The sequence below is a fragment of the Mobula hypostoma genome, chromosome 4 (assembly GCF_963921235.1).
Source record: "Mobula hypostoma chromosome 4, sMobHyp1.1, whole genome shotgun sequence".
NCBI lineage: Eukaryota > Metazoa > Chordata > Chondrichthyes > Myliobatiformes > Myliobatidae > Mobula > Mobula hypostoma.
In genome coordinates this window covers 65,752,840-65,824,928 of record NC_086100.1, presented here as the reverse complement: position 1 = coordinate 65,824,928, position 72,089 = coordinate 65,752,840, and positions in this window count along the sequence as shown.

The window sequence follows — 72,089 nt, the reverse complement described above, 5'->3', positions numbered from 1 at the left end:
TGTACTCACTTCCAAGCAACACACATAAAAGTTGCTGGTGAATGTAGCAGGCCAGGCAGCATCACTAAGAAGAGAAACAGTCGATGTTTTGGGCCGAGACCCTTCGTTAGCACTAACTGAAAGAAGAACTAGTAAGAGATTTGAAAGTGGGAGGGGGAGGGGGGAGATCCAAAATGATAGGAGAAGACAGGAGGGGGAGGGATGGAGCCAAGAGGTGGACAGTTGATTGGCAAAAGGGATATGAGAGGAACATAGGATGGGAGGCCTAGGAAGAAAGAAAGAGGGAGGGGTGAAGCCCAGAGGATGGGCAAGGAGTATAGTGAGAGGGACAGAGGGAGAAAAAGGAGAGAGAGAAAAAGAATATATATATATATATATATATATATATATATATCAGGTGTCCCCCGCTTTTCGAACGTTCACTTTACAAAACCTCACTATTACGAAAGACCTACATTAGTACCATGTTTTCACTTTCAGAAGGTGTTTTCACTGTTATGAAGAAAGGCAGCGCGCGATAAAAGGCAGCGCACACCCCGAGCAGCCGCTCTGCCCTGGATTTGGAACGGCATTGCTTTAACACGTTGCACTGAGCAGCTGTTAGCAAGATGAGTTCTAAGGTGTCAGAAAAGCCTGAAAGAGTAAGGGTGTTACACTTAGCGTAAAACTAGACATAATTAAGCGTTTCGATCGTGGTGAACGAAGCAAGGACAAAGTGAGTTTGGCTTGTGGAAGTTGACAAAGATGATGTTGAAGAGGTTTTGGCATCCCATGACCAAGAACTGATAGATGAAGAGCTGATGCAATTGGAAGAGGAAAGGATAACAATCGAAACCGAATGCAACCGAATGCAGAAAGTGAAGCAACTGCGTGAGATTTTCGCTGCAATGATAAAGTACGACTTTAATTTTGAAAGGGTACGTAGGTTTAGGGGTATTTGCAGGATGGTTTGAGTGCTTACAAACAACTGTATGATAGAAAAATGCGCGAGGCTCAACAGTCAAGCAAGCCTTCCACATCAGCCACAGCAGACGACGAACCTCAAGCTTCGACATCGAGGCGGGCAGTCATAGGAGAAGATGAGCTGCCTGCCCTGATCGACGGATGAGATGATACCCCTTTGTCCCACCACCCCAACACCCAGGCCCCGGACAGATACTGTACCAATTCGCGGAGAATGCAGCAGTAGCCGGGAGGCACACAGCACATCTTTAAGAAAAAAGCCGAAATAAAAATGCTGATTAATTAGGTACCGCCTAGTACGTAATTGTCAGCCCAAAACAGAGACGATGCAATCAGCAATCGGCACTGATTTGGTCCAACAATTACGTGCCGGGCAGCACCGAATTAATTAGCATGTTTATTTCGGCTTTTTTCTTAAAGATATGCTAGGTGCCTCCCAGCTACCGCTGCGTTCTTCGCGGCAATGTATCGGGTCAGCGGCCCGGAGGGTGGGGGCCACTGCACCACCCAGTGTGCGACGACTCAGTCTAACACACCATCAGCAGTGTGCTCGGCGCTGTTTTCCCAATTCCGGTAAGTGATACTACACCGTATATACATTATTTCTACTTTATGTAGGTTGTGTATTTTTACGTGTTACTTGGTAGATTTGGCAGCTTCGTAGTTTAAAGGTTACTGGAGAGCATGTTTATGCCAACAGCGCTTGCGTGAGATTTTCGCTACGGAGAATCTGTGCAGGCAATCATTGTAGAGAAGTATTTCTACTTTATATAGGCTGTGTATTTATCATATCATTCCTGCTTTTACTATATGTTACTGTTATTTTAGGTTTTATGTGTTATTTGGCATTATTTGGTAGGTTATTTTTGGGTCTGCGAACGCTCACAAAATTTTCCCATATAAATAAATGGTAATTGCTTCTTCACTTTACGACATTTTGGCTTATGAACCGTTTCATAGGAGCACTCTACCTTCGGATGGCGGGGGAAACCTGTATAAATAAATAATGGATGGGGTACGAGGGGGAGGAGGGGCATTAACAGAAGTTAGAGAAGTCAATGTTCATGCCATCAGGTTGGAGGCTACCCAGACAGAATATAAAGTGTTGTTCCTCCAACCTGAGTGTGGCTTCACCTTTACAGTAGAGGAGGCCGTGGATAGACATGTCAGAATGGGAATGGGACGTGGAATTAAAATGTGTGGCCACTGGGAAATCCTGCTTTCTCTGGTGGACAGAGCGTAGGTGTTCAGCGAAATAGTCTCCCAGTCTGCGCCAGGTCTCGCCAATATATAGAAGGCCGCATCAGGAGTACCGGACGCAGTATATCACCCCAGGTGAAATGTCGCCTCACCTGGAAGGACTGTCTGGGGCCCTGAATGGCTGTGAGGGAGGAAGTGTAAGGGCATGTGTAGCACTTGTTCCACTTACAAGGATAAGTGCCAGGAGGGAGATTGGTGGGGAGGGATGGGGGGGACAATTGGACAAGGGAGTTGCGTAGGGAGCAATCCCTGCAGAAAGCAGAGAGGGGGGAGGGAAAGATGTGCTTGGTGGTGGGATCCCGTTGGAGGTGGTGGAAGTTACGGAGAATTATATGTTGGACCCGGAGGCTGGTGGGTTTGTAGGTGAGGACCAGGGGAACCCTATTCTTAGTGGGGTGGCGGGAGGATGGGGTGAGAGCAGATGTGTGTGAAATGGGAGAGATGCGTTTGAGAGCAGAGTTGATGGTGGAGGAAGGGAAGCCCCCTTCTTTAAAAAAAGAGGACATCTCCTTCATCCTGGAATGAAAAGCCTCATCCTGAGAGCAGATGCAGCGGAAACGGCGGAATTGCGAGAAGGGGATGGCATTTTTGCAAGAGACAGGGTGAGAAGAGGAATAGTCCAGATAGCTGTGAGAGTCCGTAGGCTTATAATAGACATCAGTAGATAAGCTGTCTCCAGAGATAGAGACAGAAAGATCTAGAAAGGGGAGGGAGGTGTCGGAAATGGACCAGATAAACTTGAGGGCAGGGTGAAAGTTGGAGGCAAAGGTAATGAAGTCAACGTGCTCAGCATGCGTGCAGGAAGCAGCGCCAATGCAGTCGTCGATGTAGCGAAGGAAAAGTGGGGGACAGATACCAGTATAGGTTTGGAACATGGATTGCTCCACAAAGTCAACAAAAAGGCTCAATTTAACTTTCAAGGACTCTTCATCTCATGTTCTCAATATTTATTGCTTATTTATTATTACTATTGTTTTTTTTTGTATTTGCACAGTTCATTTGCTTTTGCATATTGGTTGTATGTCTGTTTTGTTATGTACAGCATTTCATTGATTCTATTGTGTTTCTTTGTATTTACTGGGAATGCCCGCAAGAAAATGAATCTGGGGGTTGTTTGTGGTAACATATATGTACTTTCATAATAAACTTACTTCGAACTTTGAACTTTGATGGCTATGTGGGGAAAATAAGTTACAGAGTTTTGAATTGCTCTGTGGGCCAGCATGGACTTGATAAGCGGAAATGCTTCATTTGTGCCCTGAAAATTCCCCTTTTCCAATACCATTTCTTCTACTTTGTAATAATATGAAAATATAAATCACAGGACAGGAAATTTGTGAACCTTTTCAACTGTTGTAATGTTGAATTTATTAATTAAAGAGAAATATAGCACTTAACCAGGCCACTCAGCTGGCTAACTCCACGCCAATCATCATGCACCTTTTACACTAATCCTACATAAATTCCCTTGTATGACAAGGTGAAATTTACATTGGCCATCTGATATACCAACCTACACATCTTTGGGAGCTCTGGGAGGGGACCAGAGCTTTCAGAGGAAACCCGTGCATTCACAGGGAGCGTATGCAAACTCTACAGAGACAGCACTTGAGGTCAGGATTCAACCAAGTCTCTAGCACTGTGAGGCAGCAGCTCTACTAGCAATATTACTGTGGTCCCCCAACCCATTATCAACCATACAATGAAAGAGAATGACGCACAAAGAACTTTCACTTTAATAAAACTGCAGATGCTAGAAATCTGAAATAGAAACAGCAATAGCTAGACTGGTGAAGGATCATTTATTGATTTATTTATCTAAAACTTAAATCTATTTTTCTCTCCACTGATTGTCTTGCTGATCATTTCAATTAATTTCTCTTCTTATTAGAGGAAATACCTTGATTGATTCATCTAGCCCTCATTGCCAATACCAATAAATAAAGAGCAGAAGCACCTTGATGTCAAATGTGGTCTGAGGAGCTGCAAAATAAGATTTACATTTTAATCATAAAATGCAATTAAGTTTTAAGAAGCTTGTCATAATTTATTTCTATGTTTATTCTTTGAAAAGGGTTGGTAGCAGGAGATTAACATCCATAAACAATGCACTTTCTACTATTGGAATTTTTTTGTGAGCTAATTAAGAAGTTTGGTAATTAACTATTGCATTATACAACACAGCAATGTTAACTCAATCCTGTGGTATTTTAATGGTGAAATATATACCTTTAATACTTAGATGTTAGCAGAAAATTATAGGATGAAGAAAGCTGAGAAAAAAATAATTTAATTTAAGTGGAAATCTCCTAAAATAGACTATACTTCCCTTTTTTTTCTTGTTATTATATTCCTCAAAGCTATTACCTTCAGGGAAGATGACATAAGGAAAACATTTGAAGAATGGAAAATATCCTTCACCCCATGAAAGGTGAGACCTAACATGTGTAACTTTACCCTAAATCAACCACATGTCATCTTTTGATGAATGGCACTGTCACCAAAATTGAGAGGTATTTGCAGCACATTCAGCACTGCTCCAGTTGAAGAGGAGTGAGAAAATGTAAGAAAAAAGGAGCTAAAGTGAGCTAAAATCATGATTTCTCATGATCTTTCATCACGCATCATTCTTTAACTGCAGCACATAATAATATGTATTGACTGTAGGCTATCTTTATCCATAGTAAATGCCATAAATCTTATTCATCAGGATAATCCTGATGATGTCAACTGTCAAGTAAAATACAGCCTCCCCTAAGCACCTCTCTCCAACACCAGCCCATCCTCCTGAGATAAAATCCGTCATCCAGTGGCCTGGTTGACATATAGCATACATCTAAATGAAGTGCAGTTGAGTAATGGGTAGGTCTGGAATTCAAGCTCAGAAATCTGCAGGCAAGGAGCCAAACTCTAAAATGTTTCTAAATCTCCTTAGCCACCTTACATTTTACATGTAATCAAAATAACTCATAAATAAAACAGACTCTGAAATCATTAACTTGAAGTAAATATTATATAGAAAATTAGGCTTGCCTCATTGCCTTCACTCTCAATTATTTAAATAGATTTAAGCAATGTCTATTGCTCTAGAAAGCTAGGCTAATGTTCAATATGAAATACTCAGCCAAAGGCTGTTAAACATACAGCTGTTCTGTTCCAGAGGAAGTAGCTATTTATGAGTGATATGACAAAGAGTACCCACAATACAGTACTGCAGAATTATTGAATGGAGATTGACAATATTCAGAGGGTTTTACAACATTTAACAAATGGATAAGAATTAGAATATAAATTTAACTGTATTTTAATTTATGTTTATACACATAGAAGCAATAAACCAGAAAAACACAAGAGAATGAAAGAATCTTATTGTCAACAGGACGGTCTATCATGGCACAAACAGATGCGTAGTTGACAGTGTAAAAAAATTATTAACTGTACTTGAGTAAGTTACAGCTGGATGTGTCCAGTCTATACATCAGAAATATATGGTATAAAAGCAAGATGAACCATTTTGTCCTCGTGCTCCTCTGTCACATAATAAGCTTGTAGATGATTATTGACCCCAGTGCAACTTTCCTCCAGATCTCTTAATTGACTATAGGATCATAAGATATAGGAGCAGAATTAGGCCATTTGGCCCATCAAGTCTGCTCCACTATTTCAACATGGCTGATCTAATTTTCCTTTCAACCTCAAACTTCTGCCTTCTCCCCATATCCTTTCATGCCCTAACCAATCAAGAATCTATCATCTTCTGCCTTAAATATACACAAAGACTTGGGCTGCACAGCTGTCTGTGGCAAAGAATTCCACAGATTCACCACTCTCTGGCTAAATAAATCCCTCCTCAACTCCATTCTAAAAGGATGCCCCTGTATTCTGAGGCTGTGTCCTCTGGTCTTAGACTCTCCCAGAGTAGGAAACATCCTCTCCACATCCACTCTGTCAAGGTCCTTCACCATTTGATAGGTTTCAATTAGGTCACCGCTTATCCTTTTGGATTCTGCTGAATACAGAGCCAGAGCCATCAAATGCTCTTCATGTGACAAACCATTTAGTCTGGAATCATTTTCGTGAACTTGCTTTGAACCCTCTCCAATTTCAGCACATCCTCTCGAAGATAAGGGGCCCAAAACTGCTCAAAATACTCTGTGAGGCCTCACCAGTGCTTTATAAAGTCTCAACATTACATCTTTGCTTTTATATTCTAGTCCTCTCAAAATGAATGCTAGCATTGCATTTACCTTCCTCACCACTGACTCAACCTACAAATTAACCTTTAAGGAATCTTGGACAAGGACTCCCAAGTCGCTTTGCACCTCAGTTTTTTTAATATTTTCTCTCAACTTAGAAAATAGTCAACCCTTTCATTTCTTCTACAAATGTACATGACCATACGTTTCCAGTCACTGTTTTCCATCTGCCATTTTTTGCCCATTCTCCAAATTTGTCTGAGACCTTCTGTAGTATCTCTACTACCTCAAAACTACCTTCCCCTCCACCTATCTTCATATCGTATGCAAACTTTGCAACAAAGCCATAAATTCCAACATGCAAGCGATTGACATATAAAGTAAAAAGAACTGGTCCCACACAGATCCCTGTGGAACACCACTAGTCTCTGGTAGCCAACTAGAAAAGGCTCTCTTTATTCCCACTCTTTGTCCCCTACCAACCAGCCACTGCTATATCCATGCTAGAATCTTTCCTGTAACACCATGGGCTTGTAGGTTGTTAAACAGCCTCATGTGTGGTCTCCTGTCATAGGTCTTCTGAAAATCCAAGTGAACAACATCAACTGATTCTCCTTTGTCTATTCTGCTTGTTATTTCTTCAAATAATTCCAACAGGTTTCTCAGGCAAGATTTTCTCTTGAGGAAACCATTCTGACTATTGCCTATTTTATCATGTGCCTCCAGTACGCTGCAACCTCATCCTTAACAATCAACTCCAACATCTTCCCAACCACTGAGGTCAGACTAACTGGGCCATAGTTTCCCTTCTTCTGCCTCTCTCCCTTCTTGAAGAGTGGAGTGACATTTGCAATTATCCATTTTCCAGAACCATTCCAGAATCTAGTGATTCTTGAAATATCATTACTAATGCCTCCACAATCTCTTCAGCTACCTCTTTCAGAACCCTGAGATGTACACCATCTGGTCCAGTTGACTCATCTACCTTCAGTCCTTTCAGTTTCCCCAAGAACTTTCTCTCTAGTTATGGTGACTTCACACATTTCATGACCCCTGACACCTGGAACTTCCACCGTATGACTAGTGTCTTCCACAGTAAAGACTGATGCAATACCATTTCCTTGTCCCCCATTACTAACTCTCCAGCATCATTTTCCAGCGGTCCAATATCCACTCTCACCTTTCTTTTACACTTTATATATCTGAAGAAACTTTTGGTATCCTCTTTTATATTATTGGTCAACTTACTTTTGTACTTGAATGCCTTAACATCTAAAAATCTATCAATCACTTTCTGACATATTCTCTGTGACTGAATCACCCTAGTCTTCTTGGGTTGAGAATTCAAAGATACATTACCCTTTGGGTGAAGAAATATTTTCCCATTTCTGTCCTATACCACAATGTCAATTCTTCTTCAACCATGTCAAACTTTATAAGAATTTTATGTGCTTCACTGAGATTACTTCTCATTCTTACACACTCAGCTGATCATCCCAGGAAACAATTTGATGAACTTTCACTGCACTTCCTCTATTAAAACTACATCTTTTCTCAGGTGGGAAGATCAGGCTGATAAAGAACATTTCAGATGCAGATTCAACAGCATGCAACATAATTTTGTAATCTAGTCTCAGACTCAAATCTTAAACTTGCAATGAAAGCAAATGTATAATTTACTGTCCTAATTGCTTGCTGTACCCGGGATGTTGATTTTCAGTGACATTCTATAAATGTTAATTCCTTTCAATCTTATGCCATTTGAAATATGCTCTGCCTTTCTATATTTTTTCTTTCAAAGTAGATGATTCCACATTCCTCCCATTATATTCCGTCTACCATTCAATTAATCGGTCTAGATCTCCCTTAAGGCCCTCTGCATCTCCTTCCCAGCTCACATTGCCACCTAGCTATGCATCATCAGCAAACTTGGAAATATTACGGATAACCCCTTGTCCAAATTATTGATGAGGATTAAAGGTCCTCGGCACCAATTTCTGCAGGGTCTCTCAGATTGTAGCCTCCCAACTTCAAAATGACTCTTGTAATCTTGTTCTATTTTGTATCTTTAAATAAATCCTCACAGCAAACACTGTCATTCAGCTTTGTAATAACAGTAAACTTGAAAATATTCTTCTTCAACTTCTCCTCCAAATTACAGACATAGATTGTGAACAGTTGGCTGCTATAAATAACACCACTCCATGCTCATACTCACCGATCTTGTCATCTCACTCTCCCTTACTGATCTTTGTTTAATCCAATTTTGTTCATTCACCTGTACTGTGCATGTGTCTCTAACCTTCAGCTTCCATAAACACATGGTACCTCCTAGCATAGTTTGCTTAGCAGACTTGGATATAAGTGTCAGCACTCTGCATTATCGAAGTTATCTTCTGAATCACAATGTACATGATGAATAGCTAATAACCCATTATAGAGGCTTGGAGAAAGCTTGTTATAGATAGCAATCAGAAACTATTCCCCATGCCATCTCTTTTCTCATATTCTCTCAGGCAGAACCTTCTCAATTGTCTTTTGGAAGTCCAGATATGTAACAACAATAGACACTTCTGTGTCTACCAAGTTAACAATCTCCTCAAAATAAGAATCAATGCTATAAGTCAGATATGTGCTCTTCATCAAAAATTCATGCATAATCTCATATCAGGTGTTACTATACAAGTCCTCAGTCATTCTGTCTCTTGTGATAGATTCACACAGCTTTCCACAAAATAGCATTAAACTGACAGGCTGTCACTTTTTTTTTCCCTGTAATATTTGCATTTTTGCTATCACAAAAATCAAAAACTCCAGAACCTAAGAGTGTTTTGGAAAATTATGACAAATGCATAAGCAATTTCTTCACCAATTACTTTGCTGTCAAGAAGTGACTATTTGCTTTAGTTGCTTTAATTCTGGAGTTCTTTTTCAAAAGATTAAATCTATTAAGTTCCTCCCTTACATTGTGTCCTTGCTCTCCTTTTGTAGTATGTAATATTTCTTCATGAAGCAGAGGTAATTGCCAAAGCACAATGCTATTAATTATTTGTAAGTGGTATTTAGGTACCTCCCCATATTTACCCAGAGTTTAGGTTATTAAAATAATGCATAGGGCTAACACCAGATCCTAAGTTATGCACAGTACTGATACGATCAACATGGGTTTTGAAGCATTGTGATCAAGTAATTGGTAACCACAGAACCGGGTTATTGATCTGCAAAGAGTATCTAAGAAATGTAAATTCCAGTAATAATGTAATTTATAGTAATAAAAAGGCTTGTATACGATAGTAAAGTTTAAGCATTTAAACAGACACATGAACAGGCAGTGAAAAAAAGGGATATGGATCACATGCATATGAATAGTATCAATGAGAACAGTTTATACTGACAACACACATCAAAGTTGCTGGTGAATGCAGCAGGCCAGGCAGCATCTCTAGGAAGAGGTACAGTCGACGTTTCGGGCCGAGACCCTTCGTCAGGACTAACTGAAGGAAGAGCTAGTAAGAGATTTGAAAGTGGGAGGGGGAGGGGGAGATCCAAAGTGATAGGAGAAGACAGGAGGGGGAGGGATGGAGCCAAGAGTTGGACAGGTGATTGGCAAAAGGGATATGAGAGGATCATGGGACAGGAGGCCCAGGGAGAAGGAAAGCGGGGAGGCGGGGAAAACCCAGAGGATGAGCAAGGGGTATAGTCAGAGGGACAGAGGGAGAAAAAGGAGAGAGAGAGAGAAAGAATGTGTGTATATAAATAACTAACGGATGGGATATGATGAGGAGGTGGGGCATTAGTGGAAGTTAGAGAAGTCAATGTTCATGCCATCAGGTTGGAGGCTACCCAGACGGAATATAAGGTGTTGTTCCTCCAACTTGAGTGTGGCTTCACCCTTACAGTAGAGGAGGCCATGGATAGACATATCAAAATGGGAATGGGATGTGGAATTAAAATGTGTGGCCACTGGGAGAGTGGCCTCACCAGGAAAAAGATCAGTTCCTTTTAAGCTGTTTATTTCTGTCATCATGAATCCTGCGGACAAGGTAGATTCCGGCTAGGATCAGCAGTAACGACACGTCTTCGAGGAATTCTTTGCTTCAGGAAAGTCTCTCCTAATTGACTGTATAAATACCTTGGACTTTCGAATTTACCACTTTAAGAACTGTTTTCACATTTACCTTTTTAAGAACTGTTCCAGAGTTGCCGTATAACAGTAAACTTCCGGTTAAGTTAGTCGTTTAAAAACATTTTCTTATTTTTGAGCAAAGTTTAGTAAATGTTTGTTTGTTTGTTTTTATAAAACCTGACTCAATTCTTTGATCCCAGCATCTGCAGATTATTTTGTGTTTTCAATTCTATATTCATTGTTGCCGGTCATGTGACACACATTATTCAGAAGTATTATGACATTCCAATTTCTCAGGCAAAGCCCTTTACTGATATTGCCCACAGTTCAGGCAATGTCCAGACTTATTCCCCTACTTATATAATGTAATGTCACCAAAAGGTGTTTATTTTATTGTTTTATGTAGCATGTGTATATCGTGACATTTCCTCCAAAAGAATTTTAACGAAGAGCAACACTCAGAAGTGAGATTTAGCAGCATCAATGGAAGGAAATGTTCTGCAACATTTCAGGCCGACACCTTTCATCCAGACTGGAAAAAAAGAGGAGGGATGGTCAGTATTAAGGTTTTAGGGGAGAGGTGCCGGGGATAGGTGAATCCAGTTGAGTGGGAAGGTAGGCAGGGAAGGGAGGGGGAGATTGGGAATCATGTAAGAAGTCAGGAAGTGATAGGTGGAAGTGAAAACGGACTGAAGAAGATGGAATTTGATAGGACCATGGAATAAAGGTCAGGAGGTGAAGAGGGGAACCAGGGAGAGGAATGCGTGGGTAATGGGCAGATCAAGAGAGCAGTAGAGGGGAATGAAAGATGATGTGGCCTGGTGGGTAAGAGAAAACAAAGAAGAGACAGAAGGGAGTGATTATCAGAAGGTCAAGACATCAGTGTTCATGCTGTCAGGTTAGAGACTACCAAGGTGGAATATGGTGCTCTATTCTGATCTATGTCTAGCCTCAACTCAGCAGTAAAACAGGCTGTGAATGGAAAGTGGAATTAAAATGGCTGACATATGGGAGATACTGACTGACAAAGCAGATGGACTGAAGGTGCTCAACAAAGTGATCTCTGAGTCTGCATCAGGTCTCAGCAAACTAGAGGAGGATGCGCCTGGAGCACTGGATACAATAAATAACACCAACTGATTCACAGACGAAGGACTGCCTCACTTGGAAGAATGGTTTGGGACCTTGAATGGTGGTGAAGGAGAAAGTGTAACAGTTGGTGTGATTTTATTTACTTAGAGATACAGTGCAGAGTAGGCACTCCCGGCTCTTCGAGCCGCACCACCCCAGCAACCCGATTTAACACTAACACAATCACGGGACAATCTTCCGTAAGCAGTTAACCTACCCAATACATCTTCGGACTGTGGGAGAAATCTAGATAACCCAGCAAAAACCCACACATTCCATGGGAAGGTCATACTGACATAACCTACAAAGGCATTGAACTCTGAAACCCAATGTCCTGAGCTACACTCTAACCACTACACTACGGTGACGCTAAGTGCCTGGAAGGGGATAGTGGGTAGGGAGGAGTGGACAAGAGACTCATAGAGACAGCAACTCTGCAGAAAGCAAAGCAGGAGGAGAGGGTAAGATATTTCTGGAGTGGGGTCCCGATGGAGACTGTAGAAACTTTGGAGAAGTATATGTTAAATGTGGATGCTTGTGGGGTCGTAGGTAAGAACAGAGGTAATCTGTTATATCTGAGGGGGAATAATGTGAGGGCAGGTGTGCAGGAAATAGAAGAAATGCAAGTGAAGATGTCAAGTGAAATGCAAGTGCAGTGAGGAGGGGGAGGGAAACCCCTTTTTCTGAAAAAAGAGGACATCTTGGATATTCAGGAATGGCAAGTCTTATAAGAACTGATGTGATGAATTCTGAGGAACTGAGAGAGGAAAATAGCATTATTGCAAGTGACAGGTTGGAAGGAAGTGTAGTCATGGTAACTATAGGAATCAATGACTTTGTAAAAGATGTCAGTGGATATCCTATCTTCTACGATGAAGAATCTGAGGAGAAGAGTTCTAAGACACTACCCAAATGCTTTTATTTCTTGCTTACTGGACTAGTTCATGTGCATTATTTATAAAGGTAAAATATAGGCTTTTCTGCACCAATAATTCTAAGTCGTCGCTGTAGTTCCCTTCTTAATGCCCAATAATGGAAAAGGCTACAGAAAGTTGTGGATACCGACCAGTCCATCACAGGCAAAGCTGTTTCCACCACTGTGTCTACTTACTGGACATGAAGCTCAGCCACAAGGAAGCAGCATCCATCTCACTATTTGGGCAAAAGGTAGACACCACCAGGTTCAGGAATACTGATTATCCTCCAACCATCCAGCTCCTGAACTGGTATGGCTAATTTCATTCACCACTGCTTATCATAGCAGATATTTGTAGTAAGTACAAGGTTGTGATTGTGGGAGATTTTAATTTTCCACACAAAGACTGGGAAGCCCATACTGTAAAAGGGCTGGATGGTTTGGAGTTTGTAAAATGTGTTCAAGATAGTTTTTTGCAGCAATACATAGAGGTACCAACTAGAGAAGGGGCAGTGTTGGATCTCCTGTTAGGGAATGAGATAGGTCAGGTGACGGAGGTATGTGTTGGAGAGCACTTCGGTCCAGTGATCAGAATGCCATTAGCTTCAATATAATTATGGAGAAGGACAGGCCTGGACCCAGGGTTGAGATTGGAGAAAGGCTAACTTTGAGGAGATACGAAAGGATTTAGAAGGAGTGGATTGGGACAAATCATTTTATGGGAAGGATGTAATAGAGAAATTGAGGTAATTTAAAGGTGAAATTTTGAGGGTACAGAATCTTTATGTTCCTGTTAGGTTGAAAGGAAACGTTAAAAGTTTGAGAGAGCCATGGTTTTCAAGGGATATTGGAAACTTTGTTCAGAAAAACAGAGATATCTACAATAAATATAGGCAGCATGGAGTAAATGAGGTGCTCGAGGAATATAAAGAATGTAAAAAGAATCTTAAGAAAGAAATTAGAAAAGCTAAAAGAAGATACGAGGTTGCTTTGCCAAGTAAGGTAGAAATAAATCCAAAGGGTTTCTACAGTTATATTAATAGCAAAGGGATAGTGAGGGATAAAATTGGTCCCTTAGAGAATCAGAGTGGACAGCTATGTGTGGAACCAAAAGAGATGGGGAGATTTTGAACAATTTCTTTTCTTCAGTATTCACTAAGGAGAAGGATATAGAATTGTGTAAGGTAAGGGAAACAGGTAGGGAAGTTATGGAAACTATGATGATTAGAGAAGAGAAAGTACCGGCACATTTAAGGAATTTAAAAGTGGATAAGTCTCCAGGTCCTGACAGGACCTTGAGGGAAATTAGTGTAGGAATAGCAGGGGCTCTGACAGAAATATTTCAAATATCATTAGAAACGGGGATTGTGCTGGAGGATTGGCGCATTGCTCATGTTGTTCCATTGTTTAAAAAGGGTTCTAAGAGTAAACCTAGCAATTATCGGCCTGTGAGTTTGACGTCAGTGGTGGGTAAATTGACGGAAAGTATTCTTAGAGATGGTATATATAATCATCTGGATAGACAGGGTCTGATTAGGAACAGTCAACATGGATTTGTGCGTGGAAGGTCATGTTTGACAAATCTTGTTGAATTTTTTGAAGAGGTTACTAGGAAAGTTGATGAGAGTAAAGTTGTGGATGTTGTCTATATGGACTTCAGTAAGGCCTTTGACAAGGTTCCACACAGAAGGTTAGTTAGGAAGGTTCAATCGTTAGGTATTAATATTGAAGTAGTAAAATGGATTCAGCAGTGGCTGGATGGGAGACGCCAGAGAGTAGTAGTGGATAACTGTGTGTCAGATTAGAGGCTGGTGACTAGTGGTGTGCCTCAGGGATCTGTACTGGATCCATTGTTGTTTGTCATATATATTAATGTTCTGGATGATGGGGTGGCAAATTGGATTAGTAAGTATGCAGATGATACTAAGATAGGTGGCACTGTGGGTAATGAAGTAGGTTTTCAAAGCTTGCAGAGAGATTTAGACCAGTTAGAAGAGTGGGCTGAAAGTTGGCAGATGGAGTTTAATGCTGATAAATGTGAGGTGCTACATTTTGGTAGGACTAATCAAAATAGGACATACATGGTAAATGGTAGGGAATTGAAGAATGCAGTAGAACAGAGGGATCTGGGAATAATGGTGCATAGCTCCCTGAAGGTGGAATCTCATGTGGATAGGGTGGTGAAGAAAGCTTTTGGTATGCTGGCCTTTATAAATCAGAGCATTGAGTATAGGAGTTAGGATGTAATGTTAAAATTGTACAAGGCATTGGTAAGGCCGAATTTGGAGTATTGTGTACAGTTCTGGTCACCAAATTATAGGAAAGATGTCAATAAAATAGAGAGAGTATAGAGAAGATTTACTAGAATGTTACGTGGATTTCAGCACCTAAGTTATAGAGAAAGGTTGAACAAGTTGGGTCTTTCTTCTTTGGAGCATAGAAGTTGAGGGGGGACTTAATAGAGGTATTTAAAATTATGAGGGGGATGGATAGACTTGACATGGATAGGTCTTTTCCATTGAGAGTAGGGGAGATTCAAACAAGAGGACATGGGTTGATAGTTAGGAGGCAAAAGTTTAGGGATAACATGAGAGGGAACTTCTTTACTCAGAGAATGGTAGCTGTGTGGAATGAGCTTCCAGCAGAAGTGGTAGAGGCAGGTTCGATATTGTCATTTAAAGTAAAATTGGATAGATATATAGACAGGAAAGGAATGGAGGGTTATGGACTGAGTGCATGTCGATGGGACTAGGTGAGAGTAAGCATTCGGCATGGACAAGCAGGGCCGAGATGGCCTGTTTCCGTGCTGTAATTGTTATATGGTTATACTGCTCTGAACTGGTTCTATAATCTATAGTCTCACTCTCAAGGACTCTTTACAACTCATATTCTCAATATTATTTTTATTTGCAGTTTTCTTTCTTTTATACATTGGTGTTCGTCAGTCTTTGTTTATGTAGACTTTTGTAAAATTCTATTTTTTTTCCCTGTAAGTGCCTGCAGGAAAGTGAATCTCAGGGTAATACGTCGTAACATATATACATTTTGAGAATAAATTTACTTTGAACTTAGAATTAAAGTGCTGGGAATTTACATCAAATTCCAGAGATCTGAGCAAAAAAAAAATGCAATCTGATAACCAGTGCACTGGTTAGGGAATAGGAAACTGTTGGGTAGAAATATTAAACCCAGGTGCCAGCTCTCAGGTAGTACAGTATTCTGAAGCAGAATAGACGAAATATCCTGTTGCCTAGCCACATTTATCACTCAATAATTAACATTAAAAATTGTCCTCTTCTCATAGCTATCATCAAGGAGGAGGTACAGGAACCTGAAGACATATGCCAGTGATAGTAAACCGATTCTGATTCTGGCTATCTGGCCATGTTGCCTTCAGAAATTTTCCATCCTACAATTCCTACATTACACCAGGAAGGAAAATTCAGATGCACTCCTTTCATTTTATAGGATTGTAGAAATCACTATATAGATCCAAGTGTTTACTTTTTCAAAAAATTAGTTTGTTCATGAAGTCATATCATTTTCTGAGAGAATGAAAAAAAATCAAACCAGAGTAATTTTTGGAAAGCTTATATTGAAAGTTTAAGTATGTGGTAGGGAGATGATTAGGATCTAGATGTTTTCTGAATTGTTTTGTAAAAGATATATAATGTGGATTGCATAATGAATAAATTAAGGAAGCTATTGAGAATATGTAACAAAGAGAAAAGATACAGGCTTTAATTTTGCATTTTAATGAGACCCAATCATTTGGGTGTTCATTGACATTACATTGGTAAAATAGACAATAATTTTGGGATTTCCATGTGAAATCAAGCATGATTCAGCCATCCTCCATAGGTTGGGCTGTCTGCTACCCTCTCCAATACAATCAAGCAAAGGCAGTTGAACTGACAACAACCTGTGACATTTATACACTATAACATGGGGTGGCACAGAGGAACAGCAAGTTGGGATGCTGCTTCACAACTCCAGGAACTCAGGTTCAAACCTGACTTCTGATGCTGTCTGTTTGGAGCTTGCATATTTCCCCTTTATCTTTATGGATTTCTTCCCATTCCAAACATAGAGTCATAGAAAAGTACAACACATAACTAAGCCTTTCAGCCCATCTTGTCCAAGCCAAACCACTTAAATGCCTACTCCCATCGATCTGCACTGGGCCCACAGCCCTCCATACCCCTATCATCCACGTATGTTGAAATTGAGCTCGCATGCACCACTTGTGCTGGCAGCTTATTCCACACACTCAGGACCCTCTGACTGAAGAGGCTTCTCCTCACGTTCCCCTTAAACTTTTTTCCTTTCTCCCTTAACCTATGATTTCTGGTTGTAGTCCTACCCAGCCTCAGTGGAAAAAGCCTGCTTGCTTTTACCCTATCTATGCCCCTCATAATTTTGTATACCTCTATCAAATCTGCTCTCAATCTTTCTATGTTCCAAGGAATAAAGTTCTAAACTATTCAATCTTTCCTTGTAACTCAGATCCTCCAGACCTGGCAATATCCTTGTAAATTTTCTCTGTATTCCTTCAACATTATTTATGTGGGTATTATATCATAGAATGAAAACAAATATTAAATGTTTCAACTTCCCCTTCATACGTGCAAGCCACATTTTAAAATTTATTTTAAAATAGGAAATGCAGATTGTGTATTTTCCGTCCTTGTTTTCTCTCTTTCTGATTGGCTGCTCAGCCAGCTTGGTGATATCATCACTGTTGGCCATCCAGAACTTCTTTGTACTGATGGATGGTAGCAAAAGACAATGGAAGAATTAAGTTTTCAACATAAAAGCTGCTAGATTTTCATGGGCAGCTTTTTCATGTTCAGAAGGGATCACTGTCTTAACCATAAAAAATGAACCACTTTAGCTTATCTGTGCAAAGTTGTACGTTAGTATTGCTGTCACGATTGCTTGTCGCCTTTTAGAAGCATTGCTAACAATAATCTAGTGTATCCCTGTTGCCTTTACATTTTGTTTTATTAGTGCTGCACTTAAAATCTTGGTAACAAGGAGAAGGCAGTAATGGACTTCTCATTCATTGGTCTTAGGTTTCAATTGGAGCCTCTTGCTGGAGAACAGCAGAAAACAAGTGTAAATTAGTTTAAGACCATTATAGATTTGTATTCAATTGAATGTGCTTTACAGCTCCCAAATGACCTCCATCTATCTTCCTAAACTGTAGAGGTGCGTAATTGAACCGATGAAAGGATTGAATAATGAGGTTCTAAATAGCAGTTCCACTACATTTGCTAATTGAATTACACTATTCTACATTCAGAATACCAAACAAATCATGCAGAGCTCATGTGTTTAATGTGATGCCTGTAAATAACCCAGGTTTAAAAACCCAAACAGGATGCAGATTTTCTTTTCTGAGACACCAGCATATACTTTGGGTCTGATCTAAGATGAAACAAGAATAATATCTCTGCAGCACTGAGCAAATTTTAAAGGTTAAGTTTTGAGGATAGATTAACTAAACATGATTTGTATCCAACAATTTCTGATATTTGCACTCTGCAATTTCCTGGTTAAAACTCAGTTCTCCAGTAATCTTGATCAGGTCTTTATTGTGATCATCTGGGCATTTGTAACATCATTTCCTTAATCCAGCAAGTAGCATATAAGGGAAGGCAGTGATAATGGCATGCAATACTATGGAGATGGATGGATACTTGGTCAGAGTGATGCAGTTTTGAGAAGAATTCAGAGGATCAGATGTGACACTGTTTACGGAATTGTTCAATGTGATTTGCTTGTCTTCACTTGGTGAGTGGCCATGATACTGGTATTATGATATAACCTACTACATAAGGGGAAAAGAAGGACAAAAATCTGCACACATTACAAGAGGAGAAAGTTAGAGGCATTAGAACAGACAGGTATTCAGGAACAGATCATCCAATCAGAAGCAGCAAAAGCATTAGTTTTTAAGACTGCTCTAATTCCAGCATTGGGACTGTAAGTTGCCCAGACCATCTGCCAGAGTGTAACTTGGAGCCTATGAAGGTCACATTGGCTATAAATTCTTCTGTCAGTGCATCCTTACAAAATTGCTGTGGGCATCATAAACAACCTCAGTTTACTACGCACACAGCCAATACATCATTTGTGGAGCATCAATAGTTTGTTAGCTTCCTCAACGGGGAAAATGAGCAGAAAGAAAGAGCTGTAAGATTTACAAGCCTCATTCCCACAGGTATAGGGCATTTGGCTTCACAAAGTCGGCGTCACATCCCTATACTATTTCTGAGATGTGGTAGATATTTTAAAATCAAGAGGAGCCAATGTAAACCTGTAAACAAAGAATGGTGAATGGGACTTGGTGTGATTCAAGACATTGTAACCAAGAGGAGGAGGAAGGGTGGCTGGGGATTTAGATGAGAAGGCCTGTGCAATGTTACATTTTACTGCTTGTTCTAGTTTTAATGTGATCCCCTAAAGGGTAGTTTAGATGTCACTTGTTATTTTTGATCCTGCACCACCTCTTGCCCCCTTCCCCATTCTAATCAATATCCTAATTATGGTGCCACACCTGGGATGGTTGCTGATGCATCCATTCACTTAATGTTGGCGAAGACCCCTCTTGACAACAGTCTTCTGCTGGGTCCTGCCTTAAACAGAGAAAAACTTGGAGCTCAGGATTTAAAAAGACTTTGTCCTTAAATTTTGTCACTGACAGGCATGAATGAACCCATCAAAGCAGTTTATCACTGGAAACTGTGTGTGCTTTAGACAACCTTTTTGTCCCATTGCTTAATGCTCTTAGGGCAGCCAGGGAAGGACTCTGATGCTCCCGCAGATGGCCTGCATTCCTATAGTGCGAACAGAACCTGATATGTGGTGTTAGCAGGATCTTTGGGAGGTGACTGTGCAATCCCTTATGTGGGGATAGAGAACCTAACATGCAGAAGAATATAACTTAAAAAGTGTTTCAAGGAAGTAAAGTTCTGTTAAAAGTTGAAGTCCAGTACAGTTCATTTTAATGAATCTTTTAGTAGTGCACTAGCCCCAGGGTAATTAACTGATACACACCAGATGTCCCCAGGTTCATTCTTCAGCCTGCACTGAGTTAATTGGAGCAGCAATTGTGCTTTTGTGATTGGCCTTACCAATGCCAGACCAAAGACAGAAAAAAAAGCATGCTTCTTATGACTATCCATTAACTTTCAATCAAACACGTATTTGTGATTATTAGGCAAGAGCAGCTTGGCCTTGGGTGCAAGCAATTCTCCTCCCCCATCAAGTACCATTCCAACATTTAAGATCTGGGATTAATCACCATGCTTCTGGCCTCTTTGATGAATTACTGGATGGATGGATTTCAAAACTTAAATATCCCCCTTCCACCTAACAGTCACTTCTCCTCCCTTTCTTCTGGCTCTGGCTATTAAACTGGTAAAGGCCTCAGCCCCACATCAGGTATAATTGGAAAATCACATCATAGCAGGTTCCCGCAGCGTGTCTGTCATCATTAAATCTCAGTCTTGTTTTCCCACTGTTGTGAAAAGTGCTGTATTTTGTACTCAGATTGTGGCAAAGATCACATCAAGAATCTATTTTCACATTGACTGCTTCTTCCCCTCCATAGATGCTGCTTGTACTGCTGAGTTCCTCCAGCATTTTGTGTGTGTGTGTGTGTGTGTGTGTTGCTACTGGTACCTGGCCTTCGAGTAAACATGATGAGGATTCCAATGTGCTTGGCTTTCTTCACTTCCACCTTGCAGCTTTTAGTTTGAACAGAATCTGAAGCAAATGTAAAGAATTTCATAGTAATCTGAAGATATAAGCGAGAGTTATTCCATTAAATATACAGAACAATGTAAAATCAGTGTGCAGTGTCTCAGTCATAAAATCTCCTATGAACATAATCTGCTACTTAACACTACGTCACTATGAAAGTTTGCTGGCTTCCCCCCACTAACAGGACAACTTGCAATGTTATACATCAGCTGCATTTTGTAAATCTCACTGAGCATTAATAAGGTGTTAAGAACCTGCACCATTTGACAGTGAGAAATATGACTTTGAATACTTACACTGTATCATGACTTAAATGTTGACAAGAACAATTTACAGGCCCATCTCTGTGCATGTGAGAGACCAGGGAAATGTTCAACACATTAGAGATTGCCATTTCACACAGCGTAGGTTTGTTGTCATCAATGATTCACAATAGTAAAGGTGACGCTTTCTAGAGTAGGCAATTGTTTTTTGTATAGGGCTGCTTCAGAGATTCTACTGAAAGCTTTGACCCAGCGAAGGTTTCAGAAATGAGTAATGATGGTATGGTAATTTGAGTTGAAATAAATTCATCCACGAGTTTAGAAGATTTCCTCAGGCTACAGGCATTGAAGATGTATGTTAAAATGAGACAAGTCATTTTGAGAAATGTCAAGCTTCACTACTTAGTTAAAACAGCGTTGAACACACAGGAAGGAAAATCATTACTGAACGCTTCTTGCCATCTTTAACGTTAAGCATCGACGATCAACTTTATTTGCCATACTCATTAAAATATATTAGGAAGTTACAGTGGTGTGCTGGTGCTACATACAACAATTCTACACCACAGAATAGTGGTTAGCGCAACGCTATTACAGGTTGGGGTGTTCAGGAGTTCAGGGTTCAGTTCTGAGTTTGTGCATTCTTGTTATGCTTTATCACTCCGAAAGATAAAACTAATTGAAGGAAAAGCACAAGAGAACCAGGGATAAACATGTGTAGTCCAGTTTCATTTTTTACTTCAGTGAGACATGCACCCCTGATGTAGTGGTGTAATGACGTATGCCATTCACTACTTATATGTGTAGCTTTTAATGAACTACGTAAACAACAAAGAATGCTTAACTAAATGATATATTTACAATATTACTGAAATATTAAATACACAAGACTGCTCCCTGCTTAGCTGTAAACTCCACCACAATGCAAAATGCATCTTAACTCATATATATAAAATACAACAACTATATAGACATCCATAGCGTGGTAAATTTTAAATGATCCCATTCAAGCCTAAAGATTTAATCGCTGTGGAATATTTCTTATTCTTGTGGGATAAAGTCTTACCCGACAAGGGGAGTCACTCTGCTTGGCAGGTGAGACTTGTGGCTGTGAAACAATCTCAGGTACACATTTCTTGGTATTAGTGGATGCAGGTACAAAGTGGCCAGAGGTGTTCCCACTAGACTCCACTAAAGCTTCCCGAACTACTAATGTGTTGAGAAGCATCTTCTCAAAGACTGGTGTTCTGGTATAGATAGTCAGTGACAATGGACCACAGTTTGTTGTGGAACAGTTTCATTCATTCCTGTAAATGAATGGAATAAGACATATCACATCTTCACTGTACCATCCAGCTACAAATGGCTTGCTGGAAAGGTTCTGGGGCCTCCTAAGTGGTGGTTGTAGGAGCTGACTCTGGAACTGCAGGAAATGGTTCTGACAGATCTGAACACATTTCTTCTCCGAAAATTGACTCTGCTCTTCTCAACTGATCGATGTGTTATCTCTGGATGACATCGGGTGCATTCTCCACTGTGTAGGAGAGTGGTCCAGTTCTGTCCTTAATCTTCTCAAGCACACACTTTTGATCATCTCAGTAGTCTCTGATCAGGACTGCTTGTCCAGAAGTGAAGCAGTGAACCTTCTTGTTTGAGGGGCCCTCAATTCTTTTCAGTTGTTTGTCCTTCATACTCTCTCTGTGATTGGGTTTGAGGAGATTCATGCATGAGCATAATGGACAACCAAGGAACGCCATAGCTGGTGAAGTGTTGCTTGTGGAGTGTGCTGCTTTGTGACATGCAAGGAGGAAATTGGCGAGCTTCTGATTCAGTGTCAGTGCAGTGTGTTCTGCTGACATTACTCGCAGTGTGTTCCTTAAACTCTGGACAAACCTTTCCAGCAAGCCATTTGTAGCTGGATGGTACAGTGAAGATGTGATATGTCTTATTCCGTTCATTTACAGGAATGAATGAAACTGTTCCACAACAAACTGTGGTCCATTGTCACTGACTATCTATACCAGAACACCAGTCCTTGAGAAGATGCTTCTCAACACATTAGTAGTTCGGGAAGCTTTAGTGGAGTCTAGTGGGAACACCTCTGGCCACTTTGTACCTGCATCCACTAATACCAAGAAATGTGTACCTCTGATTGGTCCGTCAAAATCAGCATGATCCTTCTACCAATGCAATGCAGACCATTCCCAGGGATGGAGGGGTGCTCTTGGCATCTTCTGGATGGGTTAGCATCCTGAACAGTGCATGATCAGCTGCTCGATCTGCTGATCTATTGCAGGTCATCAGACAAACCTTTGATCCAACACTTTAATTTTGACCATGCCTAGATGTTGCTCCTCCAACACTTTAGCTCTCAGCTTGGATGGTACAACAACTCTCAATACCCACATAAACCAACTTCCATCTAGGACAAGTTCATCCATCCCAGTGCTGGTAAAAATGGGAGAACTGGAATCTCTCCTGCACATTCCAAGCATTTTGTGCGGCCATGTAGACCTGCGATTGTGTGTTTTTTTCTGGTTTCCCTTTGGATCATTTCTGCCATAATAAGGAGACTTTCAATTGGTATTAGGAAGAATATGTCAAGAGGAGTATACACTTTTGTAAATTTTTCATGTATTTCCTTTTCCAAGGGTAAACAGAACAATCCATCAGTACTTCCATGATTAACTGACTTCTTGAATTTCCTCTTGTAATAATGTTCTCCAAGAACCGGAGCCCACCTCTGCAAACATGTTACTGCTGTTAGTGGAACAACCTTCTGTGGATTGAAAATGGACACTTGTGGTTGATGATCAGTAATGAGGGCAAACTCTCTCCTATATACCTATTGGTTGAAATGTTTTGCACCCCAAACCAGACTCAAGGCCCCACTGTCAACCTGTGTGTAATTTTTCTTTTCAGTGGTAAGGGAAAGTGATGCAACAGCCATGGGTGTTAGGTAAGCTTCAGTGAACGATGAGGATCATAATGTGTACAGTGTCCGATATCACTGCTTCCTTTCTCTTTTGGAAAGCCACCTCATAATGCTTTGTCCATTGGCATTGCTTCCTATACTAATGAGTTCAAGGGGTGGAGCACATTTGCCAGGTTTTGCAGAAACATTTTATAGTAATTGACAAATCCTGAAAAGTACTGCACTGTGATACATCCTCAGGTCTTGGGGAATCCTTCATGGCTTGAATTTGCTTAGCACACTTGTGTAAATCTTACGTGTCAATGGTGTGACTGCAGTAAGTAACGCTTTGTTTAAAGAATTCATATTTGTTGTATTGTGCTCTAAGCCCATAATCTTCTAATCTTCTTCACAATGTCTTGAAATTTTGTCATTCCTACTGGTAACAATGGTGTAATCTGGGTAACAATGATGTAATCTGGGTAACAATGATGTAATCTGGGTAACAATGAGGGCCAGTGCAGCATTGCAGCACCTAGTCCATAGATTTCAACTACAGTGCAGGTGCAGGTGCTGCTCGAAAAATAAGCCTATTATAGTGATAAAACCCTTTGTGAGTGTTGATGGTGAGAAACATGTTGGACTCTTCTTTCATCTCAATCTATAAGTAGGCCTCAGCTAAGTTCACTTTGCTGATGTGTTTCCCTCTAGAAAGGTTTACAAAGATATCCTCTGTTCTGGGTAGAGGGTATTGATTTATTTTCAATACTGGGATAGTGACCTTAAAATTATCACAGATCCTGATAGATCCATTCTTCTTGGCTACTGGCACCACTGGCACTGCCATGGGCCCCACTCAACCCTGGAAAGAATTCTCTCAGCCTCCATGTCACCTCGCTCACTGGCTTCTTTATCACAGTTGGTATAAGGAACCTGCCGGGCTTTGTAAAACTTGGGTGTAGCATTTTCATTTAACACGATTTTACCCTTGCTATGTTTGAGCTTTCCAATGTCATCCTTGAACACTGCTGTGGCATCATCCAGTGCCTTTCTTAATTTGCTACTCAGTTAATTCTATTGCAGGGGATGTGGCATGCAAATGATGGATGGATCTCCAATCAAGTTGTGGTTGTCTCAACTAATCTTGTCCCCACAATGCTGACCCTCCTGTTTTTACCACATGCAAGCCCACTGGTACGAATGCCATTCCCACAGTATTCTCCAGTATACATTCTTAGGTTGGATATCTGCAGGCTTCGGTTCAGTATCTTTGAAATACTGTTCAAACTTATTTTGTGGAATGACTGAAACAGCTGAGCCAGTGTACAATTCCATCTTAATTAATTTGCTGTTCACTTCTGGTGTAGGCCATACTGCTTGACTATTGTTTGTTTCCACATTACAAACTTCATGTCTCCCCAGTCCTGCATCACCTTCATCATTATCACATTTTTCATCAACATCATGCAGATTTGTGCTCTATTTGAAAATGCAACATGACTCTTTATCTCTTTCTCTTCTCTGTGTAGTCTATTTATTTCAGTCTGGCGACATGCTATTTGGACATGTCTTACTTTTTTGCATTCTCTGCAAGTCTTGCCTTTAAACCTGCATTAGTCTGGTGTATGTGAGTCTCTGCCACAACAGGGACACAATTCCTTCAGCTTGGCAGGTTTCTGTTTAGATGTTGCGATTCTGTTCGCACATGCTTTTATTCCTGAGTGCAACTCTCTTTCATCTCTGGCTGCTGTATCCATTGATACAGCAATTTCAGCTGTTCTTTTTGAATGCTCTATTGTAAGATTTCACAAACTAAGCTACCTCTCAGTGCATCGTTAAGCATACTATTGAGCTGACGATACTCAGATAATGTCTTCATTTAATCTACATATGCTGAAATGGACTCACCTCCCTTTTGATTCTGCTTATGAAACCTAAAGTATTCTGCAATCAATAATAATTTCAGTTCTAAATGTTCCTGCATTACTTTCACAATATCAGCAAACCTCATTCTGGCTGATTTGGGTGATACAGTTAAACTTCTAAGCAAACTGCCTTTCCACACAATGCACTCAGCAAAACTGGCAATCGTTTTTCATTGGCTATTTCATTTCCTTCAAAATACTGTTCAATTCACTCAGGATATAAAATCCAATTATCTGATGTGCAAACCAACACATCTATCTTTCTGATGTAGCCAGCCATTACTGTTTTTTATTCTACTTATGATTATTATCTTGCAGTATTCTCTATTTATGAACCTGTGAATTTATCCATTTTCTGCCTTTTTTTTAAACTCAAACTTCTTTCTCCTCTTGCAAAGAAGAAAAAGTGCTGCTGTTTTCTTTTAACTCGAGCATCTTGCTGTGGCTTCCTTTAAACTTGACTGTCTCGCTGCACTTCAGCAGGTCAGTAGTTGTCCTGGATTTGTTTAGAACTTCCTCGTCACCACTGTTATGGTTTGTAACTCCTAAACCTAAAACTAATTGAAAGAAAAACAAGGAGGTACAGGGGATAAATGTGTGTACTCCAGTTTCGTTTTTTACTTCAGTGAGATGCACACATATGACATAGTGGTGTAATGATGTACACCATTCCTGTACTTTTACATATAACACGTAAAGAGCTATGTAAATAACAAAATATGCAGAACCAATCAATATGTTTACAATATTGTTCAAATATTACTGAAATATTAAATACACAACAGTTCTCTCAGTGAGTGTGTGGGTTTCGAATGGGTGCTCCAGCCTCCTCCAACAGTCCAAAGACATACCGGTTATGAAGTTTGTTGGTCATTGTAAATTGTCCTATGATTAGGCTGGTGTCAAATAGGTGGGTATTGCAGCTTGTTGTGCTGAAAGGGTGTGTTCTGCTTTGTATCTCTAAATACTTAAATAAATAAATAAATAAACAACAATCATCAACAATTATAAAGAATGATATAAAAGTAAATTTGGAAGTACAAGCATGGAATAAAATGTACAGAAGGGCATAAATACCAGTAATTATTTACAACGTAAATAGCATTATGAAAAGTAGCTTAAAGTGTTTACAGTGTAGTGACTGAGGTCATTGATAGAGGCAGGGTTGCGGGGCGGGGGGAGGCGAACTAGAATGGTTGTTCAGATTAACTGCCCAGCAAAAGAAACTTTTGAGGTGCATGAAGTTTTTGTTTTATAGCTCTGTAGTGCTTTTCAGAAGCGAGCTTTTGGAAAAGGCAGTTTGCTGGGTGGTTAGTGTCCGTAATGATTTCCCTGCCTGTTTCTTTGTCTTGGACACATGTAACTGATTCCCACCCACACAATTCACACAATAAAACACCCTCCTACATATCTGTACCTTCTCCCATCACCATGCCCTTCACAGCCACTCTGTCCCTGTACCACCAACCCTAACAACACCCAAGGCGTTATCCACAAACCAGCTCACACCTCTCCCCACATCACCACCTCCACTCTCCCATGACTTTTCCACTCAAAACCTCACATCACAACTTGCAGCACCCTTCTATCAAATGAAGGCCCAATGTTCCAGAAGAGGCTTCACAATTCAATCTACCTGTGCAACTTTCATCTGGGAGTAAATCCTGATGAAGGTCACTTCCTTGTGAAACCTTATCCAGTAATAGAGTGGCCCATGCACATACTGTTTTATTTCATGCCACATAGTCTTTTCTGCCATCACACGGCGGTTGGCATAGGGAGACTTCCTTTTGCTCTGACTGCCTTGAGACAGGAAAAAATGCAGGAAAAAGTGCAGGTCCTGTCTAAATGAACATGTGCTTGTATAAAATGTCATGGTACTGGTTTTATATTTGCCCATTTTCACAAACGTATTCAGGAAATTGGCGTGACTGAAATGTTGTATGTAGTATTTGTTTAAGACTCTAAAAGAGGATGAAATCCATCTTCTAGATATTATTCATTCTATGTCATCAAGTTTCAGATCGACACTCTTTCTTGAACTCTGCGAAATCAACACGCAGAAGAACCATATTCCAAAGTATCACAATTCTTTGGGAGAAGAACTATCTAACATCTGAAAGTATAGAAGTTTGTTTTGGTGGATTCTTTGTTATGCTTATAAAGGCTATTTACATCCAGAGTGAAATGTGATTTCTGACTGGGAAGATTTGTGGTTTATACACTGCAATCCTTTATTTTGCAGTTCTTTGGAATCGTTTTGCTAGGTAATGTAGAAAACCATTGAAACCAAAACCCTAGACAAAACAATATGATAATAACCATGCAATCTTTTACCTTCGGCCACTTAAATAATGGGAAATAAATATTTTCCAGAACACTGTTGATAGATAGCTCACTGCCTAATTTTGAAATAATAGTATGGAATCTTTTATGTTCACTTGGAAGTGTAGAATAGGTTAAGGGTTTCATCCAAAAGAGTATCTTTCTAAAGAGCAGGACTCCCTCAATAGAACAGAAGTTTAGCTTAGAAAGTCACTATCAGTTTTGCAGATGGCACATTTACTTTTAAAACTGCACTCCATAGTGATAGTAAATTAGCTGCTTTTGTTGGTAGGATTTCCAACATTATGCTATTTGGGTACAGAATGGAACATAGAATATAGTATTTGGAATATAGAAACAAATCAAAAGGATTGTTATCGCCCTGGCTGGGGACACTTCTCATGGATAAAGGATATGGGGCTGGGTCTAGCTACAGGACCAGCACTACCAAAGGGGAAATTCATTAAAACCAAGCCCAGAGCTCTCAACATCAGATAACCAATCAGGATGTTAATCAAACCCATTAAGGGAGCATAATTTTGAAGTTACTTTTCTTTTTGAGCTTGTTTCTGTTTCTTGTTGAAAATGAGATTTCATTACATCTGATGTGCTGCATGTTCACTTCCTGTTTATGTAATAAAGCAGCTCAGGGATTTGTATCTCACCACATGTTTCATATTGCTCACAGAAAGACTGGAGTTGTGGAATCAAAGAATTAGAGGTTCAGTTTGAAGTTGCTGATGTTCCTTTTGTTACACTGCTGATTTTAGATTGGAAACTCATAATGTCAGAACTCATAGCCAGTCTCAAAAGGCACTGATCTGAATGCAGCTTTGATAGCATAGTTAAGGAAATTCTATTCTTAGAAGCTTCCTTTTGGAATTGCGAACCTAAAAGGAGGAACATCTTTGTGATTCAGATTTTGCCCTTAATGAGATGATCTGGTGTCCCACTTTAGAATGACAAATACCTGTTTGTTTGTTTATTTATTTATTTATTTACAGGATATGGGCATCACCAGCTAAGCCAGCATTATTGCCCATACCTAGTTGCCCTTGAGAAGCTGGTGATGAACTGCCTTCTTGAACTGCTGTGGACCCTGAGGTGCAGGTATACCCATACAGCTGTTAGGGAGAGAATTCCCTGATTTTGACCCAGGGACAATGAAGGATATGTTTCCAAGTTAGGATGGTGAGTGACTTGACGGGGGATTACCAAGTGGTGGTGTTCCCAGGTATCTGCTGTTCTCGTCCTTCTAGATGGTAGTGATCATGGGTCTGGAAGGTGCTACCTTAGGAACCTTGGTGTGCTGCTGCAGTGCATCCTGTAGATAGTACACACTGCTGCAACTGTTTGCCGATGGTGGAGGGATTGGATGCTTGTGGAAGGGGTACCAATCAAGTCGGCTGCCTTGTACTGGATGGTGTCAAGCTTCTAGAGTGTTGATGGAGATGCACTTTTACCCTCCAGCTTACAATGATGTGGAACCATCATGCCATGATCATCAGTACACATGTTCCAACACTTTGTTATAAATCTGGCCTAGACCGTCTTCAACTATAGGGAAACAACTTAATTCTCTTGGGCAACTTCAATATCAGGGTGGAATTAGCATTGGGGTTTTGTTGCCTGATTTTCTGCTGAGACACACAATGAGTCCAAGATAGGTTTTCCTTTAAGTGCAATTCCTAGTGTCCATTCCCACTACTGCCCTTTCCCTTAGGGTCCCTCAATTGTCTATCCAATTGGCTTATCCCCTGTATCCCCCAATCCAATTTTATCTACCACTCATCTTACCATTAGTTTGTCCAGACATCTGTGTATCCATCCCTCTAACAATCCTCTGATCTATGGTGGGACCTTGCTGTAGGAAGGTTATTCACCAAGTCGGAGGGAGATACAGCACAGATACAGGTAATTTGGCACATTGAGTTCACCATGACCATCAACCATCCTTTTTATGCTAATCATGCAATAACCTTTTTTCAATTCTTTCCTTTGTGCTCAATGCTTGAGCCCAATTTATAATAGAATTTTACAAACTAGAGTTTTCAGTGCTTTTTGTGTGCAGGTAATTTTTAGCCCTATGTACTTTCTTGTATCTTTGCTTAATAGGCGTTTTATTGGAACCAGTTATCTGGATTCCTACATTGTTTTCCAGTTTACTGTTTTCTTAGAATTGCAACTGCACTTTAAACAAACAATAGGCAGTATATTTCCATTTACTCGAAAGTCAAATTCATTGGTACAAATTATACACTAATTTATTCTGGCTTAATTTTTTCTTCAAGTTTCTGCTCAGACTTGTTTGTTTAATGCTGAACTTCCATGACATAGCAAAATTACGTTTGGCTTCAGATTAGATTTTTTAAATAACTGTACTTATAAATATTGCTTCATTTATTCAATAGTGATAGCCTGGTGAGGCTTCATATATGTTGTTGGAACAGGTTTAATGATCACAATTAATTAGCATATCACTTCATCTAACTTACTTTTTAAAAAACTGAAATATCCTTGAGAAATATCTATATAAGAGCATTTATTAGTTAAGTTGCAATTGCCTCAGTAAACTAAGAACATATATTTAAAACTTTTAAAACAAATTTATTGCTGTCATCTCGGACAATCTCACCTGGTTCAGGAACACCACTGGGACTGTGAAACGGGCCCAGCAGAGATTTCACTTTCTGAGGAAGCTTAAACAAGCATCACTCCCCACTAACATCTTAACTACACTCTACAGAGGCGTGGTTGAGAGTGTGCTGACCTCTTGCATCACAACCTGGTACTCCAGCTGCAGTGCTGTCGACAAAAAAGCCTTGCAAAGGGTGGTTAGGGGAGCAGAGAAGGTTATTGGGGTCTCCCTACCTTCTGTCCAAGACCTCTTTCAGAGTCAATGCTTCCAGAAGACACGGTACATCATTAAAGACCCCTCACACCCTCTCCATGAACTGTTTGTTCTTTTGCCTTCAGGCAAACGTTACAGGAGCATCAAAGCTAAAACCACAAGGCTACTAAACAGCTTCCTCCCACAGGCAGTCAGACTGCTAAATAGCTGCTCTACCTGACTCTGCTTTGGACACTTTTAACTTGCACTGGACACTTATAACTTGATTTTAACTGACATGTGGCCGTTGTGTTTTACTATTTATTGTTATGTTTTTTATTTAGTGTTGCGCTTGTTATGTTATGATTGCACAGCTCCTGAGAAACGCTGTTTCATTCTGCCCTGCAGAGCTGATGTACGGTTAGGATAACAATAAAGTTTTTTGAATCTTTGAATCTTTGACTGACAAAGTATTACTGCAATAATTTTTAAGAGAAATGCTTCTTTCTATTTCTAATTGTTTGACTACTTCTGAAATTCACAAGCATTCAAAGTCCTTGCCAACTTCTACAATTTTCTACATGATTTTCACTAAAAAAGTATTGTTCGAATAGCTACAGTCATTGGAAACATGCAGTGACAATCAATTTGAGTTGGGTCCACAGTCAAATTTTTGGAAGACATTGGCTTCTTTTAAACCAGTTCTTTAGTTCAGTTGTATTAGTATTAATTTGTATTTTAAATTCCTTCATCTTTTAGTACTTGATGACCTGATTCAAAGCTTAAAGTATATTTATTATCGAAGTATGTATACAGCATACACCCTTGAGATTTGTCTTCTTGCAGGCAGCCACAACACAAAGAAACAAAATCAAATCCTTTCAAAGAAAAAAAACACCCACAGAGACCATCCAACACCTAATGTGCGAAGAGAAGATCACATTGTGCAAACAATAAAAAGAAAACAGATACAATTAACCGCAGAGTCTCTAAAAGTGAATTCTTAGTGCTGTGCCGATGGCAGCAGGCCACAACTGCAGAGCGAGTTCAGCACTGAGGCAAGCCCGTCCAGAAGACTTCTGGTTGCAGGGTAACAGTCACTCCCAAAACCGGTGACATGGGACCCAAATCTCCTGTACCTTCTGCCCGCCAGCAGCAGTGAGAGAGACGGGTCAAACACAGGCAGACAACGCAGGACACCTGTTCATTTTATGCTCTCAGCCTCAATGATTTTGATCTTGCTCAACACTTTAATCAGCGCAGAGTAACTGAAACGACTATGGGTTCATGATCGGCCATTGGGAATCAACGCGGAATCTCATCCACACAGAATCATATAAGTGCCAGATCGCTCAGCTGGCACAAAAATACATTCTTAAAAGGGAAATTTCAGGCTGCAATTGATCTCAATTCAGAAGAAGAAGATTATTCATTAGCTTTGTAAGTTGTCTGCAAGATGTCACCTTTTGTCTCTGGTGCCATCTTGCTGGAAGCAAATTGCTTTGAAAAACAATCCACAATCCCAATGGAAACTCTACAGAATCTTGGTATATTGTCCTATAAAATTAGGACTGAGTTTACAAATATGTTCTAATAACATTTTTGTAATTACATTAGCCAATTTTGAACTATTGATCCTACCACCAGTGACGAGGTGCCTGCAATTATTGCTATCATTCAAGCCCACTGCAGACTTGCTTTCTCCATATCCACTCATGTTTATTTAAAGTGTAATTTTGATCCAAAATGGCATGGCATTGCAAGAGATAATGCTGTTACTACTATGAAGCTTTGGAAACAGATCAAACACTGCCTGATCAAATTCGCAGATGACACAACTTTGATCGGTCTTATTTCTAATGGTAATGAGACAGCCTACAGAGGAGAGGTTGACACCCTCACACAGAGATGCCAGGATAGCAACCTCTCCCTCAATGTCCAAAAAACAAAAGAGCTGATTGTGAATTGCAGGAGGAGTGGAGAAAGGCTTGGCCCAATCAACATCAATAGGTCAGCAGTTGAGAGGGTGAGTAGTTTCACGTTCTTTGGTATACACATTACCAATGATCTCACCTGTACCGTACACACCAGTTTTGTGGCAACTGAAGAAGTTTGGCATGGGCCCCCAGATCCTCAAGATCTTCTACAGGGTTGCCATTGAAAGCATACTGACTGCTTGTATCACAACCTTTACTTTACTTTATAGTCGCCAAACAATTGATACCAGAGCGTACAACCATCACAGCGATATTTGATTCTGCGCTTCGATAGTAAATATTAAAAATCAATTTAAATTATAAATCATAAATAGAAAATAGAAAAGGGAAAGTAAGGTAGTGCAAAAAAACCGAGAGGCAGGTCCGGGTATTTGGAGGGTACGGCCCAGATCCGGGTCAGGATCCGTTCAGCAGTCTTATTACAGTTGGAAAGAAGCTGTTCCCAAATCTGGCCATACGAGTCTTCAAGCTCTTGAGCCTTCTCCCCGAGGGAGGAGGGACGAAAAGTGTGTTGGCTGGGTGGGTCGTGTCCTTGATTATCCTGGCAGCACTGCTCCGATAGCGTGCGGTGTAAAGTGAGTCCAAGGACAGAAGATTGGTTTGTGTGATGTGCTAGGATGTGTTCACAATCTTCTGCAGCTTCTTCCGGTCTTGGACAGGACAACTTCCATACCAGATTGTGATGCACCCTAGAAAAATGCTTTCTACAGTGCATCTATAAAATTTAGTGAGGGTTTTAGGGGACAGGCCAAATTTGTTTAGCTTTCTCAGGAAGTAAAGGCGCTGGTGGGCCTTCTTGGCAGTGGACTCTGCTTCGTTGGACCAAGTCAGGTCATTTGTGATATTGACCTCGAGGAACTTAAAGCTTTTGACCTGTTCCACTTGCGCGCCACCAATGTAAATGGGGTTGTGCGGTCCGCTACTCCTTCTGAAGTCAACAACCAATTCCTTCGTCTTGCTGACGTTGAGGGTTAGGTTATTGTCTTCGCACCATGCCACCAGGTTCTTAATTTCCTCTCTGTTCTCAAACTCAGCATTACCCGAGATACGGCCTACAATTGTTGTGTCATCAGCAAACTTATATATTGAGTTCGATGGAAACTTGGCTACACCATCATGGGTGTACAGTGAGTACAGCAGGGGGCTGAGTACACAGCCTTGTGGGGCACCGGTGCTCAGAGTGATTGTAGAGGAGAGCTTGTCCCCTATTTTTACAGCCTGGGTCCTGTCTGTGAGGAAGTTGAAGATCCAGCTGCAGATCTGAGTGCTAAGACCCAGGTTCTGGAGCTTAAGAATCAGTTTATTTGGAATGATGGTATTAAAGGCAGAGCTGTAGTCAATGAAAAGGAGCCTTATGTATGCGTCTTTATTCTCCAGGTGTTCTAAGGAGGAATGTAGGGCCAGAGAGATGGCACCTGCCGTTGACCTGTTGCTCCGGTAGGCGAACTGCAAAGCGTCGAAGTTGACCGGTAGGCTGTGGTTGATGTGTGCCATAACCAATTGCTCAAAGCACTTCATAGCAATTGATGTCAGAGCCACAGGTCAATAGTCATTCAGGCATGCCACCTTGCTCTTCTTCGGCACTGGGATTATCGTTGCCTTCTTAAAACACGAGGGGATCTTAGACTGAGGCAAGGAGCAGATGAAGTTGTCAGTAAACACTCCAGCTAGCTTGCTTGCACAGGCTCGGAGAACCCGTGCCGGGACGCCATCTGGGCCCGTCGCCTTCCTTGGATTTATCTTCAGGAAGGCCCTTCTAACGTCCTCCTCGGTGATGATGAATCTCGATGCCACCAGGTCCAGTTCATCTGGAGGGAGCTCCTCTTCTGTTCGAATCTTGCGTAGAATACGTTAAGTTTGTCAGGAAGAGAAGCGCCACAGTTATTGATATTCCCAGCATTTTCTTTGCGCCCAGTGATCTCATTTAGACCCTGTCATAGTCTACTGGCATTCCTCTGGTTCGCCTAGCCTTCCAGCTTGGCACCTGGTACAGGAACTGCACCAACCTTGATCGCTGGGCACTGCATAGAGTGATACGATCAGCCCAGCGTACCTGTGAATGTGAACTTCCCTCCACTGAGGACATTTATAGCAGTGGTGCAGAAAGAAAGCCTGGAAGATCATTGGGGACACCAGTCACCCCAACCATAAACTGTTCCAGCTGCTTCTGTCTGGCAAACACTACTGCAGCATTAAAGCCAGGACCAACAGGCTATCGGTCAGCTTCGTCTACAAGCCATTAGACTTTTAAATTCACATGTCTGTACATTGCAATGGAGTCATAATGAAAAGATTTTTACTCTCTCACGTTGTGGGATGGATGGAAGATTTAAATAAATTCTAAATTCTGTGAAGCTCCTGAGGAAAGCTTTTGGTAGCAGGCCAAGTAATATGCAAGGCTTTGCCAGCTGTAAGATCTGCCAAGGACTTTAAATGCTTCTGAATATCCCTGTAATTTAGAAACACATAACTGTTAGGAATTAAAGATTTGAAAATATTGAAATTATAAAAAAAAATTTAAAAAATGAAGTGCAATTAAATACATTAACATGCAGGCAATTATTGCATAAAATGAAATTGCAGGATTAGTGTAACTGGCTGCCTGATAGTCAGGACCCAGTTGGTGGGCAAAAGGGCTCTTGATTAACTCTAGAAATAGATTTTCTGTTTCTACAGGCAGCTTTGTAGCCTAACTTACCTAGGATGCAAAGGTAGGTGGGTTAGCAAGTTGTAAGATAGATATAAACATATCCCTACGAAGGTAATAAATCAATGGGGGATAAAGTTGGCAAATGGAGAATAAGCTGGGAAAATGCGCAATTTTATTCTTTGGCATGAGGGTTAAAAAGATCAAAACGTAATTTTAAAGTTTACCAAGTATTGAAATGCCAATGGATCTGGGGTTTCAGTTCATGGAATGCAAATGGTTGGCATGTAGTAACAGCAAGTTAATAGGAAGATTAATGGAATGTTGGATTCATTGCAAGATTTATGGAGTATACAGACAGAGAAATTCTGATGCAACTTCTCAGAGTGATAATGAGCGCAGATGAAATACTGCGCACAGTTTTAATCTCCACATTGGAGGACGAATGCACTTGCATTGAATGAATGTTCACTAAATGATGCCTTGGAAAATGGGGAAAAGAAAAAGAAAAGAAAAAAAGTTGAACTGGTTGAGCACATATTTAATGCAGCATAGATGATCTTTCTGAACGATGTAAGATTCTGTGAGGGATTGACAGAATGAGTAATTATTTTTCCCATATTTAGAACCTGGAGACTTAGTCATAGATAAGCAGTCGCCCACTTAAGACTGAGGCTACATCCACACTAGACCGGATAATTTTGAAAATGCCAGTTTCACTTAAAAATGACAGGCATCCACACTAGACATTTTTAAAAATATCTCTGTCCATGTTAAAACGGATATTTGTGTGAATCTCCTCCTACTGGGCATGCGCAGGACACTCAGAAAACAAGCGAAGAGTAAACGGTATACCTGGTGTGCGTTTGTCCAGTTACAGACTAGAAAAACTTAAAGGAAATTGCCAAAAGAAAGACAGTGCACGTTTATCCAGAAACATTTCCTACAGCCATAGTCTCTTCACTGATGAAAGGGACGACAGCTACAACAAAATGCAATAAGGCTTGTTACTGGGCAAAAGTGAAATTTGCCATTACCTCTTTTGTTTGCCTTTACTTTTGCCATGTCTTTGTGTATTATTTTGCTGTATTTAACATGTGCAATAAAACAAGTTACTGGGCAAAAGTGACAATTGCATCTATTGAATGTTTGCACAAGCAATACATTAATGTCACCTTGTTAAATGTATAAAACATGTCTGCATCAGTGTTATCTTGTAATACCTGACAATAGATGTTGCACATCTATTGTCAGATATTGTTGTGGTGTTGGAGGTTGCATTAAAGAAAACAATGAAATGCTGTACTGCTGCCACTATTTGTTCTGGCACATCATGACAGTGGTTTTAAAAATAACCGGTTACCCTGTACTCACTATGCCGGATATTAGGCGTTTTCAGAATTATTCACTCTATAGAGTGTTTCTGAAAATCTCTGTTTTCGGGGGAGAAAAACACCATTTTAGTGTGGACGGAGGGTCAAAACGAAGAGAAAAAGCTTCGGTTATGGATTTATCCTGTCTAGTATGGATGTAGCCTGAGATAAGGAGGTGTTTTTCCCTCTCAGAGGTTTGACACTATTTGGAATTGTTCACTTGAAATTTTGGAGCAGTTTTAGAATTTTTGAACAGGAATTTTAGATAGTTTAGAATTATCTGCGAAGGTAGAATATACTCAAGGACTGAAATATTTGATCTAAAAGAGAGTCAGTGAGTATGGGGAGAGAAGATGAAGGTAGTGTTGTTGTCATGATTGGATCAGCCATGTTCTTGTTGAATGGCTAAATTCCATATTCCTGCTCCTGCTTCTTATGCTATATTGTAATAATTTGATAACCAAAAGGCATTTGGAAATATTATTTTCTATCTTCTATTTGAATGTCATAATCCATATTCTAGTATTTTTTCTATTTTTATTTATGCTTCGGTGCTGCTTGGTTCCATTTCACAATAAAGAAAGTGCTGAACAGACTATGGTGTAAATGAGCATGCAACTTGTTGGCTGGCTATTGTTGTTCATTTGGACAAAATTTGTAAATGAAAAATTGACCTGATTGAGTGGGAATCAAGAGAGTCACAGTCTGGAAAGAAGGTGGTTTCTCTTGATAGCTCAGGATATGTCTAATCTGGACACCAAACTGCACATTTAACTCGCTAATATAATACACACATATTAACGAACCATGGTTAGTGGACACAGGACAGAATATATAATTACATCTATTAGGATAAGCCTTACAAATTAGAGTGTGCTGTGCTTCACCTTCCATAATTATATACATATGCAAAATAATTTAACAGTTTGCTTTTGCTGTAAGGCCAAGAAAAATATACTGAAATTATATTTGTTTTATTTTAATATAAATATCACCAACAACAGCACATCCCTTTCTGATAAGATGAAAGCATTCTATGCAGATTTTGTAAAGTGGAGGACTGGAATGTCACTACCTGCCCCAACATCCTCCAGTGCACCTGAATCCACACTTACCTTTGCAGACATAAGATCGCTCTTCCAGAGAGTACCAATTTCCCCCTGGGATCAATAAAGTATGACTATGACTATGACTATGATGGAAAGCATGTGGCCCGAATAGGGTCCCCAGCTGTGTCTTTGGATCTTGAGCAGATCAACGGCTGGGATATTTTCAGACATTTTTAACTTCTACTTACATCGATCTAAGGTTCCCACCTTCTTCAAGAAGAACACTATCATAACAGTACCTAGGAAAAACAAGGTGGCGTTCTGGTCCAACCAACCACGGTAACAACTACCGCCTAGTGGCCGGCTCTGACATCCACCAACATTAAGTTATTCAAAAGGCACACATCAAATCCAGCTTACAACCTGCACCCATTGTCATTTACCTAGAGGTCCATCACAGTACCATCTCCCTGTATCTATCTTCATTTCTGGAGCATCTGGACTGTAAAGGTACCTATGTCAAACTATTTCTTATTGACTACAGCTCCATCTTTATTACTATAATTCCAAGCAAACACATCTCCAGACTCCTAGAACTGGGACTCAATACTTCTGTTTGCATCTGAGTCCTTAATTTCCTGACCAACAGACCACAATCAGTAAGGACAGGAAACAATACATCAATCACAAATATTCTAAACATTAATACCCTACAAGGCCACGCCCTGTGCTGCTCCCTATACTCTAACAACTGCGTGGTCAGATTCCACTTGAACTATATTCACAAGTTTGCATGTCACACCAACATAGGGGGCCAAATCAGGAGAAGGAAACCAGAAGTCCATGAATCAGTTCTCATCAAATGATCAGGGGTGAAGAGGGATAGCAACTTCAAATTCTTTGGTGTTATTATTTCAGAGGACCTGACGTGGGTCCACCACATAAGAACAGTTATAAAGAAAGTATGGCAGCACTTCTTCTTCCTTAGGAATTTGAAGAGATTTAGTATAACATCTAAAACTTCGGCAAACTTCTATAGATGTGTAGTGGAGTGTATGTTGACTGGCTGTATCACAGCCTGGTATGGAAACACCGCTGCCTTGAATGTAAAATCCTACAAAAAATAGTAGATACGGTCCAGTCCATCACAGGAAAAGCCCTCCCAACCATTGAGCACATCTACATGAAACATGGTCACAGGAAAGCAGCATCCATCATTAGGGACCACTCAGAACATACTCTCTTCTTGCTGCTGCCATCAGGAGGAAGATACAGGAGCATCAGAACTTATACCACCAGCTTCAGGAACAGTAACTACCCCTCAGCCATTAGTCTTTTGAACCAAAGGGGATAACTTTACTTGCTCCATCATTGAAACATTTTCACAACCACTGGACTCACTTTCAAGGACTCTTCATCCCACATTCTTGATATTTATTGCTTATTTATTTATATTATTGTTTCCTTTTTTTTTGAATTTGCAGTTTGTTGTCTTCTGTGCTCTGGTTGAACTCTGTAGTTGGGCAATCTTTCATTGATTCTATTATAGTTATTATTCTGTAGATTTGTTGAGTATTTTCACAAGAAAATGAATTCCAGGATCATGTATGTGTCATATATGTACTTTAATAATAAAATTTACTTTGAATTTTGAGCTTTGAAATAACAATGAATATGAGTACAGGAAGGGGACAGAGTGCCTTGTGCTTTATAGTAGTATAGCAACAACTTTTCCCTCAATGTTAGCAATGTGAAAGAGCTGATTACTAACTTCAGGAAGGCGGGTATATCAATGATGCTGAGGATAAGAAGACTGAAAGCTTCAAGTTTCTCGGAGTGAACATCACCGATAGCCTGTCCTGGTCCTCAGCCAAGAAAATACACATTGCCTCTGCTTCCTCAGGAAGCTAAAGAGATTTGGCATGGCCCTTTTGACCTTCACAATTATTACTGATGCACCATTGAAAGCACCCTATCAGCATGCAGCATGGCTTGGTATGGTGCCCTGTCCGTGACTGCAAGGAACTGCAAAGAGTTGTGAACTCAGCGCAGCACACCATAGAAAACAACCTCCCCTCCATGGATTCTGTCTACACTGCTCACTGCCTCGGTAAAGCAGCCAGTTTATTCGAAGATTCGAGCCACCCTGCCGTCAGGAGGGATAAAAAAACCTGAAAGCACAAACCACCAGGCTTAAGGACAGCTTCTTTCTCACTGTTATAAAACTGTTGAACAGTCCCCTAGTACAATAAGAGAGACTCTTAACCTAACAATCTTTCTACTCCCACTCCTGCAGTCCTCATTCAGTGATTACTTGCCATAGGGCCTACAATAAAACACAATTTGGTCGTTGAAAGGGATTCTCAAAAATAATGAGTTGTACAATTTACATAATAGATCCTGGTCTTGATAATGATGTATACACAAAACAAATAAAAAATATATAAAATATGACATTTTTAACAATGTATGATATGCAAGATAATACTTGGGTACATTATCAAATGAAATTTGACACAATCTTACATGAGGAAAATGAAGAAAATGAGGAAAAAGCTGAGCCAATGTGGTCAGTTTAACAGAATGCTTTAAAGGAGAGATTTAGAGGTGGAGACACAAAGAGAATAAAGCGAAATAGCTTATCCAAAATCTTGGAGCCTGGGCAGCTGAAGGACTGGCTGTTGTTATCAGAGCAATTAAGTTTATGGTTGATGAAGAGACCTGAGTAGGAATGATGTATTGAGGGTTGTAGCTACCAAGGAAGGCAACACAGGAAAGGAGCCCAATTTTCTGGTAAACAAGGAGCCCTGATGAGGCCATACTCAGGTTAGAGGAGCACGCCTCATATTCTGTTTGGTTAGCCTCCAACGTGATGGCATGAACATCAATTTCTCCAAGTCCTGGTCATTCCTGCTTCTCCCTCCTTCTCTCCTTTTCCATTCTCCATTCTGATTATACTCTTACCCCTTCTGTTCTCTTCCCCTGCCCATCACTTCCCTCCGGTTCCCTCCTTCTTCCCTTCTTCCATGGTTCTATGTCCTCTTCTTCTTCAGCCCTTTACCTTTTCCACCTTTCCCCTGAGAGTGGGAACCCAAGAGTGTTATACGCCATGACGGGTGGTAGGAATAGGAGAAAAGGAACTGAAATTACTGAGGACGGAGGAACGCTGTTGAGAGGCCGAACAGGTAGTCATGGCATCAGGAATTAAATCATCTGGCTCTCATAGCGGCTGTCCATATACCAACTGAGATGCGGACGACTGCAGGTCCTCTTTTGGAGCAGTACTGAGCACTAGCAGGACCCATGGGAGACGATCATGCCAACGCTCATCAGGCAGGGAAGCCCTCAGGGCAGCCTTTAAAGAGTGGTGAAACTGCTTACATAGGTCATTGGACTGCAGGTGATACGTTGTGGTGTGATATAACCTAACACCGAGGTTCTGGACCATCACAGCCCAGAGGTCTGATATGAATTGGGGACCACAGTCAGAGGAAATAACAGATGGGGTGCCACACCGAGCAACCCAGGTGCTGATTAACACCCGAACCACATCTACAGCCATCCTCGATGCTAGAGGGATGACCTCTGGCCACCTGGTGGTACAGTCCACCAATGTAAGAAGTTTCTACGAGGCCTTCTGGTCTGGATGCGACAGGCCATGTATGGCGTCAAAAACACTCCATCACTGGTTTACGAGCACAATGGGGCAAGGACGACTGGTTGAGATATCACACAGGAGAGAAACCCCAGCTTCCCCGAATCTAAAGTTAGCCAACCACAGGCCCACGACTGCTGTTCGGTAAGCCTGGACCTCTGGGTCAGTAACCTGGCCAGTTGCCATGCCGACATAATCAACCCTTGTGTTTCAGCTTCAATGTCTTGTCGTGAGAGGCAATCAGCCATGGCATTATTTTCCCCCTTGATATGTTGTGCTGTATATCTGTTGTGAGCTCGGACACTCAGCTCAGATGTCGTTGCTGCCGTGCAGACTAAGGGTTTGATATTTTGGCCATTGAGTTGCCGAGGGGTTTGTGCTCAACTAACGCTGTGAAATGGCAACCATCTAGAAGAAAATGAAAGTGGCGGATAGCCAGAGAGAGACCAAGAAGCTCTTGGTCAAACGTGCTGTATTTCCTTTCGGGAGGGATGGAGCTGCGGGCAGAAGAAGGCAATGGGCTGCCACACGCCTTTGACCAACTGTTCATACACAGCACCCACAGCAGTGTCTGAAGTGTCCATAGTAATAGCTATGGGTGTGTCAGGGAGCAGGTGCACTGGTAGGGTCATGTTAGAAAGAGCTTATTTAATATCATCAGATGCCCTGGTCATGTCCGCTGACCAGTCAAACACATGATTAGGGGTATTGCCTTTAAGCTCACTATACAGGGGGAGTGTAAGTTCAGCAGCTTGCAGAATGAAGTGGTGATAGAAATTCGCCATACCTAAAAACGCCTGTAGTTTTTTAGTGGTGTGGAGTGGTTGGAAACCCATAATAGTGGCTATCTTTGATGGGAGGGCTTTCATACCCTTTGCAGAGATGCAAAGGCCGAGAAAGTCAATGGCTTACAACCCAATCTGGCATTTAGCAGAGTTAATTATCAACTCGTGCTGACGTAAGTGCCCGAAGATTGTGTGGAGATGAGATATATGTTGGGATTTGAGTGCACTGACGACAAGTATGTCATCTAGTTAAACAAAAAGAAAATCTAAGTCTTTTAAGACACATACCATCAGCCGTTAGAAAGTATGTGCTGCATTCTTCAGCCCAAACAGCATGTGCAGAAACTCAAAACAATCAATTGGGTTATCACAGCTGTTTTGAGAATGTCCTCGGAGCACACAGGCACCTGATGGTAGCCCCCAACTAGATCGACTTTGGAAAAAATTAACTTTCTGGCTAAGCGTGCCAAGAGGTTCTGAATGTGTGGGACTGTGTAACAATCGGGGATGTGGCCTTGTTAAGGTGTCGATAGTCATCACATGGGCAGCAAACACCATGGGACCATATGGAAGGATGAATCCTAGGGTCTATTTGACCAGCATACAATGTCAAGTCTTGCCATGATGGCAAAATCAGCCTGTGCGGTTGCCAGCTTTTCAGTCTACATGCGTGGGCATGGACTGGTGGGCTAGTCGTGGGAATGTGGTGCTCAACCCCATGTTTTGTGACTGTCGTGCACAATGTGGGCTTGGTGAGGTCGAGGAATTTGCCCAGCAGGCAAGTAGACTCACATGCAATGGAGCATGTGCTTGACAGAGTTGTTGTGGGGTACTTACTGGGGGAGCAGGGTAACAACCCAAAGTCCTTGACATCCACAAACAGGCAGTTCTTAATATCGACTAACAGTCCTTGGGCACACAGGAAATCTGCATCGAGCAGAGGTCTAATCACTTTAGCCAGGACTAAGTCCCATATGTAACGTCAGCCACTGAAGCAGAATGTCACCCATCGTGTCGTGTAAGTCCGGATCTTGCTGCCGCTGGTGGCATCCAGCAAGGTTTTGACACTCTTTGTCTTCTCATCAATAGGTGATTTTGGCAGCACACCCACTTGAGCACCCGTGTCCCACAAGAAAGGGCGCCCTGAAAGGGTGTCTGTAATGTACAGAAGATGACTCTGGCAGCTGGAACCCACATTGTTCACGGACCTCTGATGTCCTGATGCACTGGCACTGTCAAAGCTGCAAGGCGGTCAGCACTTCCTTGTGTTCCTACCAAAGTGTGCATGGTAAAAACACATCTGTCCTTGTTTTGTAGCCATAGGCATCCTTGTGTTGGGGGCCTTGCTGACCAGGCTTACTGAGGTAGAGAAAGGAGGAAGAATGATGCACCGCTGCCTAACTAGTGTAGACTATCAGCCATTTTAGCAAACTCCCTATAGTCCATAGTGAGGCTACGCAAACTTCATCAGGCATTTGCTGCATGAAGAGTTCTTTAAAAATAAAACAAGAATGGTGATTTTCCCAGAAGAGACAGCATCGAAGGCCTAGCATCACCAAGACCGAGTAAGGGCAGTAACTGTTCGGCGCGTTCAGACTCCGATAATACAAAAGTCTGTAAAAAGTGAGTTTTCGGTGATCAATATTTATTGTGTTCAGGGTGGTGTTCAAGCAGACTCACTACTCTAGCTGCTGTGGACTTGCTGAGTGACATTACCACGTAGTAGAATTTGGTGTCGTCAGCAGAGACCTCTCCCAGCATGAACTGGGCCTTAGCTTGTAGAGATCAAGCAACAGCATTTTGCTTCTAAAACTCCAGCAATTTCAAAGTGACTGTGTTGATTAACAGGTCCTAGAGCATCGGGGTCACCAATGTAGGTTTTTGCAACTAAAACAAAGTGAGGCATTTTATGTTTAATGAAACCCATAGTACATTTTATTGAATCCAAAACCTAAACACAAAAGCATGCTAAAAATCCTTATGTAACAACATCATCACGTCAGACCAACCGCTTAAAGCAAAACCCCAACTCAATATCGGCGGTTATGTATTATGTACGTATCACCCAATTACGTTACCCTACATCACTATTAATAGGAGTAATTGATAACTTTTTTAATTGCTACACAGCCAGTCTGTGTTTGACTGCAGTTTTGCAGTTTAGTGCTATCACAGGGTTGAGGGGCTTAATATTTTTCCTCTTGTTTCATTCCTATGAATGGAAAAACAGTCTATCAGACAAATGTCTCTAAAAATTGGAATTTCAGTAGAAAAGTCCACATGAAGGCAATTGAAACTCTGGATTCTACGGATGAAAGAAGGGAAAATAAAATGAATAATTTTTGAATCAATCCAAGACATTGATATGGCCTTAGGCATTGTATTGCATGCTGTAAATATGTAATCCTGTACACCATTGTGTTGAAATACAGTTATACGAGCGTACGTACATACATAACATTGTACAAATGATACATCATTCTACAGTTTGATTTGTCAGTTTTCCTTGAGGGATGATTAAGAACAATATGAATGTATAAACATACAGGTAGCAGATGCTCCATATAGCAGTGATAGATTTTCTTACAACTATTCTGCACGCAGCTAGGTATGTATCAACCATTTTCTTTATCTTTTCCCTTTCAGTTTGATTGACTTCTATTAATAGATTGTAAGTTAAATATTTTCATTTTCTCAGGTATAGTCCTGATTTATCAGAATAGGAGCAGGAGTCAACCACTCAGCCCCTGAAGCCTCCCCTGGCATGCAATATTATCATAGCTGATCTCTCTAAGGCTTCATCTCCTCTTCTGGGTCCATTCCCCATTAACGCAATTTCCTGATCTATCAAAAATGTATCTATTTCCTCTTTAAACACCTCCAGTGATTTAGCCTGAAGAACCCTCTAGGGCAAAGAGTTCCACAGAGTCAACAGATTTACAAGGAGTAGTTCCAATGCATGTCAGTTTTAAATGCACATCCCTAATCTTTCCATTACAAAACATCTTAATACCTACGCTGTCACATATTTCACAGTGCAGCATTACAATGCTCTTTCCCATCCATAGGTATTCAATGTATTAGGTCAGATGCCACAGCAGCATGAAGATAAATTTCCATCTTGTCTCATGGCAAGAATTCGAGGCTGAACAATTGGGAGAATAGTTTCTGAAAAAGCAGGTTAATGATGCATTACTAATGTCCAAATCAGTGTATGGAATTGCAGCTCGCCAGAACTTGCTGCTGATTTACATGGCTCCTCTATTTGCTTTGTATGAGTGACATCTTATCCCTAGAAACCCCATTATTTTTAAGAATTTGCTGGATTTGCACATTAATTACACTGTAGAAAGTTTAATCTATTAATTAATTGAGCAGCTTACAACAATGTAATTGTTGTTAAAGCCTATCAATCTTTCTGGCAGGGAAATGAACAATTTAGACTGGAGCTTCTTTCCTTTGGGTTCATGGAAATATTCATCTGGCAAAATGCCTCATCGCCAGATCTCACCAACAGGCACCAAGACCTCGCCTGGCTGGTGGTGAGACGGGCCCTCCCAGTCAGAGCCCTCCTGTACGCCCGGAACGTTGTCTCCGCACCCCACTGCCCACGGGAGGACTGCAGTGAGGAGGAGTCTGTGACCCACCTCCTTGCACACTGTCAGTTCCCAAAGAGGGTGTGGAGGAGGATGGACGGGCTAGTGTCATGTTTCATCCCCAGCAGCTGTGTAACAGAGGACTCTCTGATCTACGGGCTGTTCCCGGGGACGCACACGGAGACAAACATCTGGTGCTGCTGGCAGATCATCAACTCGGTGAAAGACGCTCTTTGGTTGGCCCGAAACTTGATGATCTACCAGCACATGGAGATGTCCGTGGGAGAATGCTGCCGACTGGCACATTCTCGGTTGCAGGAGTACGTGCTGAGGGACGCACTGAAACTTGGTGCAGCCACCGCAAGGGCCCGGTGGGGAAGGACCACAGTATAGGTTTCTCCACGCGTGGGAGTGGGAGTATACCCCTCAACAATGATGTGGTAAGGTGAACAACTGGAGTGCCACGTGAATGGCCATAAATATGGATATGTACTGACTTTAATGGAAATGTATGTAAAGGATGGAAAGTTATTGAATGCTTTATTGTATATATTTATTTTTGAAGAAAGTATATTTTGAAATAAAAAAAATTTCTAGTCTCTAACTTTATTTTTCTTACTTTTCTACCTCTATTTTCTTACCTTGTGCTGAATATTTTTCTTGCTTCTTCTGAGTTGACTATGGTATGGCAACTAACTGAACCTCCATTTCATTTCTGCTCATTTTATCTCTATTTTAAAATCTCATCACAGATTCTGCTATTCACCAATGTGACTGGTGCCATGCTTGTCTTTCAGTCTTCCAGCAAGTTAAGGTGGAAAAGTTTTTTTTAAACTGAAGGAACCAGGAAAGCATTTAAATACCAATCTACAATAACATGTCCAACATTGGGCAAATAATTTTCCTAATTTTTTTTTCCCCCACTGAGTTAGGCTTTTGAGATTCATGGAATTGGTTCCAAGCCACTGGTCTTCAGAAGGCAGAAAAAATATGGAAACAAATCCTTCAGTACCAGCAGTTAGCTCTAACTGAAAACAAAGGTTTTGATGATCATTTTAGTCCAAGATATATGCTTTGTTGTCATTCATAGAAGGGTTGTGGTACGCGCTGCTTGAGACAAATTGGCCAAATTACAAACCACTGCTCAAGAATAGAATTTTCCATAATTTGTTCTCCTATTCCAGTACCTTCTGATAGTTTTCTTCAACATTGATAAAAGGATCTTTGTTATACACATATCGATGAATTACCATTTATAAATAGGTTTATAAATTTTCCTATCCAGTAGAGTGGCTGACTGAGCAACTATAGGTAATATTGTCTCATTGGACTAGAATACTGCTGGGTGCTACATGATAGAAATTTATTGGAAAACCAGTTGCACATCTGCTATCATTGGACAGGGGTCTGGAATAACCTGCAATGTATGACCAAGTGGTACTTTCTCAAAGTTGCCTTGTGTCTCCATGGCTCACAGCTGGTGTAAGCTGCTCATGCAGATGTAGGCTTTCATATCAAAGGTGAGGTCTACTTTAGCAAACTATTTAGATTAGATTAGATTATGAGGACACGCAGTCCTCTTTTATTGTCATTTAGTAATGCATGCATTAAGAAATGATACAATGTTCCTCCAGAATGATATCACAGAAACACAAGACAAACCAAGACTAAAAAAAACTGACAAAAACCACATAATTATAACATATAGTTACAACAGTGCAAAGCAATACTGTAATTTGATAAAGAACACACCATGGGCATGGTTAAAAAAAAGTCTCAAAGTCTCTCGAAAGTCCCATCATCTCACGCAGATGGTAGAAGGAAGAAAAACTCTCCCTGCCATGAGCTTCCAGCGCCACAAACTCGCTGATGCAGCATCCTGGAAGCACCTGATCACAGCCGACTCTTGAGTCCGTCCGAAAACTTCGAGCCTCTGACCAGCCCTCCGGCACCAAGCACCATCTCTGCCGAGCGCTTCAACCCTGGCCCTGGCAACAGGCAATAGGCAAAGCTGAGGATTTGCGGCCTTCCCCTCCAGTGATTCCCGAACGCACAGTAGCAGCGGCAGCAAGGCGGGCATTTCAGAAGTTTCTCCAGATGTTCCTCCGTGCTTCTCATGTCTGTCTCCACCAAATCAGGATTGTGCACAGCATTCTACTTTCAAATATGATATCATTTCAGAGCGGCCGCGCCCACTGTGTTGCGCCACCATCTTCTCCTCCCCTCCCCTATTGGGATTGTTCTGCTGGAGTATGGTGTTGGCAACCAAATGCATATATGCATTCTTTCAGTAACAACCCTATCCTTCTTGGTATCTCTTCCTCAGGCCCTCAAGCCATCATCTGAACCTAGTACATCCCTGAACATCAGCACCACCATCATTTCTCAAGCATGGCTCTCCTCATGAGCTTGATACTGCCAACCTATAATCCAAGGAAGGATGTGCTGGCATTGGAAAGGGTCCAGAGGAGATTTACAAGAATGATCCCAAGAATAAAATTTTAATATGTGAGAAGTGTTTGATGGCTCTAGTTTAATACTCACTGGTGATTAAGAGAATGAGGGGGGATTTCATTGAAAGGCCTGGATAGAGTGGACGTAGAGAGATAGCTCCAATGGTGGGAGAGTCTAGAACCAGAGAACACAGCCTCAGAATAGAAGGACAGCCTTTAGAACAGAGATGAGGAAGAGTTTCTTTAGCAAGAGACTGGTGAATCCATGGAATTCATGGTCACAGACGATTGTGGCAAAGTCATTGGGTATTTAAAGCAGAGGTTGATAGCTTCTAGATTAGTAAAGTTATCAGAGGTTACAGCAAGATAAGGGGGTTGAGGGGGAAAATAAATCAACTATGATCAAATGGTGAAGAAGACTTGATGGGCAGAATGGCCTAATTCTGCTCCTGTATCTTAAGGTCTTACCCCAAGTCCTAATCTTTCCCTTAAGGTTCTGATCCTCCTGACTGATGACATGACCCTGCTATAACCTCCCACAAACTCATCTCCTAGATAACTCCAATCCATCCGGCAATCTGTGATCCTGGCTGATGATGGACCTGTTTTCTTGTACTCTCTACATAATCATGGCCTTCAAGAGTTTTTTAAGTATTCAGGGTTTTTCTATTGAATGAGATGTCTTAGATACAATATGAATTTTTGGGAAAGCCCTCAGAAGGGTCATTAGCCCATCATGCACATCACACTTAATGAGCTTTTCCCGTTTTTTTTTTGTGCTTTAATTATAAGGAATATATTTGAACTTTATCCTGCCTTCTACTGCGTCCAGTTCAGCTGATACTTACCAGGTTTTTATGGTATGGATAAAGCTCAAATATAATGTAAAAGCTTTTTGATTCTTTTTGGAAAATGAGAACTGAAATGTAAAAAGCCCTACATCACAGTGCAATTGAATTCACAAGAGCTCTGGATAAAGTTCCACACAAACAAGCATTAGTTATACACAGACACGTGAGAATTTATCATAAACCTTGGTTTAGGGTATAAACTGGCTTGATTAGTAGGAAATACCAGATCTTGTTTTATTCATGAGCAGGATGTGAGTGTTGTTGGCAGGGGCACCATTTATTACCCATTCCTAATTAACTTTGAGGAGGACAGTTAGGAGAGTGATGCTGGAGTGGCAGGAAATAGATTTTCCAAGCAAATCTATCAATGGCCTTTATCATAAAGAAAGAAGTTCATTATTAAAGAAGTGCTGAGATAACTTGCATGGGTTTGGTGGGAGCATTGTAAATTTATTGGTCTTCTTAATTTAAGAAAAAATATGCTTGCAATGAAGATAGGTCAGATAATGTTCACTGGACTGATACCCAGGAGAAAAGGAATGTTTAGGAAAATCAATTTGACCTATTGAGTCTGACTCTCGATGAATGAGTTCCTTTAAATCTTATTTTGCAAATTTAAGTTGTTTTTCACAAGCTCTACTTTTAATGCTACTTAAAGCCGATTGGATGGCAGAGAGAATTCATGTTGTACTGTTAGTATTCAATGAGCCTCTTTAAATCATGCAGCAGGATTATTTTTGCCTGCATTAGTTACTGCAAGTGTCCAACCTAGCAATGTAATACAAAATCAGTTCATCATCCACTCAAATAGGTAAGTGAGCCATTGAAAAATAACAGCTTTCCTTTTACTGCCCTCCGTTTTCTCCACTTCCCTCTTTCTGTCTCTTCCTGCCCCATTCTCCACTTTCCTTGTAAATGTTAGATCAATCTGTTTGTGTTTTTATTATTGTACATTCTGTTAGCTATTGTAGTGACTCTAGGATTGAGAATCTGCCTCTTGAGTATTTTAATGTATGCCAGAATTGTTTCTTTAAACTGTTGTTTGTGCATCAAACCAATTTGAGCTCCAGGTGAGATTGCAGGGATATGGTTTCCATGGATACCTCTTCAGATATTCTACAGATTACACTGTTAGTTAATACAGAAGCTAGATAACATACTTTAACCGAATGTTCCCTGAAAGATTTAACACATTCTCAGAGTTATAAGAGGGTTATACAATACATCAGTAAAACAGAATGAGATAAATCATGTTTGAGGCATCTGATACAGTAAAACTACAATAATTTGGCATCCAGTTGTTCAGAAGTTTGGCATTTGACTTATTCATTTGTCATATTGTGAGCAGGGATCCGAAGTGGGCAGTGTAGGCCAGCTACACAGTCAGAGTTTTGGCTGGGTCCAGATCATCATTGGTCTGAAACGTGAGATTTTCTGCTACAATTAGGGCCAGAGTGTCAGATTACCTCTCCCTTAACTCGGCAGATTGAATGGAAAATACTCTCAGTGGCCACTTTATTAGGTACCTCCTGTATCTACTGAAGCGGCCACTGAGTGTGTGCTTGTGGTCTTCTTCTGCTATAGTCTTTCTATTTCAAGCTTTAACATGTTGCGTGCTCAGAGACGTCCTTCTGCACAACGCTGTTATAACACATGGTTATTTGAGTTACATTGCCTTCCTGTCAGTTTGAAACAGTTTGCTCATTCTTTGACCTCCCTCATCAGCAAGGCATTTCCACCCACAGAACTGCCACTCACTGGATTTTTTTTTGTTTTGCACGCCATTCTCTGCAAACTCTGAGAGACTGTTGTGCATGAAAATACCAGGAGATTAAAAGTTTATGAAATACCAAAACCACCCCGACTGGGACCAACAATCGTTCCGTGGCCAAAGTCACTTAGACTATGAAGGTGGTCAAGATGGGGCTAAATGGCGATTCTTTTTCTTGCATCCTTGCGTGCAGCTCTATTTCTGTCTTTGATTTCCCTTTTTTAGGGTGTGAGGTGTTCTTTTGAAGACCATGACCTGGAGTTACACTCTGACTTCAGTTCTTTGTGGGAATGGGAGAGGAGGTTGTTGCCTTGCTACTGCTTATGCATAGCAGGGGGAGTTGGGGGGTGCTAACATTTTAACTGTCATTCATTCTTTGGGGCACTCCTCTGTTTTCATGTACATCTGCAAAAAACAGTAATTTCAGGATGTATGTTGTATACATTTTGTATACATTTCTCTGACATTAAATGTACCTATTGAAACCTATTGATCATATTTCTTCCTCATTCTGATGTTTGGTCCAAAGACTAAACCACTTGACTATGTCTGTATGGTTTTCTGCTTAGAGTTGCTGCCACATGATTGGCTAACTAGATATTTACATTAACGAGCAGGTGTACCTAGTATAGTGGCCACTGCATGTATATTATACATTTGTCTGATATTAAATAAGAAGGGAAGTTGAGGTATGTTCAGATATTATTTGGAGTCACATCCAAATAACCCAGAACATCTGCTAGTTCTGTGCGTGCTGGATTGCTGAATACTTGATGTAAAGGGAATGCATATTTCATAAAGCTGCACTAGATTAACTGACACTCTGACACTACCCTGATTATTTATCTGTGGACTGCATATATTGTTAGAGATACTTTAATCAGTGATATTATTCAGAGATATAGAAATAGATATAATTCTCTGACCCACGTGTACAGTTAGACAGGCTTGGGTTTTACTTTCGGTGAGCTGCCATAAAGAGGACTGAGCCATTAATGTGTCTTCCCGTAAGATGTTGCAGCACTTAGTCTTAGCGGCATCTCTGGGTCCAAAAAATGGTGCAAATATTTGCACTAAACATTTTTTTTGTGATCTCAAGACCCTGTTGGAGATTGGTAATACAATATACTGCAAGTCTGGTTCATTAGATCCTTGGCGAGTTTGTCGGCCGAGGAGCTGCTTGGCTTCGGGTTGTTGCACGGACCAGGCCTTCATGCCGCAGTGTCACCTGTTGCAGCCACCCAGGGGAGGAGGTGCTGGAGGGAACAGAGGCACTATGGGCATGCTGGAATCTGTGCTGGGTTGGGGGCTGGCCTGTGCAGGTTGGCTCTCCCATCGATGCTGCTGTCCCTGGAACACCAGTTGGATTGCCTTCATCTGCAGCTAACCCAGCACAAGAGCAGGAACTGCTGCGTTCTTCTTGCAGAAATGTGGCTCCAGGACAACATCCCATGCAGCATTAATCTTCAGGTCTTGCCATTCAGGAATTTGTGCCAATATTATTTAGTGACTGTAGGCTGGATTGGAACTATAGAAGCTGCATGTGACTGCATGTATTGTGTGTAGTGCCTTGGCTCCAGAGGAATGGTGTTTTGATTAGCAATATACAGTACATGTACAGGGTTGAACTCGAACTTCAATGTAATCCTTAAATACAGAGTGGATTACCTGTTGCTCAGTTAGAAGACTTCTTGCCTTTGAATCAGAAAGTTGTGGGTTCCACAACCACTCTAGAAGCTGCAGGGCAAAATATAGGCAGACATAACAATGCAGTATTGAAGGCTGTGGGTAATGGTGAGAGGTGAAAGTAAACTAAATTTCCATCTGCTTTCTCAGACATAAAGTTCAAAGTTCAAGACAAATTTTATTATCAAAGTACATATATGTCACCATATATAACCCTGGGATTCAATTTTCTGCGGGCATACTCAGCAAATCTATAGAATAGAACTAGAACTAGAGTGCCGAAAACAATAAACTGTTCAAGTGCAAATATAAATGAATAGCAATAAGTAACAAGAACATAAGATAAAGAGTCCTTAAGGTGAGATCATTAGTTGTAGGAGCATTTCAATGATGGGGCAAATGAGTGTAGTTATTGCTTTGTATTCAAGAGCCTGATGGTTGAGGGGTAGTTACTGTTCTTGAACCTGGCGTTGTGAGTTCTGAGGCTCTTGTGCTGACAGCAGTAGCGATAAGAGAGCATGAACAGGGTGATGGGAATCTTTGATGATGGATGCTGCTTTCCTATGACAGCATTTCATGCAGATATGCACAATGGTTGGGAGGGCTTTACCCGTGAAGTACTGGGCCGAATCCAATACCTTTCGTAGGATTTCCTGTACAAAGGCATTGATGTTCCCATACCAGATCATGATCCCCTACTCATCTATAGATATTTGTCAGAGTTTTAGATGTCACACCAAATTTCCGCAGACCTCTAAGGCAGTAGAGGCACTGCTGTGCTTTCTTCACAATTGCACTTACGTGCTGGGTCCAGGACAGGTCCTCTGAAATACTAACACCCAGGAATTTAAAGTTGCTGACCCTCTCCACCTCTGATCTTCCAATGAGGACTGGCTCATGGACCTCTGGTTTCCCTTCCCTGAAGTCAATAATCAGTTCCTTGGTCTTGCTGGCATTGAGTGAGAGGTTGTTGTTATGACACCACTCAGCCAAATTTTTGATCTTGCTCCTGTATGCTGATTCAACACCACTTTTGATCTGATCCACAGCAGTGGTGTCATCAGCAAACTTGAATATGACATTGGACCTGTGCTTAGACGCACAGTCATAGGTGTAAAGCAAGTAGAGCAGGGGGCTAAGCACACAGTGCTTTGGTGCACCTGTGTTGATGGAGATCGTGGAGGAGACATTGTTGCCAATCCAAGCTGACTGTGTCTACAAGCAAGAAAATTCAGCATCCAATAGCACAAGGAAGTATTGAGGCCAGGATCTTGGAGTCTTGGAGCTTATTGATTAGTTTTGAGGGGATGGTGGTATTGAATTCTAAGCTGTAGTTGATAAAAAGCACCCTGATATATGCATCTTTGCTGTTCAGATGTTCCAGGATTAAGTGAAGAGCCAATGAGATGTCATCTCATTATTATTAGTAAAAACTGGGAAGCTAGCTCCAGTCTATTTATTAATAATCCTTATTCCAGATTCTGTATTAGTAAAGCAGATTAACTAGGTCATTTTAACTTGATTATTTATGGGAACTAGGTGCACAAAATGCCTGTCATGTGTCCTACATTACAATAGTGCCTACACTTCAGAGGTATTTCATTGGTAGTAAAGTTCTTTGGGATGGCCAGAGAGCTACACACAAAAGTCTTACATAAATGCAGGTTTTTAAGTACACAAGAAATAACGATTTTATCTTTAACATTTCTTCTAAATCACATTCCCCTCCCTTGCCTACATCCCAATGGGAGTTACCTTTAGATGACTTTAAAAAGAAACGTTCTTAATAATGGAAAATCAGAGTCTTTGTCAATAATGTTAATACAATGTATTGGATTTCGTCCAATTTACTAGGCCTTTGTAAAATTCTATGATACATCCGTTAGTTTATAAATAAACATAATCATTTGTTGGTATCAACAACTCCAGAAATTATATTTTACCGAAAATAACGGAATTAAATGAAGTCAAATATACATCTTCCAAACGTGAAAGGTTTAAAATGAAGCACTCTGCTATATTTGAGCGTTCAAATGTACATCTGGACAAAACATTGAAATAATATTTCTCTTCTTTCTGCATTCTGAGAAAGGCAGTTGTAGAAGTTTTATATTGTTTATTGATGCAGCAGAGTTATTTTGAAATAAGAGTCTTTGGAAAAAACTGCCTTGTAATAAATATTGGAATAACAAAGGCACAGGTTGAAGAAAACATATTATTTAATCCTAAACAATGACTATTAAGTTTTCTTATTATTTTCTCTCCTTGTTTTAATGAATTGATCTATGAATTAGACATTTTTTGCTTTATCTGAAGTGAAATGCTAAAGCTTGTATTCTTATTTGGGTGCATCAAATGGTTATAATTAAGAACATCAAGAAATAATTAGAGGAATGGAGTAGAACAGCCAATTTATAGGAATCATTCCTTTGAATTTAACAAAGATGTTTATCAAAGGAATTCCATTTAATGTGAGCATATTTGTTAATTCTGGATGTCTAAATATACTCCAGGTCTTGATTTATTTTTTGTTAATTGTTGTAGATTAAAAAGGAAGTTTCTTTTCCTCATTTGACCCGCAATCATAACAAAGGAACTCACCATTCAATGAGTTTGCTTCACTGCATTATGATTTGAAATTGTAGAGTCCCTGTTGACAGCAATCTTAGTCAGTGAGTCGGAGGAAGGGTGGAGATTATGTCTGAGTTTGTAGCAAACAAACAGTTGTGGAACAAACAAAATTCATTTGCACAGAAAACAGAACCAAGGAAAGGATAACTGCACATGCATTACATGAAATTCTGGGAATAATGTGGACACTAGATATAGATAAACCTATTGATTAGGTGAGGCTATGTTGAGGTGTTGAAGGAGCAACACCTCATATTCCATCTGGGTAGCCTCCAACTGGATGTCATGAACATCAATTTCTCCAATTTCTGGCAATTTCTACCATTCCTCCTTCTCCCTTTTTCCATTCCCCGTTCTGGTTGCCCTCTCATGCCTTCTCCTCACCTGCCTATCACCTTCAGGTGACCCTCCTTCTTCCCTTTCTCCCAAAATCCTCTCCTATCAAATTCCTCCTTCTTTAGATGGTTTCTGCTTCCACCTATCAACTCCCAGCTACTCACCTATCACCTGTCAGCATTTACTCCTTCCTCTCCCCCCCCCCCACCTTCTTATTCTGGCTTCTGCCCCCTTCCTTTCCAGTCCTGATGAATTGTCGTAGTCCAAAAGGCCAACTGTTTTTTCCCCTCCATAGATGCTGCCTGACCTGCTGAGTTCCTCCAGCATTTTGTGTACATTGCTAAAGATTTCCAGCATCTGCGGAATCTCTTGTGTTATTGATTATACACATCTGTTTTCTGTGGAATTACCTTGGTGGTGTAATTGTTCACATTAACAATCTTAGGAGCAAATATCTGAATAATATTCAGAGTACAGCGAATGATAGGCCCTCTTCTTTTACCTTTTCCCCTAGGTTTCACGATCAAAGTGTGGCAAACATGGGCTGTATTTTTCAATTGAAATATCTGAGAAACATCATGCTTTCTGTATTTGGGGTATTACTATTAACAAATTTGAAAAAAATAATGTTACAACTTTTACTTTAGCTTTATGATGGAAGATCTTTAGAACTCGAGTATAAAGATTATACATGAGTGGATATAGAAACTGGGCTGTTCAGTGTGCTTTGCAATCCAACTCTAAGTATCATATCTTTTATCTCCTGTGATGCCTTTTGAAAGCAAACATCATATTATTTACTGTATGTTGTGTAAAACAGCAAGCAATTGTGAGGATAGCAAAAATGAATGACAACACATCGCCATATTATTAACTTGTTCTCGATCACCATGGCTGCAGTAGTGCAAACTGCTATTGCTCATACAAGCAACTCTTACAGTACCAGCCAAACCCACGGCCTTTACCACCATGACAAACAAGCCAGCAGGCGCATGGAAAGACCAGCATTAAAATCAGCCAAAGGGTTTCGGCCCGAAACGTTGATTGGGCTTTTTTCCATGGATGCTGTCTGGCCTGCTGAGTTCCTCCAGAATTTTGTGTGTGTTACTTGGATTTCCAGCATCTGCAGATCTTCTCTTGTTTCTGAGCATGAATACCAGGTTCTTTTCTAAACCATACAACATCCTGATGGAAATAGATCTTAGTCCCTTCATCGTTACTGGGTCTAAATTCTGGTGCTGTCGTTCCAACAACACTGTGGGAGTATTTTCACCTTAAGCATGGCAACATTTCTGAAGAGAGATTTATCAGAGCTCTCCTTAAAGACAATTAAAAAATTGGCAATAAATATATATATCACTTTCACACTTGCAGCTTTTAATAGTCATCTCTTTTTTCCCAACAAGAAGATAATCTCCATTTAACAGAATTTATTGGTACTACAGGATTGCTGTCTTTTGATATAGGGAGAAAATTAAGGCTGGAATCTTTTTTGTAGATTAGATGGTGCCATAATCTAGTTAACATTTTCCAAAAAGAAATTAAAGGTGCAAGTTTTTTTTCATGGACAAATTCTTTTCAGTAAAGAAATAAACCATTTAAGACTTGAATCATTGGAAACCTTATCAATCTTGAGTGTCAGAAATATAATGATAACTCCTTCCTTCCACAGTTGACAAAATCTTAAAGTGAAATTTAGATCTGTTTTGGATGGGAAATATTTTAAAAGAAAATAGTAGGTACGTAGACAAGAGTAAGTTGTTTACTAATGAGAGGATGCCAGTGAAACAGTGAGGGACATTACAGTTTTACATTCCAGATTACCTAGCAATCCCACCATGTTGCCATCAATTAATCTGATAACATGAAATGCTACAGAACATATTGCACTTTCTTCCGCTGATTTGCAGTAATTACACTGAATGTTAATGCCCAAATGTAACACTGGAGTGGCAGAAAGATTTTCAGGAATGTTTCAGCAACAGGTAATAAATGTGAGTGTGTGACTCATGAACAAGAAGTTAACACCTGGGATTGTGAGCAGTGTTGACATTGTTGCCTTTCAGCCGGAGAATAATATATAATGTGTGGGGTAGCTTTGAGACAAATCAGGAAATAATCAAAAAGAGACCTTACACATTTTGGATTCAAAAAATCTTGGGTATGTTGGAAGAACAGAAAATTAAAAGAGAAGGGACTTTCAATGAGAAACAATATATAAGAAAAAATTACTCCTTCACAGATTCATTACCCTGCCTTGTGCTGCACTCAGTGGCCCTAAAGATTACCTTCACTCCCGTGAGAAAGTTATTGGAAGGAAGGTGCAACATATATGAGACAAGGTTTTGGAAAGTATTGAAACAATGAAAGCATTATTTGGTAATATTGGTGTAAGTATTTCTGGAGACAGCTTATCTACTGAAACATACAGACTCTCATAGCTACCAGGACTATACCTTTTCCCACCCTGTGACCTGTAAAAAGACCATCCCCTTCACTTAATTCCTCCGTCTCCACCACACCTGCTCTTAGGGTGAGGCTTTTCACTCCAGAATGAAGGAAATGTCCCCCTTCTTCAAAGAGAGAGGTTTCCCTTCCTCCAACATCAACACTGCCCTCAACCGCATCTCTTCCATTTCACACGCATCTGATTCCACCCCATCTGCGCGCCACCCTACCATGGATAGGGTTTCTTGTGTCCTCATCTACCACCCCTCCACCCTCCGCGCCTAAAACATAATCCCCCGAAACTTCCACCACCTCCAACGAGATCCCACTACCAGCACATCTTCCCCACCCCTCCACACCCACCGCCACCCCACGACTTTCTGCTTTCTGCAGGGGTCACTCCCTACACGACTCCCTTGTCCATTTGTCCTTCCCCACTGATCTCCCTCATGGCACTTATCCTTGAAAGCAGAACAAGTGCTACACCTGCCCCTACACCTCCTTCCTTACTACCATTCAGGGCCCCAAACAGTCCTTCCAGGTGAAGCGACATTTCACCTGTGAATCTGTTGGGGTCATATACTGCTCCCAGTGTGGCCTCCTGTATATCGGAGAGAACCAACATAGATTGGGAGACCACTTCTACTCTCCATCTGCCAGAAAAAGCGGGATCTCCCAGTGGCCACCTATTTTAATCCCACTTCCCATTCCCATCCCGATATGTCTATCCATGGCCTCCTCTACTGTCGTGATGAGGCCGCACTTAGGCTGGAGGAGCAACACCTTATATTCTGTCTGGGTAGCCTCCAACCTGATGGCATGAACATCGATTTCTCGAACTTACGATAATGGCACCCCCCCCACCCCCCCACCCTCTCCTTCACCAGTCCCCATCCCCTTTTCCCTCACTCACCTTTTCTCCTGCCTGCCCATCTCTGGTGTTTCTCCTCACTTTTCTTTTTCGCAGGGTCTTCTGTCCTCTCCTATTAGATTCCCCCTTCTCCTGCCCTGTATCTCTTTCACCCATCAACTTTCCAGCTCTTTACTTCAGCCCTCCCCCTCCTGGTTTCACCTGTTATCTTGTGGTTTTTCCCTCTCATCCCTCCACCTTTAAATCTACTCAACTTTTTTTCTGCAGTACTGCTGAAGGATCTCAGTCCAAAAAGTCCATGGTACTCTTTTCCATAAATACTGCCTGGCCTGCAGATGGCTTGAGGAAGCTGTGCACCATCTCGTAATTGACCACTCACCCATTCCATCAGCCGCCTGTGGTTCCCATTATCCACCTCTGAACCCAAAAACGTAGAGTAGATTATGATTCTGATCATGACATAAAGGAACAATAACAAAGTGTATAGTAAAATCTTTTTTAAGTATGAGAGTGGATATAGGACTGCTAGAAAATGAGGCTGGAGAAATAATAATGGGGGATAAGGAAATGGCAGAGGAGCTAAATGTGTCTATTTTGCATCGGTCTTCACTGTGGAAGACACTAGCTGTGTGCCAGATGTTAAAGGGTGCGAGGGAAGAGAAGTGAACGCAGTTACCTTTACAAGGGAGAAGGTGCTCAAAAAGCTGAAAGAGCTTTTTGAGTGCCAGTGGCCTGGAAAATTGCAGATGTCACTATACTCATTAAAAAATAGGAGGAACGCAGCAGAAAAGAAATTATAGACCAGTTAGCCTGACCTCAGTGGTTGGGAAGATCTTTGAGTCAATTGTTAAGGTTGAGATGACACAGGACAAGATGGTACAAAGTCAGCATACAACAGGAATTCTGCAGATGCTGGAAATTCAAGCAACACACATCAAAGTTGCTGGTGAACGCAGCAGGCCAGGCAGCATCTATAGGAAGAGGCGCAGTCGACGTTTCAGGCCGAGACCCTTCGTCAGGACTAACTGAAGGAAGAGTGAGTAAGGGATTTGAAAGCTGGAGGGGGAGGGGGAGATGCAAAATGATAGGAGAAGACAGGAGGGGGAGGGATAGAGCCGAGAGCTGGACAGGTGATAGGCAAAAGGGGATATGAGAGGATCATGGGACAGGAGGTCCGGGAAGAAAGACGGGGGGGGGGGTGACCCAGAGGATGGGCAAGAGGTATATTCAGAGGGACAGAGGGAGAAAAAGGAGAGTGAGAGAAAGAATGTGTGCATAAAAATGAGTAACAGCTGGGGTATGAAGGGGAGGTGGGGCCTAGCGGAAGTTAGAGAAGTCAATGTTCATGCCATCAGGTTGGAGGCTACCCAGACGGAATATAAGGTGTTGTTCCTCCAACCTGAGTGTGGCTTCATCTTTACAGTAGAGGAGGCCGTGGATAGACATGTCAGAATGGGAATGGGATGTGGAATTAAAATGTGTGGCCACTGGGAGATCCTGCTTTCTCTGGCGGACAGAGCGTAGATGTTCAGCAAAGCGGTCTCCCAGTCTGCGTCGGGTCTCACCAATATATAAAAGGCCACATCGGGAGCACCGGACGCAGTATATCACCCCAGTCGACTCACAGGTGAAGTGATGCCTCACCTGGAAGGACTGTTTGGGGCCCTGAATGGTGGTAAGGGAGGAAGTGTAAGGGCATGTGTAGCACTTGTTCTGCTTACACGGATAAGTGCCAGGAGGGAGATCAGTGGGGAGGGATGGGGGGAACGAATGGACAAGGGAGCTGTGTAGGGAGCGATCCCTGCGGAATGCAGAGAGAGGCAGGGAGGGAAAGATGTGCTTAGTGGTGGGATCCCGTTGGAGGTGGCGGAAGTTATGGAGAATAATATGTTGGACCCGGAGGCTGGTGGGGTGGTAGGTGAGGACCAGGGGAACCCTATTCCTAGTGGGGTGGTGGGAGGATGGAGTGAGAGCAGATGTACGTGAAATGGGGGAGATGCGTTTAAGAGCAGAGTTGATAGTGGAGGAAGGGAAGCCCCTTTCTTTAAAAAATGAAGACATCTCCCTTGTCCTAGAATGAAAAGCCTCATCCTGAGAGCAGATGCGGCGGAGACGGAGGAATTGCGAGACGGGGATGGCGTTTTTGCAAGAGACAGGGTGAGAAGAGGAATAGTCCAGATAGCTGTGAGAGTCAGTCGGCTTATAGTAGACATCAGTGGATAAGCTGTCTCCAGAGACAGAGACAGAAAGATCTAGAAAGGGGAGGGAGGTGTCGGAAATGGATCAGGTAAACTTGAGGGCAGGGTGAAAGTTGGAGGCAAAGTTAATAAAGTCAACGAGTTCTGCATGCGTGCAGGAAGCAGCGCCAATGCAGTCGTCGATGTAGCGAAGGAAAAGTGGGGGACAGATACCAGAATAGGCACGGAACATAGATTGTTCCACAAACCCAACAAAAAGGCAGGCATAGCTAGGACCCATACGGGTGCCCATAGCTACACCTTTAGTTTGGAGGAAATGGGAGGAGCAAAAGGAGAAATTATTAAGAGTAAGGACTAATTCCGCTAGACGGAGCAGAGTGGTGGTAGAGGGGAACTGATTAGGTCTGGAATCCAAAAAGAAGCGTAGAGCTTTGAGACCTTCCTGATGGGGGATGGAAGTATATAAGGACAAAGTCAGCATAGTTTCCTTCAGCGAAAATCTTGCCTGACAAAGCTGTTGGAATTCTTTGAAAAGATTACAAGTAAGATAGATAAAGGGGATGTAGTGGATGTTGTATATTTGGACTTTCAGAAGACCTTTGACAAGGTGCGATGCATCAGGCTGCTTACCAAGTTAAGACCCCATGGTATTACAGGAAAGTTACTAACATGACTAGTGTATTGGCTGATTGGCAGCGAATCACCTTAAAAATTATTCCCCCAGGTATTAGCCTTTTCTGGTCGGGAAAAAATCTCTGGGTGCCCACTTGACCTACCATATTGTACACCACTGTCAAGTCACCTCTCATCCTCCTTCACTCCAAAGAAAAAAGCCCTAGCTCACTCTACCTATGATGAAGGGTCTCAGCCCAAAATGTCAACTGCATTCTTTTCCACAGATGTTGCCTGGACTACTGAGTTCCTCCAGCATTTTGTATGTATTGCTTGGATTTCCAGCATCTGCAGATTTTCTCTTGCTCATAACACATGGTCTCTAATCCAGGCAGCTTCCTGGTAAATCACCTCTGCACCCACTCTAAAGCTTCCATGTTTTTCCTATAATGAGGTGATCGGAACTGAATACAATATCCACTAAAGGTTAACTCGCAGGTAGAGTTGGTGGTCAGGAAGGCAATTCTAGCATTCATTTCAAGAGGTCTTGAATAGAAGAGCAGGGATGTGATGCTGAGGCTTAGGCACTGGTGAGGCCTCACCTTGAGTACTGTGAACAGTTTCGGGCTCCTTACTGAAGAAAAGATGTGCTGGCATTGGAGGAGGTTCAGAGGAGGCTCACAAGGATGATTCTGGGAATGAAAGGGTTATCAAAGGAGGAACGTTTGATGGCTCTGAGCATGTCCTCACTGGTATTTAGAAGGATGAAGGGGAATCTCATTGAAACCTTTTGAATGTTGAAAGGCCTCGACAGAGTAGATGTGGAGAGGATGTTTCCCATGTTGGGGGAGTCTAGGACAAGAGGGCACAGCCTCAGAATAGAGGGGCATCCAATTAAAACAGACGTGGAGAAATTGTTTGAGGCAGAGTGTGGTGAATTTGTGGAATTTATTACCACAGGTAGCTGTGGTAGCCAGGTCATTGGATATATTTGAGGCAGAGCTTGATAGGTTCTTGATTGGACATGGCATCAAAGGTTATGGCGAGAAGGCCAAGGAGTGGGGCTGAGGAGGGAATAAACTGGATCAGCCATGATTAATTGGCAGAGCAGACTCGATGGCCCAAATGGCCTAATTCTACTCTATGTCCTAAACTAGTTCTGTTTATTTTTAAACCTCTGGAGTCTAAATGTAGAAAATATTTAATCAAATATTTAAATACGAAAACATATTTGAACAAAAGTGCGCTAAATTATATGTATGGTCATGGCTCTTAATTCTTTTATTTAGCTTTTTGTTATGCGTACAATTTCTCACATTAAGTACAGGATATATACTTATTTGATTCATCTTAATGTTTATTAGAATCACTTATTCAACAGCAATTTTGATAAAGCTGACTCTCGAGAAAAATTACTAAAAAGCCTAAATATGAAGGGAAATTTTCTATAAATAGATTGCAATGATAAATTAAATTAAACGTATCATTGTGAAAATAAAACAATCATAAAAATTAAGTAAAAGACTGTTGGGAAATCTTTAATAACTCTCAAATGTCCAGAATTAATGCTATTGTAATATGTATGTTGTTTCTGAGAAAAAGATTAAGAATGAGTTTGAAATTGCTCTGATAAAGCATGACTTCAAACCTATGTTTATTGTTCCTCCTTTTTACATCGCAGCACTTTGGAACCCTGGAAAGTGACTGATGGCTGAATGACCTGAAAAGGCAGCAGAAGAAAGGGCACAGAGGAAGAATCTGATGTGTGGGAGATGCGGCGTCAAGCCTGATCTAAACGGCTGTGAATGGGAATTGCGCTGAATACTTGTTCTTCAACTTATCAAATGCAGATTCCCTAATACAAAGTCCTTCCCTTAGGGGATCAGATATGCATAGTTTGCTTACATCAACTTCAGCTTTGAATCTCAAAGCATTCTTCTGCAATAAGTATCATTGACTCTAGCCCACAGGAAACAGAAAGGTACAAGGATTAGTAAATGATTGATAGCCACTCACACTTATAGCTGGTTCCACTTTTGGTTGATACTGTTTGATATTCTCAATTAAAATGTCAGTTGTAACATCTCATAAGGTTCCTACTCTTTGATAAAGAACCACAGAGATGCTGTAAGTACTCTATTCCATGATTTTGATGGTAAGTTAGAGTTGAACATCATCAGCATTGGTCCTGGCTCTGTGCCTGCAAATAATGTCCTTCAGAAGCAGTGTTCGAATGAAGGAAAGGTGACAGGATGTGACTGGGTGACAGCAAGCAAATTATTGAGACATATTAGAGAGGAACGAGTAAAGAACAGCTTATTTAAACTGTAAAGCAGAAGACAGACAGTGGAGGATGTTGGTACAGCTGAATGCCATGGAGTGAGTTGGTCAGGAAGATTGGTTACAGCTCATAGTGATTACAGGCAAGCCCTGAGTATACTGAAGATCAGAAAGGAAGTAATCCATCTCAATAAAATGTACCAAGGATTCAGCATTGATTCAAAGTTCAAAGTAAATTTATTATCAAAGTATGTTTATGTCACTACATACTAACTGAGATTCATTTTCCTATATGCATTCACAGTCGAAGAAAGAAATACAATAGAATCAACAAAAAAACTACACACAAAGACCGACAAACAGCCAGTATGCAAAAGAAGACAGACAAAATACAAAAGTACAGAACAAAACAAATAATGACAATAATTTCTTCCATCTGCACCAAAAAAGTAAACAAGAGAAAATCTGCAGATGTTGGATACCAAGCAACACACAGAGAGAATGCTGGAGGAATTCAGCAGTCTAGGCAGCATCTGTAAAAAAGTGTAAAGTCGACATTTTGGGCCAAGACCCTTCAGCAGGACTGAACGTGTCCTGTTGAAGGACCTTGGCCCAACGTCGACTGTACTCTTTTCCATAAATGCTGTCTGCCTGCTGAGGTCCTCCAGCATTCTCTGTGTATTGTGTGAAGACATTTCAAAGTTTTATCCCACAATAATCAAAGGTCTGGAAATTGATTTGTGTAACACATTGTTTTTTATGTGGTATGCAGTTGAATTGTGGACTATAACTGATTGCTGAAGCAATTGTGACTTCACAGTGAACATTCATGGCTTTAACTGGTACTTTCACTCTTTCATCCACATTAAATGCTAATATATCCATAGATCATCATGTATCACCCATATTATGTTACTGGTGCTACACAGGTCTTTAGGCACCTGACTAGGGACTATATAGGCCACAGTGCCCAACAAAAAGAAACAGACACACAGCATGCTGATTTAAAGCAATAAGAGCTTGTCAGAATGCTTGTTGGTGACTTAGCTATAGAAGATACTGATGGATTCGTCTGTCTTATTGATTGACAACTATTCTAATCATTATTCAAGTGAGCTTTCTAGCATTATTCATCCTTTTTGCTATCACTCTGGGGGTCAGGGGATATGGGACTCAAGAAAGGAAGTGTGCTTGACCAATCAGGATTTTATTGAACCATGGAACAATTTTCATAGGCGTATGGCTGACACCTGAAAATACCTCTTATGCCGTTATGATCTCGTCATCTGGGTGGATGGAACTGACACCCACTGCTAATTAACCAATCAGAGTAAATTCCTGCCTCCTTCCTCACCATGTACGGTATTGTGCTCATTGCAGTCATTTGCATACTGCTATACCTGGGGGTGGAAGTAGTTCTGAGAATCACACATCTGATTTTCTCTCTCCTGTACTCTACTCAGACCAATCATCTCCGATGCCCATCAGCCCAGAGTGATGCCATTTAGGATAGGGGAGTCTGACTCGAAGCTTCTTGTCCCAGAGCACCTCAGGACTTGGGTGACCTTCTTGCCTTGGTCAGCAACCCCCACCAAGGAACTGCTGCCAGGCGGCCCTCTGATAGACCAGAAAAACAGGCAGAGCCACATGGAGAGCCTATTTAGGCATTAAAGGCAGATTTTTAATGTTTTGTAGTTTTTTGTAGTTCTATACTTAAGTGTTGTAGAAAGGATATTTCTGCTAATGAGACACTCTTAAGGGTGTGTAGAGAGAGGATAAAATGAGCCATGCGTTGAATGCGGCGTTTGTGACCTTCAGGTCATGGAGAGAAAGAAACTGGAGATGTCCTCTTCCTTCCTCCTCCTCCTCTTTACATGTGAACATAAAATTTAGAAGCAGGATTGGGCCACGTCCCCGCAAGCCTACTCCACCAGCTAGTCTGATGGTAATCCCAACACTGCATTTGTACTTTCACTCAGTATATTTTCACGATTTTGCTTTTTAAATGTCTATTATCTATTGCTTAAAATTAGTCCAAGACTCTGCTTCCACTATTCTTTGATGAAAGAGAATTCCAAAGCCACGATTTTCTCAGAGAAACACAATTGCCTAAACCGTGTCCTAAGTGGTAAACCATTGATTTTTAATTGGATATACAAGATACCTCTCACCCTGGGATCTGAAGGAACAAACTATCTGCTGGGGGAACTCAGTACAAATGCAGTTGACCCAAAACGTCAACAATTGTTTTCTTCCCACAGATGCAACTTGACCCATAGAGTTCCTCCAGCAGATTGATTGTTGCTTTTAATTTCAAACATTGACCTTTCATTGTAGATTCTCCAACAAAACGAAACATCTTTCAAGATTCCTATTAAAACCTTTCATTATCAGGCTTGAGGGACCAGCTGACCTAGTTCCTCTCCTATTGGAAGAAGTCCAGTAGGATGCTTGTAAAGCAGTCTAGTATCATTTGTAGGATAGGGCCATGGAGAAGCTCGCAATATTCAAAAGAGCCTTCACATACATTTGAATGGCATAGACCAATTCAGATAGGCTGTCGTAAAGTAAGTGTTGCATGGAGAATCATGTCATGAGCTATCTACATACTGTGTGCATGCACAACACATATATTGCTCACATTGTCTATATAATTAGCTACCACAGCTAATGCTGAAAGTACTTTTAATGCTGAAAACTAGTACTCCCACATTGGAGGCAGTTTGCTGCATCTGCTGAAGTGTATTATTTAGAAACAGTTTTTTTTGGAATGCCCACTTTTCCTTTTTATATACTAATTTCATCACTTATATCCTGTTTTTCAGTGCATTGCACTGAAACAAAAATGGAATCTCTCCTGCATGGTGAAGAGAAGAACATCTGTTTAAAAGTCTCACAAAGGAGAGAAAGATTTGCATTTGTACACCAAATGTCAGGATCCTCTTAATATTTCAGGAAGCTTTACAACCACTTCTGAAATGCAGACAGTATTGTAATGAATAAAATCTGCTGAAAATACCCTGTCTGCATTTAGAGTTGCATTCCTTTATTATATCCTTAGACAAATCAATAGGCCAGTCAGGTTTCTAACTAGAAAATGGTGACATTTCTTGATTAAATGGGCAACTGATTCTTTCCTGACGCAATTATCTTTATCAACGTTAACATGCAAAGCAGACACCTGCAGGAGTCTAATTAAACTGATTACATTTTTAAGCTGTGGATATCTTTGTCAAGCAGAGCATAAAAATATCTGCCTACCTGTCGTATGGCATATAAGTTATAAAGGAATAAGAGAACTTCTGAAGTGCTGAAAACTTTTCACCATTTGGGATGTGAACAATACTGACAATCCAGAATTTATTATCTATCCATAACTGAATGTGTGGTAAGCCGCCAACTTAGAAACATTATATATCTTCTGGAAGATGTTATCACAATGTTGTTAGGTAGGGTGTTCCAGGATTTAGACTTAGCTCTGGTAAGAGAATAGACAAATATTTTCAGGTCAGGATATTGTTTCTCTTAGAGGGAGACTGTGGGAGGTGGCATTCCCAAGCACTTATTTTCAATCTGTTTGTAGTTGGTAGAGGCCACAGGTTTGAGAAGTATCTTCAGAGTAAAGGCTGATTTATACTTGTGCGTCAACTCGATGCCGTAACGTTGTGAGCATTTATACTTGTGCGTTGGTGTGTCTGCGTCACTCTGCGATTCTGGCACGTTGCGCATACGCACACACCTGCCCCCGCAAGGCTTCATGGTAGTGGTCGTCTTTCTCGGGGTAAACAAGTTTAAAGCAAGCGTCTTTTTTTGTAAAAGCAAAATGTGTCCTCCATAATTTTGAAGGTCTGTAAAGCTTTATGGAAAGCATTGCAGCCAGAGTTCCTTCCTTTCCCTTCAGTCGCCCAATGGGAAGCTATTGCAGCGTAGGAGGAAATGCGATGCTACCAAGCGACCAATCACATTTGTTCGGTCTGTGTTGCCACGACGCGTAGTTACATTTTGGGAGAGGTGCACGTCAGGCTATGGCATAGGGATCCTTGTAGGCTCTGCGTAGGGTTCGCAGCTACACCGTACTTATGGCGTCGAGTTGACGCAGATGTATAAATCAGCCTTAACTTAGGTAAGTGACCTCTAATGGAGGGTACAAACTGTAATCGTGAAGTTTCGGGTGATGTTTGAAGTGCTAGTCAAGCAGGTTGCTTTATCTTTGATGATGTTGAACTTAATCAGTATTATTGGAGCTGTATTCATTCAGAGAACATAGAACATAGAACAGTACAGCACACTACAGGCCCTTTGGCCCACAATGTTGTGCCGACCCTTAAACCCTGCCTCCCATATAACCTCCACCTTAAATTCCTCCATATACCCGTCTAGTAGTCTCTTAAATTTCACTAGTGTATCTGCCTCCACCACTGACTCAGGCAGTGCATTCCACGCACCAAGCACTCTCTGAGTAAAAAACCTTCCTCTAATATCCCCCTTGAGCTTCCCACCCCTTACCTTAAAGCCACGTCCTCTTGTATTGAGCAGTGGTGCCCTGGGGAAGAGGCGCTGGCTGTCCACTCTATCTATTCCTCTTAATATCTTGTATACCTCTATCATGTCTCCTCTCATCCTCCTTCTCTCCAGATCATAATCCATACTCTCTAAACCAGGCAGCATCCTGGTAAATCTCCTCCGTACCCTTTCCAATGCTTCCACATCCTTCCTATAGTGGGTGACCAGAACTGGACACAGTACTCCAAGTGTGGCCTAACCAGAGTTTTATAGAGCTGCATCATTACCTCGCAACTCTTAAACTCGATCCCTTGACTTATGAAAGCTAACACTCCATAAGCTTTCTTAACTACCCTATCTACCTGTGAGGCAGCTTTCAGGGATCTGTGGATATGTACCTCCAGATCCCTCTGCTCCTCCACACTTCCAAGTATCCTATTCTTTTAACAGAGCTAAGTCTAAATCCTGGAACACACTACCTAACAACATTGTGATAACATCTTCCAGAAGATATATAATGTTTCTAAGTTGGCAGCTCACCACACATTCAGCTATGGATGGATAATAAAGTAGAGGGTATTCTATGATACTCCTGACATGTGTCACAGATGATGAAGAACCTTTAAGGTTCTTGGAGGTAAGTCACCTATTGGTTGATACCCAGCATCGGATCTGCTCTGGAGCCATATTATCTGATTGGTCCCAACTAGTTTCTGATCAATGGTAATTTGTCTATTCATTCCATTTCAACATCAAGGCTTTTGACTGCAGGGTAATGTGTGTGACAGTACTAATCTGTCTTCAAAACTGGTCAGCGCTGGCTTCAATGTAGTGCAAATGTTGATACCACTTTCAGCCCCAACCTGAATATTGTCCAGGTATTTGCTGAGGTAAACATAGACATAGACATAGACATACTTCACAAAGGAAACTGAGTTTCGTTACAGCTGCACCAACCAAGAAGAGCATAAATATAGAAATACAAAAACCACAAACAATCAAACAACAATATGCAAACTATGCCAGATGGAAATAAGTCCAGGACCAGCCTATTGGCTCAGGGTGTCAGACCCTCCATGGGAGGAGCTGCAAAGTTTGATGGCCACAGGCAGGAACAACCTCCCATGACGCCCAGTGTTGTATCTCGGTGGAATATGGCCGGAGTCCAACAGCAAAAAGTTCAATATCCGGGCTACAAGCATGTTCCTCGATCGTAATATGACCAGGATTGCACCATCTGTTGTTAACCAGAACAGCAAGCCCCTAACAGCTGTAACAGGCTGCATGCACGACTGGCGCATGAACAAATGAAATTGAATCTTACGTAGTCATCTATTAGCATTGATACTACTGACATAATGATAGCCAAGGATGGTACTAATCCCAATTTCGTACGCTAATTGGAAGAGGAGCAGGAAAATAATGCAGATGAATGTGTGTCTTGAGAAAGTGCATGATAGAATCATTGGGATCAGTTCTGGGGCGGTGGAATCTAGACAGCAGATGGCTTATGCCTTAGCAGACTGGAACCAATGTCCTAGCAGAGAAGCTGGACAGTATTAGAGTGGTGTTTGTTTGGGATGGGGGTGGAGGTGGAAGTTGGTAGATGGTGCTGCAGGGGATGGTTTTTCCTAGTCCTCTGAAAATAAAATGAGAGGTTTGGGACAGACAGCAAGAAATTGTATGCTATTGGATAGGACTGGACAAAGTGAGAGGACAGGAGTTCTAAGATTGATTCACTGTGCATGCAAATGACACACAAAGGCTATTAAACAACGTCTTGGTGCAACTAACCACATGGGATCATAATGTTTGAACTGTAATATTTGTGGGCAGAAGGTGTTCAGGAAAGCTAAGGAACTGTAAATCAAATGGAGATGAGTGGTAGTATTGATTTTGTAGCATTTGCAGTGCTGAAGAGAGAAGATAATGTCCTGGAGGAGTCAATAACAGAATCTATTTGGTGTGAGTTGAGAAAAAAATGGATGTATCCTTATGCGACTGAGATTACAAAAGAGCATATTTGAAGGGAACTTAAAGGTATGTGCAGAAACATTAAACTAGTGATAATTCAGAAATTCATCCCTCTGAATATAGACGGGAAGAAAATAATATAAGATGCATAGAGGGTAGGCCTTTTTGAAGTGTTTCTGTTGAACTTGACCAGTATGTTTATAGCTGTCAAGGAAGAAGTCATTGCCAACTTGGTTCTCAGCAGTGAAGCAGGTGAAGAGGAACAAGTGTCAGTAGGAGATCAGCAATCATTGTAACAGAATGCTTAGTATAGCTCTGAAGAAGTCCCGTATGTGGACTGCTCAAGATTAAAAGTAGTGAAGTATAGAAGGGATGATTTCAGGGGAATGAGAACATCTGGCTGCAAGCAAAATAGGCAGATGTAATTACAACTGAAAATTGAGTAGTCTTTCAGGAGGAGATGGGTCAGGTACGGGTTCCTGAGGGAAGTGGATTGGAAATTGTAGAGGTATTGTATATAATCTTTCCAACATCTGTAGATATGGGGTTAATATCAAAGGACTGGAAAATTGCCATTGTTACATCTTTGTTTGAAGACTGGTGCATAGATACAAATCCATGAATGTCCACACTGCAGCAAGTACACTAGATAAAAAAAAGCTGCAGAGAGTCACTAAATGTAAGTGTCTGGAGACAGAGCAGTTTAAAACTTCTTGTAACTGGATAAATTCCACTGAGTGAAAGCTTCATTTTACATAAACATTTGGTGGAGAGGGAAAAAATGCTCCAATTAACTGATTTTATGATAGCAATATTTATTGAAGTAATAACTTGGTCGCATTTGTATAATGTTAGTTTGACTCATTTGGTTTAGCTGTTACAGTGGAGACAAGATTGTGAGTCTAAGCATCACTTTCAATGAACATACATGCTAAGATTTTTCTGTGGTGAGGTAGTCAGGAAGTTGAGTCTGACTTACACCCATTCATACGTCAATTTTTGCCAGTGATAATTTACCCTGAAACTTCCCGTAGCATTCAATAGGGTACTCTGGAGGATAAGAAAACAGCATGACATAGGCTTAACAAAGAGAAATGCCTTAAGCATTATCCTGACTATCCTGATCAGCAACTTGTCATTTGCTACTTTAAGAAAGGAAAGTCGCAATTATCTAGTAATGGGCTGTACTTGTTTGACAATGAATGCATAATAAAATTCTTCCCGGATTTGTCATCGGAAGTGCAACCAAATAATTATAGAGCTGTTCTAGTAAAATAAACCTTGTTGATCAGCGGCTAGTTCTCAGCAACTTTTCTATATAAGGAACACAGTGTGTAAACTGGATTTCTGATCCACAGCTGTTGTTTTCTGGTGTATTGAAAAGCAACAAAAATGTTGAAGTGGGTGAAGGAATGGATCTGCTATCTGCCAAAGAAAGCCACGAGGGGTCTCGGCCCGAAAGGTCAACTGTACCTCTTCCTAGAGGTGCTGCCTGGCCTGCTGCGTTCACCAGCAACTTTGATGTGTGTTGTTTGTTTAAGTATAGCAATTCATGCTCCTGTCTGTTAGCAGAACAATTGTGTTTTATTTTGCAACTGACTACTAAAGCAAAAACAAAAAGGGAAAATGCTTTAAGCATGTAGCAAGGTTGGAAATGTCACTGGAAGTGGAAAGTAAAGTTAATGTTTCAAATCAAAATGCACACATTGGAATTGGTAAAGGCAGTTAGAAGGAGGGGCAGGGGAACACCTATG